This window comes from Mus caroli, chromosome 5 (assembly GCF_900094665.2).
Source record: "Mus caroli chromosome 5, CAROLI_EIJ_v1.1, whole genome shotgun sequence".
Taxonomy (NCBI): domain Eukaryota; kingdom Metazoa; phylum Chordata; class Mammalia; order Rodentia; family Muridae; genus Mus; species Mus caroli.
In genome coordinates this window covers 33,359,831-33,413,971 of record NC_034574.1, presented here as the reverse complement: position 1 = coordinate 33,413,971, position 54,141 = coordinate 33,359,831, and the positions used below count along the sequence as shown (strand labels likewise).

The 54,141-nt window shown below is 48.6% G+C and overlaps 1 protein-coding gene and 1 long non-coding RNA gene across 2 annotated transcripts; both read left to right on the top strand.

Moving 5' to 3' along the window:
- The first annotated feature begins 8,373 nt into the window (after positions 1 to 8,373).
- Positions 8,374 to 9,638, top strand: LOC110294197. The gene is made up of 3 exons (XR_002377924.2): positions 8,374 to 8,422; positions 8,520 to 8,550; positions 9,513 to 9,638. It is a non-coding gene; the product is annotated as an uncharacterized LOC110294197 (long non-coding RNA).
- Positions 9,639 to 9,872: 234 nt separating this feature from the next.
- On the top strand, positions 9,873 to 44,830 carry Wdr1 (WD repeat domain 1). Its single transcript, XM_021162238.2, has 15 exons — positions 9,873 to 10,085; positions 10,403 to 10,524; positions 20,317 to 20,407; positions 24,798 to 24,945; positions 25,965 to 26,145; positions 31,018 to 31,095; positions 31,316 to 31,396; positions 31,655 to 31,888; positions 34,487 to 34,574; positions 36,403 to 36,559; positions 38,146 to 38,233; positions 40,450 to 40,560; positions 41,487 to 41,660; positions 41,928 to 42,072; positions 43,723 to 44,830. The coding sequence occupies exons 1-15, from the start codon at positions 10,070 to 10,072 to the stop codon at positions 43,827 to 43,829; spliced, it is 1,821 nt and encodes a 606-aa protein (XP_021017897.1). The 5' UTR covers positions 9,873 to 10,069; the 3' UTR covers positions 43,830 to 44,830.
- The last annotated feature ends 9,311 nt before the right edge of the window (positions 44,831 to 54,141 follow it).

Here is a 54,141-nt window from a genome sequence, read left to right as displayed (position 1 = left end):
CCCTGGCTGTCCTGGAACTCATTCTGTAGACCAGGCTGGCCTCGAACTCAGAAATCCACCTGCCTCTGCCTCCCGAGTGCTGGGATTAAAGGTGTGCGCCACCACTGCCCGGCTATGTGACTCTTCTTAACACTCAGAGTATCAAGTGTCTGATACGCTGAATAAAGTTGGCTATTCCTAGAGAGTTTTGAAGTAGAAATTTCTGGTTGTGTTGTGATACAGATGCACGTGACATTTTGCCGAGGCAAACTCACATGATGTTGTGCTGAGGCAGGACCCATGAGGGGACACGTGGAGAGAGTATAAATAGGACTCAATGGACAGCGATGGGGTGCTTGCATACCTAGCCTTACAGCATTAAGCTGGTCTCTCATCTTTGTTGAGAGAGGCATGACAGAGAACTTCTGACATTCTGTCTGATCCTGGTCACTCCTGCTGATTTGTGCCAATTTGGCAGAAGCCTGGCAGTTTCTGCTGGATTGTGCCAACTCTGCTGATTCATGTTTGGTGATGCTTTTGAACTGGACTGTTGGTATCCTGACACTACTGAACTAGATTGCTGGTATCCTGACAACAGAGATTGAAATCATCCCCAAAGAATTACTTCTAAAAAGACCCACATCCCCTTGTCCTATTTACCATCTCTTCTTCCCTATCTTTGGGCAGAGGGCTAGAAGGGGGATTGAAATGTTTGGGAACCCTTATTTAAGTAGGTTTCCTTTAGATTTTAGTCCACCTCACCTTTAGGCCCTCCTGTTCTCCCATGCTCATGCTGCCAACTAGAGTAATAAACCATTCAGGAATCTTTTTCAGTGACCCAGAGCAGCAGTGAGATGCCTTCTCAGGCAGCAGCTTGCTGGCTCACACTCCTCAGAAAACTGGAGAATCAAAGAAGCCTAGCCAGAATACCCATGGACTAAGAAACTTGGAACAGAACCCTACAGTAGTCAGTGCACTGCTCAGAGTCAGTTCTCAGGGAAATGTGATAGGTTCAAGTGAACCATGAGACACCCAGAAGAAGAAAACACACACACAACCCAACGCCACAAAAACAGAACCAACACTGGTAACCCTAACCTCTCCAAGGACTGCCCTGGAGGTGGGTCAGATACTAGACCACCCTGAACAACCAGCACCTGTGATCCAGCTCATGAAAGCCTATCCACTTAAGGGCTCAGCGGCTGTGACCTAACCATGCAATGTCCAGTGTTGTAGTGTCTTAGAGGACAGGAACACACCAAAGGAGTTGAGGGCTGCAGCAGCCACTGGGTGAGACTAAATTCAGCCTCCATATGTCCCTTCCAGGTCTCCACACATATTCCCTCTTCGAATGTCCCCAACATCAGGGGTAGGCCAGCTGTCTGGGCCTGTCCTATCTTTATTCTTCATTATGCCCCTCTTTTGTTGGACTTTCAAAGAATATAGGCCAGCATGGCTTCCAGGGCCTGTTGTCTCAGACTCCTGAGACCTGAAACTTAGGTTTAAAAATGCAATCAGATAGTCTATTTTCATTCTACCTTTTGCCAAAACTGTTTTTAGCTCTCGCTTGTCCGTACTGACCCCTTCTAGTAATGTCTGTGCCAGTATCAACCACAAGTCTGTTTTTCTCTTCCACTGATACCCGCTGTAATTTCTTAATGAACACAATGTTCAGCATCTTGTTGCTTCATAAAATGACTGGAGTTGATGTGGGCATTTAATGCTCAGTTCTGTCTGTAGACACGGTCCTGCATGTACATGTTCTTCTGTGTGTGTGTGTGTGTGTGTGTGTGTGTGTGTGTGTGTGTGTGTGTCTCCTAGGAGAGACTGTCAACAGACGCAATCTGGATGGTCTCAAGATTAGTACATGTTTGGTAAAAACTGAAAGGCTACTTGGAGGTCAGCATCCAGCAGCTATAAAAGGACCAGTGTGTGCTCATAGAGGGAGAAAATTGTACATAGGGAGAATGTCAAGGGCAAGGGGAGGATGCTCCAAGTGAAGGAGCATCAAGGAGTACCCATGGCAGAAGCCTGGTGGAAGAAAAGGTGGAACAGATTTCTCTTTTGGTCTCAAGAGAAGCCAACCCTAGCAGTCCCTTGATTAGGGGGCTTCTGTTCTTAAAGACAGATTTCTGTTCTTTAAGTCACTCGGGTTTGGAGTCACCATTTGGTTATGGTCATCCTTGTGAATCAACGTCCCATGCAGACCTATAACTCAGTTCTCCTTCTGGTGAGGATGACTTGACTTACAGGGAAGCAGACCAGGGTACCAGCTAGCAGCAGGCAAAGCTCAGATGAAAGGGTCTAATGACACTTGTGCTCTCCCCTAGGCCATCTATGGGGCAGAGTTCACTCACTCCTCTCCTTTCAGGAAGCAGGAGAATGAAGAAGCCTGGAGCATCCAGCTTATCAGCATCCCTTCTCCACAGAAGCCAAGGTACCTATAGATGCTTTCGGGAGGAGCAGGTCTCTGGTTCCTGTTCATTCAGATTGAGAGAAAGCTAACAAGAGGCTTTAGAAATAGCTACCCTGGGAACAAGGTCAGAGGGTACAGGCAGGAGCTGGGATGGAGTTCTCCAAAGCTTCAGAACCTACACAAAGATCCTCAGTGCCCCCTGGGAAGAGGGCTGGGCTAATTCCATAGGAATAGCTTGAAGGAGCACCCCAAAAGCATCCCAGGGCAATTTTCCCAACCAGGGTCAGGATGAGAGCACAGTGCTAATTAGACATGCAAGTCAGGGCAAGATAGAGTCTGGTCTGCCCAAGCAAATCACTGTAGAAGCAGTCTCTATGCAACCAGCAAAAGGTTCTGCTATGACCCTTAGATTAGACCCTGTGGTAAAAACACTCATAAAGACACAGGGTAATCACAAGGCCAAGCCCTCATACTTTGAGCACAGACAGATAATACATACACCACTCCCTAGAAACAAGCACTACAACCAGACACAGGACCACATATTTGAAAGCCAAGAATGCTGGCTTTCCAAGCCTAAACTGGAAGAAGGAAAAGATGTGTAAACCTTTTAGTTTGAACCCTACTAACACTAAACTTGGCTGAATGGATAAAACTAAGCTCGCAAAAATCACAGTTTTTGTATAATGGGCTTCTCTCTCTCTATTAATCATCTTATTTGTTTACACTTCAAATGATATCCCCTTTCCCAGGTATCCCTTCACAACCCTCTCCATCCCATCCTCCTCTCCCCCGTCCCCTTTGCCTCTATGAAGGTGCTCCTCCACCCACTCACCCACATAATAGGCTTTCTCCTATGTGTTAAAACCAGCTCTAAAGAAGGCAGACCTCATCTTGACTCCTACTTGTGCACCACTTATGGCTTCTGAAATTGAACAAGCCAAAACTTGAACCCGATGCCCCCAATGTAAAGATAGTATTAAGCCAAGTGTGGTAGCCTGTGCCCACTTGGGAGGCAGAGGCAGGCAGAGCTCTAAGCTCAAGGCCAATCAGGTCTACAGAGCAAGTTTCACAGAGAAACCCTGTTTCAAAAGACAAAACCCCAAACCAACCAACAAACAAAAAGACAGTGCTCAGACAGCACACAGCCAGTGCCCAGAGCTAGTTCTCAGAAAGTGTGCGCTGAATTAAGAAGGCAGAAAACACTGCCTCAGAAAATAGCCCTAGGTAGGCAAACATGAACACAGATGAGGTGGGATTGTCCCCTGGCCTCAGCAAACCACTTTACCTGGTAGAAAGCAAGACAGGTGAAGGCCGAAGCTCCTGAGCTGCAGCACTGGAGCAGAAGTGGGTGGGGATGGGGTGCGGAGCAGGAGACAGTAACAAGAGCCCAAAGCTAGTACAGGTGAATTTCACTTAACGGCCATAGGACACATGATCAGGTCCCTAAGTCTTTCAAAACAAGGATTGCCAACTGGAGCAGTTAGCCATCAGCCAAACCTTGTAAGGATCATCCCAAGCTAATGGGCTTAGCTGCCTAGGTTAGCGTCAGGAAATCCATAGGTAGGGAACTACAGCAGGGTGTGAAGTGGAAACTTAAGGGTTCTTAGGAAAGTCATTTGGATGGTGTTTTGCTGGGGCAAACTAGTGAAGGAACATTTCATTAAAGTAGTGTGGAAGGCTAAGGCAGACTGGTGAAGGAGTCTCATGTTTCACTGAAGCAGACGCAGGAGAGAGGGTGTTCTGCTAAAGCAAGCACATGAAAGGACACGTGATGAAAGATACTTTGCTAACGACACCAAGTATTAGTCCACCTTACACTGCATAGTTAAGCTGCATTTGTCAGGACACCATAGAGAGAAAGGCACCAAAAAAAAAAAAAAAAAACTTCTGGTGATGTGCTGCAGTTTGTTGCTGCTTCCAAGGACTTGGGCTGATTGGATGCATGTGCTGAGGCAAGGCACATGGAGGACACAGGATGTTTGGAGGGAATAAATAGGACTCCACCGGGGGACGGAGACAGAGCTTGTTTTGTGTAACACTTGTGGATCTTGCATCTTTGATGACCTTTGCTTCCCTGAGAGAGGCACAGCTGAGAACTTCTCCCGGGGTTCCTGTTGGTTCCTCCTGCTGACTCAAGCTGAGGTTGAGGCCTGGCTGTCTCTGCTAGGTTGTATCACCGCTGTTGCTAACTCAATTCTACCCAACTGGACTACTGGTGTATGTGTGAAGTGTTTGCAAGTGGTGAGCTGTCACTACCTGCTAACCTGTGAACTGAACTGCTGGTTTCCAGGCAACACAGATGGGACTTGCTCTAAAAAATCTTTCTAACCAGGTACACTCCCCCCACAACTCATATCCTTTCTTTCTACTACTGCTGGTGGGTGGTGGGTTAAAAATAAGGATAAAGTGTTTAAAAACCATCATTAAAAATATGATTTGGAAAAATTAAAGTTATAAGATATACCTGAATTATAAGTAGCTGTGATGTTGGCAGCAATGCGAAGTTCTTACAATGTGTCTACTGTAGATGACCTCAAACTGGAAAGTATCTGAGTCCATGATAGAATTGAAAGTCAGTGTGGTTTATATGGTTAACCTGGCACGAACCTTGAGTCACCTAGAAATAGGGAAACCTGCATCAAAGAGCTGCCCCAGTGAGATCTGTGTAGCAGCTTCATCTGTGATGAATTGTTTTGATAGTGTGGGAGGTCATGAATCCACTGTTCACGTGGGCAGTGCCGTCACTGGCCAGGTAGTCCTGGGTTGTAAAAGCAAGATGGCTGAGCATGAAGATCATGATCTAGCGGGCAAGACAGCAAGCAACATTCCTTCTTTATGCTCTGAGTGCCTGCCTTGACGTCCCCTCAGTGGTGGGCTATGAGCTTGGAAAGCAAATTGGAATAAGCTTTCCTCTCCCAGATTGCTTTTGGATCATTCACAGAAACAGAAACTACAAGCTTGCCCTGGTGCTGACCAATTGAAAAAGGATTACAGAGACACTTGGGAGGGATCCAGTAACAAGCTCCTTTAGGGACAACTTAATTCACTTGTTCTTCCCCTCTGAAGGATTGACAGTGCAGAGGCTAAAAGCTTCTAGGTAGGTTTATGGAGTCAAGCCAGGCTGCAATCAGTCCTCAGATTCCTTCAACCAGGGCTTGAAGAGCAGAGCAGCAATTCTTTGGGGATAACGGCTCAGCTCTCCTTTCCATGTCACAGACAACCTCCCAAGACCACCTACAGAATCAAGCAAGTACCTGGATGCTCGTTTTCCTCTCAGGTGACTTGAAAACCCCTTCTAAGTCACATCTAAGTACATCTAAATCTTCAACCTGTGTTAGATTTTAGGATTTCCAAGATCCAAGAAGGCAGGCTCTGCAGCCAAGGGCCTTACAGGTTTGTTCCAGCAATGGAAAGCCTAATTCCACCACAGACAGAACACTTCTAGGGTACACAGCAAGCACCTGGAGAGTCTGTCTTGGTGCAGACTGGAGATGGATGAAAGTGAGGCTGCAAAAGAGGTGACCCTAATTCTGACTATTCCAGAGATAGGAGATGGCCCCTAATATGGTCTCCCTCAGCTCATTTAAGAGACTAAGACTGAGACAGGTTCTGAAATTCCTTTAGCGGGTAGGCTGTGAGAAGGCAAGTCAGTGACACGGAAGACACCCCTTTTCCAGGAGACTCAGTCCACACAGCAAACCTCTAGACTCTAGAGGATAGAGTCATCAGCCTAGTTCTAAAGCGGCACCATTTCAGGCTGGATACAGGTGAGGACTGGGAAAAGCCCTTTCCCCTGTCTAGAACTGGGCCTAAGCAATCAAGGGCTGCAGGGAAGAGGTTAGATACGCCTTGGATGTCCAGAATCATCTCACTGGTTTCTGTTCCCAGAACAGACAGGTCTCACCACCCCTCATGTATCCTGCTATGTGTGGAAACAAAAGGCAACTTTCCAGCTGGGGGCTATAAGACAACACATCCAAGGCCAACTGAGGGGGGTCTGTGTTAAAGTCCTAATTAAAGTTACTGAAACTAGCTTACCCAAGTCCGACTGTCCCGTTTTTCCATAAGTACTTTTGGGTCCCTTGCTTTAATGCAGTGTCTTTGGAATTGAATGCAAATCTGTGATATTTTATGCTGCCCACTTCCTCCCAGCAATCAGCAGCTTCATTTGAACTGTCTGGAAAGCTCTGCGCTCATGGGGGAAGGGAGAAACGCTGTAACCAGTGCCAAACAACACAGTGTGTGGCTTGTAAAGAGGATGACCTCAAAGTCTGGTGTCTGGAACGGCCTAGAAATAGCAGGTACAGGAGGCTGAGGTAGCCACAAGGCAGAGTAGAACCACACCTATTAAGCTGTATGAAAACCAGGCAGGAGAGGTAACTCCAGGACTTCAGGGGCCAAAAGCTGAGGAGATGGGTAAGGCGACTAAGACCAGTTGGGGTATCGGCTCAGGAGCTCCAAGACCAACTTCTCAGCACAAAGGAGGTGTATTTGCGTCAGAGAGACAAAGGGCAGGGAATAAAAGACAAAGAAGATAGAAACAGGGGAGAAAGGGAAAGGAACAGGGGCGAGGGGAGAAGTGTATTTGTTTAGGAAGAGAGCAACAAATGATTGCCTCTGAATAGAGAGGAGACAGGCTTGGCCCATAGGCAAATGGCAGTTTATAAATGTAAAAGGGGTAACCTTGTGTTAGGATAAGGTATTTAATTTTAATTGGGCATGTTAATTAGGTGACCCAAAGAGGATTTTTAATTGCTGGACTTCAATACTTTGATAGCTGGACCTTGGTAGTCAGCCTCAGGTGGAGGAAGCGGACACGTAAGGGAATGTACCTTGGTGGCTAGCTTTAGGAATGTAATCTAATGGGTTTGTAGCAAGGCAGGGAGGAGTGGGGAGAAGAGCAAGGCCTGCCAGAGCCATGTTTACCATGCTCAGGCTGGCTAGAGTCCCTTCAATCTCACTAGCCGCAATGGTCGACTCTATGCATGATCAAGGAGCCAGAATAGGCCCAGGTGCTGAAGCAGCTTGGAGCAGAGTAGCAGTGTTAAGAAAGCACAGATTCAAGCTAAGTGCTTTCATAAACACTGGATTCAATGAGGGACCGAATGGTGGAGGATGAGGTTGGGTGAGGTTTCTGCCGTTGCGATGAGGCGGGACCACTCAGTAGTCAGCGTGGGCAAGAACGTGCCAAAGGAGCCTGCAATGAGGAGGGAGGGGCAGGCAGGGTGTTCATCTCAGTTGGCCTGTGTGTCTGTTTGAAGAGCTAGCAGCTTTTAAGACTCCCTTAGACAGTGATGGAGGCATCTGGGTACAAGCGGCCAGGCTAATTTCTAGAGACTGAAGTCATTGTATGGACACATCAAGGGTTTCCTCACTTGACTTCCTGTCGGACAAACCCAGCTGCTTGTCTCTAAACATTAGTGCTGGCAGGTGTAGCCAACCTGTTCCTTGCATGGAAACTTCAACCATTTCACACACCTGAGTGCCCCCTCTTATACTAAAACCTGGAAAACTTGACGCATGGTACGTGATTTTTATAGTGAGTAAGCTGCCCCATATCCAAACTCTCTGGAGCGTTCATGTCATTTAAGATGATGCACATAGGACAGCTATCAGCTTGTAAAGAGCTTGGAGCTGGTATTACCCCAGCCGTCTTAGTACCATGCTGAGTGGGAATTTTAGTGTGGTTTAGAAAGGTTATCGCTAAGCTGTTATCTAAAACAATTCTAGTAAATAAGAAACTCACAGACTACACTATCTTCTGTCCCAGCATCCTAGGATGGACATCTTGCTTGTTGAAAATATCCCTAGCACATCCCTAGGACAGCGCTCGACCAGACCCAGGGGAAGTGTCTTTCATCTGCACAGTGCAGTGAGGTCGCTAGAAGACTAACAGTGGGACTGTTCTGAAATCATAATTGTAGCTAAGTAGCCATGTGTTGCTGGTGGGCAGTTTGGTGGTTCTATGGCAACATCAACAATGCAAATGGGGAAAGCAAACTAAGGACCCAAGAAAGTTGCCATGTAAAGGTTGGGGCAGGCAGGTGACTCATTGAGATAGTGGCTGAGAAGTCACCACTTCTGAGAGACATTAACCAGGTGGTATTGGCATTCCTTCTAGGCACCGCCCCACAGTTCCCTGCAACAGACAGGTATGCCTGACTCACTATAAAAGGGGCTACTTGCCCCTTCCTCACTCTCTTCTCTTGCTCTCTTCCTCTTCTGTCCCTTCTCTTCCGACCCCCCCAAATGTTCATGGCTGGCCTCTACTCTGTCATTCTGTTTCTACTATCCCCTCAACTCTCCTCCCCATGTCCTAAATAAGCTATTTCCATATTATACTGTCCTGTGGCTGGTACCTCAGGGGGAGGGGATGCCTCAGTTCAGGATGGGTCCTCAGAGGCACCCCTTTCCCCCACAACATACTACACCTCCACCAAACATATCCCTGGCTTCTTTTTCTTTTCTATATAAAATATACCTAGGTGGGATCCCTAGACAAGCAATCCTGGCAAACAGAAGGTCACAGAGGGCAGGGGGTAACATTCATAGAACCTTAAAAATGCTGGTCTATCAGCACAAGAGACTAGGTACTAAGGAAACAGACTTTTCAAGAAACACTGAGGTTCCCACACAGGACCTACCGAGTACACTTAAAACTCTTCTCTACGAAACCTGGGCACTCCTATAGGCTATAAATTCATTTAACTGCTAACTAGATGGCAATTTAGATTAAGATAAGCTAGAGGGGAATCGGGTGGGTGTTCAGGTGAACCAGGAGAGTGGGGTGGGACTGGTCCTCAGGGTAATTAGCAAACCTGACTCCAATTTATAAAGCAGAAATGGACTTTTTCATTTGCTGCAAATTCCTAAGAGCTCTCCTTTGAAAGACCACTTTCCGGGTTTCCAACTAGGGCTTCAGAACTTTTCATTCAAGTAGCCAGAGGACTTCATCTTGCCCTAGTCAAAACCTGTGAGACTCGAAAAATTCCAGGTTTTGCTTTCTTTCCACGAAAAGAATTCCACCCTCACGCCCTTCCCCAGAGCGTGTTAGGAAACAACCCCTGCCATCTTTAAGAATTACGTTCTTTTTTCTTGGCTTCTTTGCTACTAGGAAGTTTCATGCAGGAGGGAGCGAGACGGGGAAGTTCCTAAGCATACCCAGTGAAAGCAAACAAACAAACAAAACCCCATACGCCCCGTGGCTTCAGGTCTTTTGCAAGCCGGGGCGCCAAGCTGGCGTTGGAAAGCTCGAGAAAGGTCTGCTCCACAAGAAGGCTCCCGGTGCAAAGCCAGACAAGCCCAAAAAACCCTCCCGCCCCGCACCTACAACCCTCCGCGCCGCCTTTTCACGGGTCGCGTCACGTCACTTCCGGGGCGGGCCCGCAAGCGGGGCGGGGCGGTGTCCGCGCAGGCTCGTGGGGCTGCAGCCTCCGAGCCGAGCGCTTGACTATATATGGTCAAAGCTGGGGGCGAGCCGCGCCGGGGCCGCGCTTCCGGGTTGGGTTGTCCGCAGCGGTAGCGCGCGGGGCAGGCGCGTACGGGTCTCGGAGCCGGGCCTCGGACCGCCCCCTCCGCGCCCGGCACGCCCGGCGCCGCCTTCCGCGCCGTCCCTGGACTCGGCCACTGCGAGGTTCCACTCGAGCGCGGCGCCGTAACAAGTGGGCGAGGATGCCGTACGAGATCAGTGAGTGCGTGGGCCTCCGCGCGCGGCCGCCGGCTTCTGGGGTCGGGTGCAGGCGGGAGGGCGCGGCCGGGGTCTTGCACGGCCGCGGGGGTGCGGGCTGGGGACCCCGGAGTGGGCGTTGTGGGCTGGGCCGGCCGAGCTGCGGGAGGGACCCCGGGTCCTGACCGCCGCCGCCGCCCGGGAAGTCCGCCGGCCGTGCCCGCACGCGGCAACAGGTGACCGGCTCGGGACCCCCAGCGCTGACTGACTGCAACTCCCTGGGTCCTGCGAGGCCGGGATTGCCCCTCATGCACCGTGCTGGGTTTGTATCTCCCCAGAGAAGGTGTTCGCCAGCCTCCCCCAGGTGGAGCGGGGCGTCTCTAAGATCCTCGGTGGAGACCCCAAGGGCGATCATTTCCTCTACACCAATGGCAAGTGCGTCATCCTGAGAAACATCGATGTGAGTACTCTTGTGCCCAGCGGGGCCTGCTTCCGTCCCTGCCCTGCGAGCTACCTTCAGAGTCGGGAAATTCTTGCCCTTCCGCCCCCTCACCTCCCAGTCCGTTGGCCTGGGGAGAGGGGAGCCACGCCCCTTCTGCCCAGGAGCCACACCTTGGAGGCTCAGTGGTGGTGGTGTCATCCACCTCTACCCCCACACCCCCCGTAGACTGGCAAACTAAGACTTGGGTCTCTTCAGTCCTTAGAGCCAAGGGCTTTGAGTCTGCTGCTGCTTGATCATGGGGTGGCTGTTGATTGGCCCTTCCTGAGCCCAGTTTCCGCATTGGGGAAACGGAGACAGGGAAATGGTCCTCCACTTGCCCTGGCTGCCTTGGCTGGCTGAATGAGCTGGTCAGCTGTCCTAATGCTGTCTTGTGCCTGGCATAAATGGAGCACTTGGTAAATGGCCCTTGTGCTTAATCATCCCAATACCCTGGGCTTCCTGGTATGCCAGAGCCCAGGCCTACACACCCTGTCCTCTGAATGCCAACTGTTACGGACTTGAGTCTCTGAGAGGAAACAGGAACTAGTGAATTCCTCTGGATGGTTCTCTGTAAATGACCTGCTGTCCCCAGAGCTGCAGCTTTTTGGGAGGCCCTTGCAAATTCATGTTTTTTCCTCTGGTTGTTGAAATGAGTCAGTCTGCTGGGCCTCCTCTCCATTTCCAGGATGTGGCTCAAATCTTGTCTCTCCCGTGCTCAGGCCTGAGGAATGGTGTGGGGTAGAAGCTGAAGGCTGGACTTAGGGCTATGCTTGGCAAAGGGCTGCTAGAGAGGTGGAGGGTTTGACTCTTCCACCAAGGCTGTCACCTTCAGCTCCCGCATGCCAGGTACATCATTAGTCAGACGAAGTAGCTCATGACACCCCTATCCTCCAAGAGTCTCCCAGCTGGCTGAGGGTAGACCCCAGTTTCTTTGTAAAAAGAGGCTGCATTTTTGAACTGTGGTGGCTGCTGGCTGTGTCCTTTGTAAGTCTGATTAAACCGACCAGTCATCAGTCCTGTGCTGGCTTCTGACCTCTACAGGATTGTTGGGCACCTCAAGTGAGGTGGAAGTTTGGGTATGAGCCTGCCTTGCTAGTTACACAGATTCCTAGAAAGCTGACCCAGCCTTTTTAGAACTGGGGAAGCCTTCTCAAAAGCTTAACAAGCCAACAACTATATTGAGGTCATAAGATTTTGAGAAAGTAAAGGAAAAATGGAGATGGTCGCAGGAGCTCTGTGGAATTGACAAAAGTGTCTAAAGCATCTTCATATACCCCTAGCTGTAGGGTGTTTGGTTTCTGTCCCCTACACGTAGTTTCCTCAGGCCACTTTGTCGCTATTCACTTCCAGTTGGGAGAACTGCATGGAGCGGTCACTCGAGTGCTAGGCCAGCTTGTCCCTTGAACTTGCTGGCTTGGTAGTTTCAGAGGAGCAATGCAGCCGTTGGTGGAAGGGCTTGGGCTCACCGCCAGTGACATGTCCACCGGTCAGTCCTGTCCAGGCCTCACTGTTCTCTCCTGGAGGACGTGCAGCCGCTTCTCATCCCACCCAGGTCAAGTTCTGAGCGTGCCAGGAAAAATAATATGCTGTAGGGATCTATTACTATAGCCTTTTGTGTGCTGTGTGTCATTAGGCACATTCTGGTCTGCTGATGGCCTCCTGGTCCTCAAAGATGGATTCAGTTTTTATTAGGACAGAGTGTTGCTAGAGAAAATGAGGTGTGAGTTCTCAGGAACATGAAGATGCAGGAATGAAGGTGGTCTGCTAGGAATCCAAGTCCAGGAAGGTTGGCACCACATCATGCCTTGTAGACTTCTGACCCAGGTCACTTTTGGGGTTCTTGCATGCTCCTTAAGTCAACCATGCCCCTCGACTGTTCTGATCCTCAGAGCTGCCCTGTCACATTTAATTAGAGTCCTATAGAATCTGGCAGACTCTACCTGTTTTGCTCTATCCTGTATCTAAGCACCATACTGGCTGCCCTGAGGTGTGTTCTTGCTGTGCCTGCTGGCGCAGTTCTGATCAGTCACACACACACACACACACACACACACACACACACACACAATTGGCTCACACTCAGCAGCATTGCCCCAGTGCTCTTCCTTTGACCTTCCTCTTCTCTGTCAGCTCCAGGCTCCCTTGCCTCTTCTCCTCACATGCTACCCATCCTCAACCTTCCACCTGCTCAAGGTGCAGCCTTTGCCTAGATCCTCATTCTCCTGTGTCTGTCTCCCTGTCATCTCTTACACTCCTGTTTAGAAATTACCTCACTAGAGGGCCCTTCTCCTTAACGGCTTTTCTCCTTTTAGCCTTCTCTTACTTTCTGCTGGCAGTAAATGTGAACGAAGCTGTTGCTGTTGTTATTCCTAAATATTCCAGGTTGTTCTCTCTGGCCCGTACCTCTAGGAAAGCAGGGCTTTTCCTGTGTCGTTCACCTCATGTCCTTACACTAGAACACCTGACCCACAATATTCCAGTGAGCTCACTGCACCTAATTTCTTTTCCTGTTAGAGAGTTTCACTATATTGCCAAGGCGACATAAAATCCCCTGCTTCTGCCTCACTGGTGCAACCCTAGCATGAAAGGCACCACTGTGCTCCCAATTTTCTGGGACCCACCTTTAGAATTTATACAAGAATATTCTTGCCAGCCTCCTGCTGGGGCTGCCTGTCAGCTGTTCTGTGACTGAAAGACGGCTTTGTGAACCTGGCTTTTGGAGAGCTGGTAGCAAAGATGCTCTCTGTCTCTTTCTCCCTTGTCCTGTTGCCACGTTTGAAGAATAAATTCTCTGCAGGCTTAAATCATGTGGTGATGGAGGCCATCTGGAACCTGGCATTTGGGAACTTTCAAACATTGTGTATCTTGGCAGATGTGAACCCCTAGCAGAGCTAAGGTATATATCTAGGAAGCTCAGTTCTGTGAAATTGGGTCTCAGGAAATGACACACAGCAGTTGGACTAACCACTGGCTTGTCTCTTTGAACCAATTGGAGGAGGTTGAACTCAAACCAGTTTTCATTTGGCACCATCTGTTACCAGCCCATGCAGGAGGATCCTGTGTGGGTCCCTGCAGGTGGGGGTGGAATAAACAGGACTCGAAGACTAACAGTCGCTCTGTCTAGGTGTGTGCCTGCTGAGTCACTGCTGCATTGCCAGCATGGCTGTCAACCAAGCTGGTACAGGTTACAGGGCCTGCTTGTAGAGCACACTGTCATAGCAAAATGTGTTCTTTGTAGCAGAATGTGGTAGTATGTTTGACTACTTGGACAGAAATGAGCACACACGCCGGGCATGGTGGTGCATGCCTTTAATCCCAGCACTCGGGAGGCAGAGGCAGGCGGATTTCTGAGTTTGAGGCCAGCCTGGTCTACAAAGTGAGTTCCAGGACAGCCAGGGCTATACAGAGAAACCCTGTCTCAAAAAAACAAAAACAAAAAAAGAAGAAAAGAAAAAGAAATGAGCACACAGTAGCAGCTATGTCCAGAGCCAAGAACTCTGCTCCCTTCACCACAAGATCACTTGTGGGTAAGGGCTGGACAAGGTGCTTCAACACAGGGCAGGCACTGAGGGTCTGTGGGCTCAGGTAGGATCTGTGGGTACCATTGAGTAAAGCTAGAGAAGAGGCTGTATGGATGAGGGAGATGACTCAAGTTGGCAGCTAGACACGTATGTGTGGCTCAGGGTACCCAGCAGTAACTCAGCATTGTTCTCTAGGTTTGTCACATCCGGGTTTCTCTATGTAGCCCTGGCTACTCTGGAACTCATTCTGTAAACCAGGCTGGCCTCAAACTCAGAGATCCACCTCTGCCTCCTGAGTGCTAGGATTTAAGGCTTGTACTACCACTGTCCACCCCAGCATAGTTCTTAAGACCACTGGAAACATTCAAAGATACGTGACAGTGACAAGGTGACAGCTGCCCTTGACACATGTTTAAGTTTGCGGCTGGGAAACCCATTAGCAAGCTGGACATAAATGCATTGCTCAAAGGCTCATCATCTAGGTAGCTGTCCATTGTTTCTGGTATTTCTAGTACATATTCACTAAGCCAGGGTGTCATTTAGCTTAGCCTATGAGCTGTATGCCAAGACTTCTATCACTGCTTCCTGGTAGGGGGATGGGGTTTGTTCACTATCAACGTTTAAATATAGTATATTGCTGATGTTTAATAGGTAAATGTTGCTGAACATTCTACAAATCACAGGACTATCCTGTAACAGAAATACCAACTCCAAATTACCAGGAACATCAGGTTCAAGAACCCTGGTAGATAATATTCTCACACACTGTAAGCCATTTTACAAGAGTGTCGGGTGCTGTGGAGCATCAGAGACGAAATAAGGACAGCTGCTGGAGAACACTTGGGGTTTCAGAGCATGAGTAAGAGGTCTCCCAGAGGAAGGTGTAGACACACAATGGATGTGGGCAAAGTCCAGACAGGAAGCCACTGTACTGCAGGGTGACTTTGGTTTGGCGTATATCTTGGGAGGAGCAGGGAGGGCAAGCACAATCGCCTGTAATGAGAGAGAGAGACAGGGAGAGAGACAGAGAGAGAGACAGAGAGAGACCACCAGCAGCAGCTAGTTCTTGAGGCCAGGGAAGAGGTAGCCTGGGCTCCCTGAAGAGCTTGTCCTGTTTTGCTTCTGCCATCTCAGTGGAGAGTGCTCCCTACTTGTGGCGCCTCTTTCAGAAAAGATTCTAATTCCCAGCTTTGATACTGGACTTGTTACCTTCCTAAAAAAAGGCCCTGTCTCACCTCTGTAACCATTTCTACCTTCAGTGTCCACCCAGAGAGTCTTTATCTCATTGTACCTCCTAATGAATGGGGTAATGTTGGGATGGAGGAGGGGGGGGCAGTCATCTTCAGATATAGCCAAATTGACTCACATAGCATCTGCAGAAAGTTGTCTGGCTGTGCCGATTCTCTCCTGCCACCTCCCTGCCTCCCTGTTGGGTAGGTGGAGTCATCTCCCAATAGCTCATGCTTGGGCAGGTGCCGGGCAGGTAGCAGGAGGTACCGAAGCAAGGTGGTAGTGTCTTGACACAGTCCGAGGGGCACTGATGCTTACAGGTCACACTAGAATACTCCTAGACCTGTAAGTGACCACCCTACCTCTTCTCAGTCCCTGGCTCCATCCAGTATTACAGCCACGTACAGCCAAGGTGAGCTCTTAACTCCTGAGCTCAGGAACCAGACTCATGCTGATTCCAGCTATGATAAAAGAATAGGACCAAATGGAGGAATGGAGACTGTTAAATTCAAGCCCTGGCCTTACCACAGCTGGCCTGGGTCACATCTAGTCATTTAGTTTCATTGCGCCTTGGCTTATTCAGCTAGGTATTAGTTTATAACCTGCACTTTTTTTTTTTTTTTTTTTTTTAAAGATTTATTTATTTATTATATGTAAGTACACTGTAGCTGTCTTCAGACACTCCAGAAGAGGGCGCCAGATCTCATTACAGATGGTTGTGAGCCACCATGTGGTTGCTGGGATTTGAACTCTGGACCTTTGGAAGAGCAGTCGGGTGCTCTTACCCATTGAGCCATCTCACCAGCCCTAACCTGCACTTCTTGCAGAGAGTATCAATGGAAGGGTGTGCTTAGTGCCTGTCATAGTGAATTCAGGGTTCTTTCAGGATGGTGAATCAGACACATAAGTCCTGCGTAAAATCCATTTAGTATAAAGTTGTTGGTGGAATGTACCAAAAGAATGCACATCCCAATATGTGGGTGCTGAGTGCACTCATCATGAGTTCTTTTCAGTGTGACGTGTCAGGGAAGGACAAGTGGACCGGTGCCATGTGCTAAATCTTTGACTAAGAGATGGGGATTGAGGCACAATTTAATGGAAGTAGGTGGACTTTGAAGCAGTGGCTTGTGGAGCACGGGCTGGATGAGGGGTGGGACAGGGAAAGGACTCTAGACCAAGGTGAGCCGAGAGTTGTGTTATGGAGCCAGGGAAGGTGTCCAGTGTGCTGTTCGGTGGCTTCCCAGGCAGGTTAACCAATACATGGTGAGCTATCAGGGCCAGGCAGGTACTGTACCCAGCTTGAGGGTGGCTCTGAACACTAGTTAGGCTCCTCCAATTCCCTCTTTCAGCATGGTGTAGTCTGGGGCTTGGCCCAGGCATAAGTTCTGCTGTGGACGTGTGAAGGTATATGTACTGTGTTGGAGCTGGGTGACTGCAGTAACACAGGGTTGACCTGTGTTTCTGGTGGATAGAGGGACCCTGTACATTGTGTTTAGCACCGGCTTTCCCATAGCAGGATCTGCTCCCAGTCCCAGGAAGTGTGCCACATGGGTGAATGGTGGAGGTTGTCCAGCACGGTCCTCCTTGGGCTCCAGGAGACCTTTGCTATTAAAGAAGCACGTGGAGGCCCCTTTGTGGCACTGATGGACCTGGCTTAAAGGTTTAGTTTGCATGTTCTATTCGGTCCTCTGTGGACTGCCATGGTTGACTTAGGCTGCCTTCGTCTGATCCTGGAGGGGGATGCTCTGGAAACTGAAGGGACACAGAGTTGCTGCTGCCCTCCCACACAAGTTGTATTACTGGGGACTCAGAAGAAAAGCCTATGGTTCCAGTACACAAGATGGGCCAGCTGATGTCTAAGGTTAATACCAGGAGCAAATGTGGTGGGGTTGAAAATGTGGTGGATAAGAACGCGTGCATTCCAAGGCTGATTAGGAGCACTGGGCAGCCCTAGTGGAGAGGCCCTGAGACCTGTGGAGTAAGGAAGCACTTTTTGCTTTCCCCCAGGGATCCTGGGGCCTCTGACCCTTACAGTAAGGTAAGAAGCGAGTCAAGGATGAGGAACGCCTTGTGCAGGCTTCCGAATGTGACCCCAGCCTAACTAGGGCAGTGGGCCCTACACAGAGGGAAATAACCATGCCCCATGCTCCTGAAATTGTTTCCTCAGATAGGTTGGTTGCTCACTCTAGGGAGGAAGCTGGGGAGGGTGTATGTGTGATCACTGGGTGTTTTCTGGCCTGGCCTGAGCCTCCTGCAGTGGGACACACAGTAGCCTGGGGCAGGGAAGCCATCCTCTCTTCCTGGCACTAGTAACTGCTCCTGCTGTGAGCCTAGAGTTGGGAGGAGTTTGCTGACTCAGATGCAAGTCATTATCTGTAATTTGGAGTCTTTTGACCCAGTTGTATTCAGAATACGAACGAAAGTGTGTGAGTGAGAGAGAGTGAATGATTCATCCAGCTTAGGCGGGGATTTGGTGCCCTTTGGGGTTTTACAAGCCCACTGCAGGAGCCCTGACCATGTAGGGTCAAGAATGTTGGCCTTGGCCTCTGCCTTCTCTCCCTCCATTTTGGGATGCCCTTTCCTGCTGACTTGCTTCCTACCCTTGGAAGGCAATGCAGCCTAGAAGGTCACACAATTTTGTAGCTAGTGCAGGCGTGACAGTCCTCAAGAGACTCTGTCAGCTGTAAGGTAGGGATGGGTGAATCGGAGCCAACTCTAGGTGTAGATTCTGAGAAGGAAGGCACTGGTCAGAATATGAAGCTTGAGCTGATCTGAGCAAGAGAGGGTTTGCCTCAGTGCTTTGTGAGGTATGCTGTAGTTGCAGGTGCACAGCTTAACATGACTAGTTCCATGACCATAGCACCACTCCCAGGATTCTAGAATGCTCCCTGACTTCTACCAGGCATACTATATCTCCAGCAGTTCTTGATCTAATTTAATAGGGGCTACCGTTGTAGAACTGGCTCCCTATGACAGAAGTCAGCAGTGTCTGGCCTCTCCTGGGTCGTCATGGCTGGAGGTCCAGGTGGCTAGGTGTTAGTTGTTTGATCCATTTTGTGGTTGAACAGTGTCGAGGGTGGGAGAATATATCATTCCTAGTTTTCCTGTTTACAGTTTTCCTGTTTACTTGTTGATGGCTATCTTGATCATCCCTGCCTGCTACTACCACTCACTCATCTTACCCAGCATCCTCCTCTATATCCTTTACAAAACTTGCCAGGCTGCTTCATCATAGCTTTTCTGTGCTTCTGAAGAGGGGGCTACCTAGAAAGCTGGGCTCCACCCCTCATACAGCATGCCTGCAAGCCCTTAATGTGCCTGAGATTCTAAAGAGGGCACCAAGAGATGTCCTCATCATACCCCAGTCTGAGGGCCCCTTGATAAGGCTTTCCTGGTGGCCTTTTGTGGACATAGGGTTCCGTTTCCTCTAGTGAAGTATCCCAGGAATGGGGTTATTTTCTGAACGCATGGTGAGCTTTCTTTTCCTTTTCCATTTATTTTTATCATTAGCAGGAATGTGTGGCACATGTGAGGGTCAGGACAACTTTGAAGTCAGTTCTCTCCTTCCACCTTTATGTGCGCTCCAGGGATTGAACTGGTTGCTTTATCCACAAGCCATCTTCCCACCCCATACAAAGAATTACCAAGCAGTTTTCAGCTGTGCCACTGTGTTTCCACCATCTCGCCAGCCTTGTTAGCAGCTGGTGTTGATGGTCTCATTGGTTCTTGGAGGTACAGTAGTTCAGATTTCATTTCCCAGAAGATGAATGCTACTGTTTATATGCTGACTTAACATTCGGTGGCCTCTCTGGATTCTCTGGATTTTTATTTTATGAGTACATACTTATTCTAAAACAGACTAACTTATGAGACACATAAAGTAAATGCTGTGTTAAGTTTTGAAGAAAGAGAAAGACTGATGGTGTCTTGTTGTTTTGTTTCCCCCACCTCACCCATGTATTTAACACATTATTTGCTAAGTGCTGTGATAGCTCATGGGCTATGATATGAAGCAGGTCACAGAAATGTTGACTGGTTGGAGGTGGGTGGTCTCCACCTGTAGAGTGAGGACACTACAGGATCCCTTGACCAGGAGTAAACAAACCCTAGGATCTTAGGAAGCCAAGCAGAGACTTCAGGAAAAATCTTAGCACCACCTCTTCCCCTTATGTGATCTCGCCTTGAGTCTAGGAAGCTGCCTGCTTTCCCAGAGAGTACTGGTGGGAAAAGGCCCACAGCAGGAATCAGGCTAGACAGCCTCATTTTCATTGCTTCAGAAAGCAAGCTTAACTGAGAAGAGACTGAGAAGCATCTCTGGCTGTGCTGAGGGGCTGCCGCAGGGATGTGCGGACTTGTGAGAGAGGATTGGGAATGAGTGATCAGGGATCTGCTTTATAAACTACACATTTGAAACCTCACTGCCAAGGAGTAGAGGTTTCCAGCCCCACTTCTGCCCCTGTGCTTTCCTCAAAGGCCATGTATTATGGGAAGCGCAAGGAATCCTCCTTTTTTCCCAAGCCCAAGCTTTTGACAGAAGGTCCCCAGCTTCATTCCTGTTCTGCTCCTGAACTTCAGAGCCAGGACCTATCTTGTGACAGACCCAAGGAGGACTTGAGGAGGATTGGCGATGCTCAGGGGAGATGGCTAGGGAACTGGACATAATAGACTGTATGAATTCATTGTCAGCTGACTGCTGCCCACATAGGAGAACCACACAGTTCTTTAATTAGATGTTTGTGCAATAGTCCTCAAATATATATGTATGTACACACACACACACACACACACACGCACGTACGCACGCTTATTGAGAGAAGTATAAAAAAATCCAGCAAAAAGTTACCTCAGTTACCTCAATGAGCATTAGTGGATGGCCAGGTAGGTATTTTTTTTAGGATTTTGGCCATGATAGTCGGATGTTAAACTTCGTGTATCCTTGTCCTGGTCTTGGGTTGGGGAGCTAGCCATAGTTGGTGCCTATACATTCCTTCTATTCAGCCTCTACTTTTCTCCCCTACAGAACCCTGCTATTGCTGATATCTACACAGAACATGCCCATCAAGTGGTAGTAGCCAAGTATGCACCCAGCGGATTCTACATTGCTTCTGGAGGTAACTATGAGTACCATTCCTGGACACGTGTGGCCCTGATGGCACCTGCTTGACCGGGGAATTGGGAATTGGGTGGGGCCTGGTTAAAAGTATGAAGAACAATACTGATTGGCTTTAGTTAAGGTGGCAGGAAAGCATGAGCCTCGGAAGTGCCCATTGCAGACCTAGAATGGACACTTTGTAGTTTGCAGTGTTGCAGTGTTCTGGCTTATTCTGTGAGGCCCCTGCTAACTGGGCATGTGGTGGCTATTTTGTGTCAATGTACTGGCTATTCCTTTCCAGCCAACTTTGCAACCAGTGTTGGCATTGTTTGAGAGTTGGTCTTTATGCCCTCTAGCCTGGGCCCCTGTGTGGCTCAGTAGGTGACTGTGGCAGATGGGACAGACAGACATTTGCATTTGTGGTGCAAATGTAGAATTTAACCATTTACAGATGAGAAGCAGAGAGGGTAGAGTGACTATGCACCTTGCATCTCATTCATTTATTCACTGGAGTCATTCGTTCAGATATCCAATACTTAATTAATAGCCTGCTTGCTTATCTTTGTTTCTAGGACAGGGAGGGAACTGAGTGAGCAGTGGCTGGGCCTGAGAGCCCAGACTCTTAGCCAGAACAGCGATGACCAGGATTTTTAGGTGCTGTGGCACCTTTGTCTGCACTGCCCTCACTCCCTCAGGCAGTGTGTCTGGTATGGCAGGCTGTAGGTCTGGGAGGGCCCCCAGCCTGTGCCTTACTGATGATGCATTCCTTCCTTACATCCTTGTACCTTTAGTTCACCCTGTGAACTGGGGTTCACATAACTCCCTCCTGGGTTAAGGATCCAAAGGTGATGTGTGTTTGGTACTTAGTACAAGGTCTGCTAGGGTTGATCATGGCAGCTATCAGTGAAGCTAGGGTGCACTTAAGAAAAGGGCCCTGCAGAGCCCTTTACTACTAGTATTGTAGTGAAGGGCTGGGCTGGGCTGGGCTGGAGTCCAACACACCCTAGGCACTTTCCGGGTTTGTGTTTAGATACATTGACTCTGTAAAACTAACTGGGATCCATGATTTGTTGTAACCTTGTAGGTTAGTTTGTTATTTTAGGGTTTTTTTCCCCCTTGGCCCTGCTTGCCAGCAAAATGTCTCTTCATTTAAGCCTCAGGATTTAGCTGGAATGCCTTTTAAAATTATGTTTAACACTGAGCTGAGTTCTCTGAGAAATCTGTTAAGAGAGGAGGGTTGCTGGTGAGGGCAGCCACTCAGCTTGGCATAGCTCCTGCTTTGCCATCCCCATCTGAGTGCCTGTGGACCTAGACCTGACCTCACTGTCCCCATGGGGCTGTTGGACAAGACAGAAATCCGATGGTCTTCTGATTGAATGCAGAATTTATGCATTCTATTCGACAAAGGACAGTCCATGAAAAGAGGACATTGGTATGGTTTTGATGTTCTCGTAACAGCCCTGGTTTGCTGGCAGATTGCAGGAAGCTTGTGGGGGGGATCACATTTCCACATTTCCAGTGTACTTTGAGGAGAGCAGAGTAATTGTTAGGGGTAACAGTGGGACATTTGCTGTGCACATTGCAGGCCCTGAGCTAAAAATAGTGTTTTGTGTTTGAAGTAAGGGAGGGGATGGGAAAGCTTAGGAAAAGCTGTGCTGGCATGGTAGGTCAGCTGCTAACGGGTGTGTCCAAAGGCTTGGAGCCTAGTACCCTGAAGCCTACATCTCCCTCCCAGCCAGGGCCTCCGTTGCTTTGCAATCTGTAGATGCTGTCAGTCCAGCTGTCCAGCAGCTGCTAGAGGATAGAACCTTCCGGAAGGATCCTAACATTGTGACGGATCTGTCCCTGGAGCCCAAGCCTCTGAGAAGGCCCTCTGATCACACGAGACATTTTGGGGGCAGTCTCACTTTTCTTCACTCTGGACAGTGATTTTTAAGCAGCCTATAGGATGTAGGAGAGGCCCCAAGTCAGGGTGCCTGATTTGGCCTAATGCCCAGGGCAGGCTTCCTAAAGGGAGCCTCGAGATGAAGACTGGAAGCTGCACGACAGGGCTTGAGGGTTCCATGGGCTGGGTCTCCTTGGGTATGAATAAAAGCCACTCCACTCACGCTTTCCTCCTCCCTCTTCAAGTCCCATGGTGTTTGACTAGGACTCTGTGCTCCTACACCGCATGTGTCAGGTGGAGGGATAATGCAGACTCAGAAGAATGGCCGCTCCGTTGGCTCTGTTCTCAGTCCGAGTGTGACCATGAGTTTGCCTAGAAGCCCATCCCTAATGTCACACTGCACTCACTAGGCAGTTTTCTTCCTGGTGCTGTACAAACCAACAGGTCATTGAAAACGGTTCTCAATTATTTGGTCTCTTTGGGTAACTACTTTGTCTTGAGCACCTAGTGTGGCATGTGACCTCCAACTTGTGTTTGACTATTGGGGGTTTACCCTGATAAGTTGAGGCCTTTTATTAATCTCCAGGCTCCTCCTATCTCTTTCCTGTTTCAACTGCTTCTGAAAAGAGTGAACTGAGGCATGAGGAAGAGGCCTGCTGATCTGGTGGCAGAGGTTGTATGTAAATGGCTGGATACCAGTTGAGGGATGGAGGGAGAACTACATGAGGGGTAGCAGCTGGCCCATCAACCCAGGGTTAGAAAGCTGGCTCCTACACTGCCTTAGAGGGAGAGACACCTTTCATCCCATCGTTATTGTCTTGCCCAGGGGACAGTGTGGGCCCTGTTAGGGAGGAACCTTGTCATGAGTGCTTGAGTTAGCGTGCATGTATACATAGGTATGTGTCTGTCATTCTTATTCATGAGTGCATGTACATACATGTGTGTATAGAGTGCCTATGTATATATAGGCTGCTTCTGAATATTTGGGGGGGGGTTGGAGTGGTCACAATGCCCTTTCTATGTATGCACAGCTCCTCATACTGCTCGCTTCACACTTTCCTTTCTGGCCTGTGGGTTCAGTGACTAACCAGGTCTCCGTTTCTTTCTGGAACATGCCTCAGCACTGCTGTCTTCCTGGACATCACCCACAGATGACTGGGGGAGGGCTTTCTGGCATACCACCACCCAGCTTGTGACCTGCTTCTGGAGATCGATGCTCCCTCTTACATGCTCCTCAGCTACAGCGTGCCAAGTCTGGTCAATCTCCTGGTTCTAGACCAGCGGTTCTCAACCGAGGGCTCACCTAAGGGCTTACATTTCCATTCACTACAGTAGCAAAATTAAATAGTTATGAAGTAGCAACAAAATCATTTTATGGCTGGGGGTCACCACACCATGAGGAACTGTGTTAAGTGGTCACAGTGTTAGGAAGGTTGAAAACCACTGCTGTAGACATTGGCCCAATTTGCATGTAGTGGGAGTCTCTGATGTTCAGAACCTTAGTTCATGGTCCACTTATAACAAGGACTGACTGCATCCCAAATACTAGCCTGAGACTTTACACATGTGACTTTTTTTTGACCTCATAGCAACCCCATGAGATGGCCCTGTAGATAATGCTTTTACAGAGGGGCCATAAGTGAGGTCCTGATGAGGTCCAAGAAGCCCTAACCCTGCAGCGACAATCAGATTTGGGACAAGACCTGGCTGCTAGCTGCTGTCCTTATTGCCTATCACCTCTGTTTAGCCCAAAAAGTGATGCTTTTTTCAATTGCTACTCAGGGCTCACTAAAGTGGTCTGGCATCTTCAGGAAAAGCTACACCCTGCCTGCCTTCTTGGAGGCCATGTGAGCTTTGTAAGCCTGAAGAGTTAGGTAAAGCACGCCCACTTCCATGGCACAGGCACCGTGCTAATTTGGGAAGAGGTGGGTGGACCCTAAGTATTTCTTTACAATCTGCTGGCAGCATTCCAGTGGGAGCAACTCGCACCGCAGTCTGTGTTCTTTCTTTGTACCGCCTACCTCATCCATCTCACAGAAGCATCTTACTCAGCCCCAGCTCTTACACACAGGGAGGCAGGGCAAATGTTCAGGAGACTGAGACTGCAAATCTGCCTTTGGGAGCAAGGCTTATTGAGTGCAAGTGGCCACAGGCAGTCACAGTGTCACATGGTATGCTCAGCTGCACCTGTACTTGACAGGAGAGGCAGGCACTCAGAACATTGCCACACTTCAGAAATGAAGGGCTCAGTCTGCGAGTTAGGGATGCTCTGCAAATCATACAGGAACCTGCTTCTTGCACTAATGGGGTTTGGCCATCCTTGGACTTTTCCTGCTTCCTATACAAAGTTTGCTGGCCAGCTAGAACACAAGGGGACTGTGACAGCTCTGTGGAGGCATATTAACTCTTGATTTAAGTGGGGCTGAATGTTGAACCTGGACCAGAAGAAATGGAGCTGGTGCTGAGTGTGCTGTTCCCTGACTGGTGGTGACATGTGCCCTTCCACCCCTGTCCTGTCCTGCAGACATCTCTGGGAAGCTAAGGATCTGGGATACCACACAGAAGGAGCATATTCTAAAGTATGAGTACCAGCCTTTCGCTGGGAAGATCAAGGACATTGCCTGGACCGAAGACAGTAAGAGGATCGCCGTGGTCGGGGAAGGAAGGGAGAAGTGAGTCGTTCCCCTCAGCTCCTCCCTGTTCCTACCCCAATGCTCCTGCTCTGGCCTGCCCCTTTGTAGAAGGAGGCTGCAGTAAGGTCTGTATCTGTGTGGACAAGTGTGGCTCCACTCCTGAGCATACCGGTCTTCCTTTCCCAGCAGGGTGACTGGCTGGAGTCACTGACCCCTATAGGGTCAGTTTGTCATGTATAAAGGGAGATTTCACGTCACAGTAGGGTTGTCACCAAGGCAGAATATCACCTCTTTCTACACTCTGGTGTCCTAAGCCCTTTGTCCCCTCTCTGAATTCTAGTTGTTGTACCTATTTCCTAGGCAGCAAGCAAGTGCCAGGTGGTAGATGTTTTTACTTTATTGGGGGACTCTCTAAGCAGTTACACACAACCAATCAAAGCTGCAAAAGGGGCTGACCATGAGGGTTTTTGTTTTGTTGTTGTTGTTGTTGTGTATATATTTTCCTAGATGGGTCCATATCCTCAGATTCTCTGTCATTCACCTCTGTGCAAAGAGGTGAATAGATCCTGTTGCAGAGGTGGCTGCCCCAGTGAGGCTAGTGACCTATAGAGTGAGAGCTATAGCCCAGGTTTTCTTATTAGCAGCAAGTAGTAGCTACAGCAGTATGTTGTCATGGGTTCCACCACAGAGTGGCCCACTCCTTTCCACTAGGAGATAGCAACTTGCCTATTTCCTGGCTTTCCCAAAGAAAGTTAGGAAGTGATAAGGCCAGAGAGATGTTCCCAGTGCTGCTTCCTGTAGCACCATCCACATGGGAGCTGCTGACACTGGGCTCTGCAGATGTAAACATCTGGCCCCTTTCCCATATGGGCTCCATCTCTTCTGAGACACCTTTGGATATAGAGCTTAAAGGCCCAAATGAGTCCTTAGGACTTAGAGCATCCTGAGGTAGGTGTACAACATCCTCCACTGGCCTGTGCTCTAGCAACTCTGCTGTTGTCCTTCTGGGATTGATGTGTTTTCCCCTTATTTCTCTCTCCTTGACCCTGATTGGAAAGGTTTGGAGCTGTCTTCTTATGGGACACTGGCTCTTCTGTGGGTGAGATCACAGGACACAACAAAGTCATCAACAGTGTGGACATAAAGCAGACCAGGCCCTACCGACTAGCAACAGGGAGTGATGATAACTGTGCTGCATTCTTCGAGGGCCCTCCATTCAAGTTCAAGTTCACAATTGGTGTAAGTGAGCTTTCTTTTCTTATGGTGGTTTTTGGGTGAGCTTTGAGACTATGGGGTCTGGATAGAAGTGATTAGTTGCAGGAAAGTAGCAGTGGGCTACAGCTAAAGGATTTGTCCCAGGATAATGTGAAATACAACATATGAGAGTAGTGAAAAGCCAGTGTATTTGGCTGTGGTGAGCTAAGCCACCAAATTAGCAAAAGGTCTGCCTCCAGGACATCTGGGTTGGCCCATAGGGTACCTCCCTCAGAGGCTGTAGGGGCAAAGATGCCTCAGAGTGGAATCTGATTGAAGGAGAAGGAACCACGTGCTATTCTTCAAGCCTATTCTTCAAGGAGCATTGCTTGGAGTCCCTGCTCTGCACTTGTCCCTGGCTTGGCCAAGAAATAGGCTCCTCTACCCTCTGTCCCCATCACGGGCTGCTGATCTCTGGGCCTTGTCTGGGGGCAGCTGGGAGTGCTCACGCTTTGTCCTTTCTGCTCTAGTGCTCGTGCTGTATTCTTGAGTGAGAGCAAGTGCTAGGGGTGAGGGCTCTGTGTCTTGGGCAGCCCTTGCAGCTCTCTGCTTGCCCTGGCTTTCCTAGTGACTTTTCCACGTACCATGAACAAAGCAGGCAGTACTAGTTCTGGTAATAGGAGATGGGGTGACTGTTTAATCAGAAAGGACGTATCTTCTGTCCTTGGAGGTAGTTGGGTTTGGGGCTTCTCCAAGGTCTTCAAACTAATCCTTCAGGAATGTCCGTGGTTCCAGTGCCCATACCTCATCGGGGATTAAGTGAGATATCCTTAAAGTGGCTTGCTGAGGAAGACTGTTAATTTTAGTGTTTTAGTAAGAAGTCGTAAATAGCAGGCATAGCATCCCTGGCAGGGGCAGAGGCAGGACTCCTGTAGTAGGCAGTTTCCATAAACGGTCTTGGCTTACGGGTACAGATGACTATCTAGGGATTTCCTCTTTGTAGTGTTTCATCCATGGGAGGCTAAGTGAGGCCAGTGTGTCCAGCAGGTTTGCTGATCCAAGCTCTTCTTAACCTCCCGTAGTGCTCTCTCATCCTGGTCTGCTGCTGCTACCATTGGTGGGTAGTGGCAGCATGGCTGTTGTGGGAGCTTAGTTGAGACATGTGGCTCAGGGTCGGTTTTCTTAAGCTGGGCTATGAAGACTGCTGAGCCAGCCAATCTCTGGGTTCTGATCTTGGGGGGAGGGAAGGCAGTGAGGTTTCTATAGTAGCCAGAGGCTGTCCTGCCATTTTTAATGGTGCTGTCTGCCTTCCCTGGGCCTCCCCCACACACTGTTTGGACTCTTGGCCTTGGTCTGAGCTGTTTGTGGACGGGATTCCCTTTCCTGTAGCAGGAGTGATCCTTTCTCTTACTCATGTGAATTAGACTTGGGCAGAAAGAGCACAGTGTAGCTGAAGAGCATTTAATGGATATGGGGTCAGAATTTGTTGCTGGAAAGGAGCCCATGCCTGCACTTGCTACTACTTCTGTATGGGCTCACTGGGAGCCCAATTAGCACATCTCTTTTTTCTTTCCTGGTACAGACTCCTACCACACAGTCCCAGCTGTTCCTGTCCCTAGGGGTAGGCACTGTCATCTATGCTAAGGTCCTTGGAGCCACAACCCTGGATCCTGGGTAAAGGCCTGGAAGAGGCAGAAAGGGTTAGGTAGTGCCTGGCACAGAACTAGTTGGTTCTGCTACCTTCCAGCTCGGGCAGTGTGCCTGTGTACTCTCTCAGACTAGGAGACCTCCCTGCAGAGCCCATGGCTATGGGGAGGGTTCATTTTCCAGCTGAAGCTATTCCACAGACCCAGCTGACATAAGTGAGAGAGGCCTCATTGGTAAGGCCCTAAAGACTTGGAGTCTGTAACTAACTGTATGTGTCTGACTTTGGCCTGCTGGCCAGCAGGAGTGAAGCTACAGTTATAGGGCTGGACAGTGTGGGCTCTCTGCCCTGATATGGCTTCCTTCCTGCTGTCTTCCTCCTGGCTGTGAGTGCGGCAGGGCAGGAAGACTGATTTGCCCCAACTAAAGGACAGGTGTACTGACAGATGGGGAACAACAGAAACCATATGGTTGGTGAGATGTGTGTTAAATAGGGCTGAGCGTCCACATGTGGGCTCTGATGTTGAAAGCTAGAGGTGTAGCGGTTCTGAGGAATTCCTTGAGCCCTTCCCAGTGAAAGGCTTTAAAAATTAAAATATGTGAGGGTGAGGTTTATTGTGTTTTACTAGAGGAAATTTTTGTTTGTTTGTTTAGTGTAAACCAAATAACAGCCCTTTGTCACTAGATCTTTCATTCCTAACCTGTGAATGCTGGGAATTTGGTTGCCTTCACTTCTTTTTCCTATCTGTAGGCCAAATGGCCTATGCTTACCAGAACCTTATCCCAGTGAGCAGCCTACAGGCATTCTGTCCTTGAATTCAAAAATCCAGTCTCCCATCTACCTTTTACTTCACAGCTAGGTGAGAGAGCCAGAGCTTATAACTGACTGAGAGGTAAGGTGAATAGTGGCCCTATGGGAGCTTTCCCAAGTACTGGGCAGGAGGTCTCCATATGTGTCTGGGACAGGGCACAATTTAGGGGTGAGTTCAAGATGCTACCTCAAAACATAGTTGTTGGGAATTTCTGTGTGGTATGTGCTAAAACCAACCTGTGACGTGCCAGTCTCAGAAGGTAAATAGTAGCTAAGAGAAAGATAAGCAGACCTGATATACAGCTACCGTATCCAACTCGCTTGTCCAATTTGGAGATCATATCACATCATCATTAAGAACAGGGCATAGACTTGAGCTATTCTGAAGTAAGCCCAGGTTCACCATAGTCATACCTACCTATGTCTTCCAGGCCCCACTACCATACTTGAGTGTTGTCTATGTTTGAAGGTGAGGTGGAGAAATCTTTTTCCTGGAATTGTCCCAAGCACTGCCTGCCTCCACCCACTGTGGTTTTTTTAGATATAGTAGGTGACTTTAAGAGGGTCGTAGGTCATAGGGTCCAGGGTTATAAGAGAGAGAGAGACCATGGGATGGGGGTGGGGGGTGTGGGACCATCTCCTTGTTGCTGGCTATCCCTGTCATTGCCCAGTGGGCCCATGGCCACTTTCTTTGGAGCCTTTGGCCGTTCCCTGTAGGTGAATCACAGAGGAGACCTTTGGGATCTTGGAGCAAGGCTCTGTCATCATCTGCAGACAATTACTCTCCCTTTGGGAGGCCAGTGGGAATTGAGAAGAACTTCTGCAGAGGGTCCTTAATGAGCTAACCCCGATAGTAAGCATGTCCGTGACAGAGTCGGGCCATCAGGAACCCAAGGGTATCTGAATCCCTGTCAGTCAAGTGGATTAGAGTGTCTACTTCAAGCTTGTTTTCTTGGTAGTACAGAAGATGAGGATGGGAGAAGGAGGAGATGGGGGTGGGAGGGTTCTTGGGAAACTCACTGGCACAGCCTATACCCAGGTTCATTGAGTGTTGGCTACACGTAGCCAAGAGTAGTTCCAGGGGAAGGGGATGACTTTACACAGGGAAATTGGAGACTGAACCTGTAAGATTAAATGTAACCCCTCTGGACAGCTGGGCCAGGGATCAGAAGTCTTGTCTGGCTTAGCAAATGGCAGGGTTTAGGTAGCCATATGAAGTGGCTGAACCTCTGGACTCAGTGAGACTGTCCAAACCTCTCCCTCTACACTGCAGGGCCCTCCCTATGGGAAAATGCTATTCTTAACCCTCATTTTCTTTGGCCAATGGGCTGCTGTTACCTATTCCCTGCCACACAGGGTCTATTTCAGGAGCAGACATGTCTCTTGCCCATGCCTGGCTGAGTTACAGGAAGGACTGATGAACTAAGGCTCTAAACGGGTTCATGTAAGCTCTGTAACCCTATTTATTCTCTGCTGTCTAGCCTTCACTTGTCTCTTAGACCTTTGTGGTCTCTAGGGCACACGACCTCACCCTTACCAGCTTGTGCATTTGCCAAGCTTGGTCACAGGCCTTATTTGAGGACCTGGCCCTGGGAGTTGCCTCCAATGTTGCCTCCCAGGGTCATCCTACATCTGGCCATGCAAGTCCTAGATGTTTCTGTGTCTGAGCCCAGAGAACCAGTGACAGGAAGTTTGTTAGAGCCCAGAATTGAGTACTTAACTGCCTGCTTTGCTCTAATGCTCCTCTCATGGCATGTTCCTTTCACACAGTGATGAGTTGGCACCCCTGGCCCATCCTCTGGGTTCCAGTCTTGTGCTCTCTTGGAATGGGCATTTTGGCTTCGGAATTCTAGAGTGCTCTGGTACCCTATGCAAATAGAGGAGGGATCCAGAGTGAGCTGACACATCGGGCTCCTTTGCTTGCTTTCTGTAGGACAGGCAGAGTAGGGAGACTCCATAACTAGAGCAGGAACCTTTGGTGCCATCACTCCTTCCCAAGACTGGGGATTGCCCTGGCCTGCCTTAGGCCTTGCTCTCAAACTCTGATTAAAAGTCACAGCCACTGCTTGAATTTTTTTTTTTTTAAAGGTGGTGGTTGTTCAGAAACATCCCCAGACCTTAATAGGAGGTACCTGATGTGGCTGTCTCAGAAATAAGCAGTCTGGGGCCTCAGTGGGAAGAGGATGCATCAGGAGGCCCTTGATAAAAGGGAGGCAGACCTGGCTGAAGGATGGCCTTCCAGATAGAGCAGTGACCAGGCAGGAACAGACTGCTGAGCTAGATGCCATGATGGGCTCTCCTGGGCGGTTCTCTGTTTGCTCTGAAGTGGTCTGTGGGCTGATGACTTACTTATGTTACTTTGGGAGGGTTCAGGTGGGGGGGGGGGCAGCGGGGGGAGGCATGTGTTAGGTAGAGAGCTTTTGTGAGCTTTGCCAAGTTAGTGACAGCCCTCTCTCCCACAGGACCACAGCCGCTTTGTCAACTGTGTGCGATTCTCTCCTGATGGGAACAGATTTGCCACAGCTAGTGCTGATGGCCAGGTAAGAACTGGGGCAGAGAAGGAGGCTGTACATAGGCAGGTTCATGGCAGTGTTCCCTGTTCCCTACTTCTAGGGTGCTACCAAAGCCCAGCAGACATAGGCCTCTCATTGCATTTCAAAGAATGTTCAAGGTTCCAACTGTACAGCCACAATCACTGGGGAAATGGTGGGCTAATAGCACATGACACCAGCTTCTACATAACTTGTTTGTTTCTTGAAGATTTTCATTTATGATGGGAAGACGGGAGAGAAGGTGTGTGCCCTTGGAGAAAGCAAGGCCCATGATGGAGGGATTTATGCCGTGAGTACGAAAATGTTTTCCTGAGCTGCTAATTTTAGTTTGGCCAGTTCTATGTTGATAGTCATCAAAGATTGTTTGAAGCTAGATGAATATTTGATATAAACAGCTAAGAGTTGAGCCACAGCATAGAGTTTTAAAGGTCATAGTCAGGTGGTGGGAGCAGCCAGTGGCTGAGCAGGAGCCTTCGCGGGCTGGGCCCGTCCTACCACCTCCTTGAGGTGCAACCCTCTGACATGTGACACTCTTTTGTTGAAATAGATTAGTTGGAGTCCTGATAGCACTCATTTGCTATCTGCCTCTGGAGACAAAACCTCTAAGATTTGGGATGTCAATGTAAACTCTGTGGTCAGCACGTTTCCCATGGGCTCCAATGTTCTGGACCAGCAGCTGGGCTGCCTCTGGCAGAAGGACCACCTCCTCAGCATCTCCCTGTCTGGATACATCAACTACCTGGACAAGAACAACCCCAGCAAACCCCTCCGGGTCATCAAGGTAAGCCTTATTCTAGGCATGCTGTGGGTAGAAAACAGACTCCATTGGTCTACTATGAAAGTGGGGAATCAGGGATGGCCAAGTAGAAGAGCCGTGTTGGGTTTTCTTGACCCTGGGAGTTTTGGCAGAAGTCAGCTTGGTATTTCGGGGCTTTAGTAGCCTCCTGGAAGTACTGTGAGCAGTGCAGAGTTGGGGTCTGGGGACTTTGAGCCACTGTTCTCTGTTGCTGGAAGTCACTACTTCCCAAGTGACTTGGCCTGTTAGGATTGGACTGTACCTCCTCACAGCTGCAGGATGAGAGTGGGAACATGGTGTGAGGACAGGTATAGAGCATGCAGGGTGGCATGGGAAACTGTCAGGGCCAGTGGGAGGGTATGGAGGGTAAGGGGCGTGGCGAATAAATGAGGAGTGCATTCATCTGTGAGCTCAGTGGGAAGATGGCCTTGGATCTGGATTATGGTGGGGTTCACAGCATAGAGGACAGGAACAAATGAAGTTGGACAAGCTGCCAAGACCCCAATGGAAGCCCAAAAGGCCACCCTTGACAGACCATAACTTGAGGTTCAAAACCATCCCTGGGGCTCACTCAGCCAGGTGCTTCAGGCCATGTTGTGCTTCTCTGGCTCCATCAGCCCCTGCCACTTTGGCCTCTTAGGAGACCTGTAGCCAGATGGTCGGAACAGCTCCCAGGATCACCTTTAGGTGATGTCATGTCTTTAGGCAGTTTCCTGGGTCCTTTAATGATAGCCATGACCATGACTAAAAGCAAATTGGAGAGGAAAGGGTTTATTTGGCTTACACTTCCATACTGATGTTACTCATCAGAGGAAGTCAGGACAGCAACTCAGAGCAGGGCAAGAACCTAGAGACAGGAGCTGATGCAGAGGCCATGGAGGGGTGCTACTTACTGGCTTGCTTAATCTGCTTTCTTCACCAACCTAGTGAGAGTACAACACACAGTGGGCTGACTCCTTCCTGATTAATCACTAAAAAATGCCTTTAGCCCAGTCTTGCAGAGGCATTTTCTGTAGGTGAGAGTGTACAGAAGCCCGAGGCCTCCTGACCTCCCAGCACCATGGTAACTTGGCACAGGCCCTGGGGATAGAATTGGGAGCCCCTCTATTGTTGGGTCCCGGGGCATAGCTGTGTGTGAGACAGACGACAAAACATGTCTATCACTGCAGCTGTGAAGTTGTATTGTGGCTCCAGTTTTAATGGTGAGAAGTCAGGCAGACCTAGTCCCCTACCAGGATCATGCCTGGAATAGCCAAGTGGCATTTTAGTGGGCTGCCTCCTGGGCATCTTGGCCTAACTACTGCTCTGGGCTACCCCTTCTGCCAGACTCGGAGTCCTGCTTATGCTTCTTGGCTAGGTCAATTCTAGGGTTATCATTGTCTTTCAAGTTCTCAGAGAAACCTACATGTCAGCCTATCCATGTAGTGTATAGATCATGCTAGGTTGCAGCTGCCATTCTCAGGCTACAGAGAACACAGGTGTTCTAGTGAACCAGACGTGTGAGATTGGAACGTGATTCCTAGTTGTCTAAGCTGGAGACTTACCCGGGCGCTTTAGAGCAAAGGGCTTACTACAGGCTGCCCAAAAGAGCTGGCTCAGGGTCTCAGGAGCTCGCCTTTGTGGTGCTTTCTCTAGCCTATGTTTCTGAAGCTTAAGGTTATGTAAGAATCATCCGAGAATACTAACTTTTTAAACAATTCTGCCCAGAGAGGACTGAAATCTTAAAGTGCTCAAGCAAGGCTGTTGCCATAGACAACGAGTCCCCCTGAAATCTTGCCAAGTGCAGATTTTCATTCAGTAGGCCAGGCAGTATGCTTGGTGCCTATGAGGCCCATGCTGGGTTGAACAATTTGGGCTCATGTCTTTTAAGAAGTTATTCAATGTGTTCTACCAAGGACTATCATTGTTTTCTGAGGGTAAATGCCGTATTATGGCAACAAAGGAAACCCATGGAATCCCTGAGACAGGATGCAAGGAGGAAGTCCCAAGCAGGGAGCAGACCTAACAGCCATCAAGGGTTCTGGAAAATAACAGAGGCTAGTGGGGATCCAGGAAAAGGGAGAAATTAGAGGACATTTGAATGCTATCTGAGCCACTTACAGAGAAGGCGAGAGGCACCCTCTAGAAAGTCCTATATACACAACAAGGTCTCCTGCTTTATCATTAGTGAAGGATCCTAGGAAAAATTAGTACCAAGGAGGGCCTGAGCACAGGACGTCCACTGTCTAATTCTATCCTGGCTGCCCCCCTCCCTGTGAGTGACCCAGCTGATGTGCCCATTGGAAACAGCAGGGCAGGGTTTCCCTCTAGGTGCCTTAGGTCCCTGAGTGCTAGGCTTTGATATAGACCTTGTTCTTAGCCCAGGTAGGTTTAGATATTGAGGGAAGCAGCATTTGATGGTTTGTCAGATCAGCTGACTGGGACATAGATGACTGATAGTGAGTGGCTCGGGACTTACTTGTGGGCAGTGTGTCTGCTGCAAGCACAGCTCAGCCTGTGAGTACATACTACCTCAGCTCAACCCAACCCATTCTCTCTCTCTCTCTCTCTCTCTCTCTCTCTCTCTCTCTCTCTCTCTCTCAGGGTCACAGTAAATCCATCCAGTGTCTGACCGTGCACAGAAATGGTGGCAAGTCCTACATCTATTCTGGGAGCCATGATGGACATATCAATATCCTTTGACTGGGAGGTTGGCACAAGCACTGGCAAGAGAGAGAACTTTTCCATTCCCATGGTGCTGGAGGCCAGGTCAGCCAGATGGCTCTAGCCCCAGCTGCACTCACGAAGCAGTCTGACCTCTGGTCATCTGTCTGCACCTGGTGCCTTGACCTCTACAGGCCTTGGGCAGAAGAAGGCTTTGGCCCTGCTTTCTACTCAAACTAACACGATGCCTGTCTCTGCACTTGAGCCCTTTTGTTTGTAATGAAGGTGATTGCTGTGTCAAGCTCTGTCACTGGCAATGAAATCATTGAGTCTTAGGATTCAGGACATACAGACCCTTAGCAGAGGCACTTTGCTTTAAATATGGGAAACTGAAGCCCAGAGAAGCAAGGTGACTCTCCCAAAACACAGGCCTCTTAACAACAGAGCTGGAGCCAGAACTCAGGAGGGCATGGGTTCTTTGTACCCTGAGTCCCCAGTCACTTACAAGTCCTTAGGAAATATGTAACTGTTTGAGGCCTGCCTGCCATGCCTGTGCTGTCACTTGTTTGGGGCACCCACTGTGAAGCTGGCGCTGCATGATGACCTCTTACTCACATGTTGCTGGCTTCCCAGAAGAGACTATCTCTATCCTCACAGCATGTCTCCCAAACCTACTTTGTCTCTGGTTTTCACAAGACCCAAGAAGATCTGCCAGCCTAGAAAGGTTGGATAACCCACCCTCTACCACTAGGCAAGGAAAAGTGTCACATCTGGTGGCCAAGCAGTCCCTTGGGCCAGCCTGCCCTGTAGTTGTAACCCCCTCAGCACCACTTATATCCCTTATGCACTTTTTACAATCACACATGAACCTTTAGTGCCCATGTCTAGGTTCCCATCCCTACAGCTCCCGTATCCTGAGCCTCCCACAGAAATGACGGTGGTCACTTGAAAGGAGATGCTCTTTGGTTGTACACTTTAGCCACACCTTATCCCACTGCACCCGAGGCTCAGCATCCACACACCACCCATGTAAGATGGGCCTCCTCCACCCTCAGGGTGGTACCCAGTAGCACCTAGGCAGTAGTTACTTGAGAACTGGGGCACAGCCAGCTTACCTGCGGGTAGTCTTAGCCTCGGTTACTGATATAGGAAAGACAAAAGAAGCATTTGGCTCACATTCAGTGGGCAGCGACACATAAATCACACTGTTCTCTGCACACGGTACTCTGGTCACTGCAGAAGCCCACCTCACAAAGGCTGCTCTAGGAGTAGTCAGTGATGCTAGTTAGAGCATGCCACACAACCTGGAATCGTAGTCAGAAGGGTTTTATCCTTGTTCTTGTCACCAGAGAATTTACATAGAGATACCTACCCTGGCAAGGAGACCCAAACCTAAACCTGAGTTCATTTGTTTCCTGTGTACCCTACAGTTCAGAGGTTATACTATACAGTGTTTCTTGTATGCCTGTGTCAGGCTGTGACTGCTGCATGTCCTAGCACTTTCTGATGTACCATAGGATTGTATCAGTATTCAAAAACTGCGATTTTGGACTGTTACACATCAGGCATGTCAGCTGTCATGGCCATCATAGACAAGTCTTCCTATCCAATACATTGGCCTTGCATGCATTCTTAAGAAGGTTGTGGTATTTATTGCCTTGGACCTTTGGCTAGTAGCCAGGCTGACCCACTACCTCACACTGCCTTAGCTCACTGAAATCCCAAAGTTGGCCATCCATGAGAATACCTCCTGTCCTTTCTGCAGTATCTTCAGCCTGCATGAAGGGCAGCCATGGCTCCCTAGAGCCGTAGGCACCACCATCCTGACCTCTGCTTTCTCCTTAATCACACCCCACATTACTGGGATTCAGAGACAGGAGAGAATGACTCCTTCTCTGGAAAAGGCCACACAAATCAGGTGTCCAGGATGGCTGTGAATGAGTCTGAGCAGTTGGTCAGCTGCAGCATGGATGACACAGTGCGGTACACCAACCTCACACTGAGGGACTACAGGTAAGTCCTGCCTGAGGAAGCCATGCATCTAGAGAGGCCCAGGAGTACCTGAAAAGGTTCCGGGTCAAGGGTGGTTCCTGCCTACCCTTCCTGTTTGTTTTGTATATCATTCAGATATTAAGCCCAGCGGGTTGAGCAACAGGGCCTGGTAACTAGGGTCACGGGTGTAGACCCTTCCCCCAAACAGACTGCAGCCCCATGAGTCATTAGTTTGTTCTCCGTTGTATTTTTCTTACAATATAGACAGTGACGGTGGAGCTTAGGTTGTTTAAAAAAAAAAAAGTCAAGTGACACTCAAAGGCTCCTGACATGCCAGGTGCTGAGTTTGAGGACCAGCCTCCTGTTTGAGTATAAGTGGGCATGTGACACTGAATCAGAGTATCCATCCACAGTGACAGTAGGTGAGAGCAGGCAAGAGAGCTAGATGGGCTACTCCAAGTCATTGTCTTAGAAGCACACTCACCAACCAGCATTCACAAGACCTACCCACTACACTAACTGACAAATATCCCTGTCCCCTATCCTGCCCATCATGTAGTCCTGATGACTCCAATCGTGGCCTTTCTTGACCCAAATCCTGCTCAGAATGTGTCTGGCCTGGAGAATGATGGGATCCTGGGCGACATCTTTATATGTAGGGGGTCAGAGAGCAACTTTCGGGAACTTATCTCCTCCCACTCTTTTTTGTTTTTTGTTTTTTTGAGACAGGGTTTCTCTGTGTAGCCTGGCTGTCCTAGAACTCACTCTGTAGACCAGACTGGCCTCAAACTCAGAAATCTACCTGCCTCTGCCTCCCAAGTGCTGGAATTAAAGGCATGTGCCACCACTGCCCAACTGGGCGACATCTTTATGAGCCCCCTATCCCAGACATGGGCCTGACTGGCAGCAGACCTGCCTGTGTGTCCTGTGTGTTCCAACCAGTGGCCACTGGGCATCTGAGAATAAAGGCACCTCAGACACCCAGGGCTCCCAGCTGTCTGCTTTCTATTGCCTTGTGACATCACTTGTGAAAGTTGGCCAGTTTTCAGCTTGTAGCTGCAGGGGTCAGGAGAACTTGGGTCTCTGGAGACCAGCCATGGCTTAGCCTAGTTCTGTGGAAGCTTGCTAGTTAACATTTTCAAGAAAGATGTGACTATAAATTATTCTAGATGAGTTTTGATAACATTCATCTAACATAAGGGGACCTGGGGTCTTCATTAAAGGCATTGGAGTGTTCTAGTTTCCCTCTTGGGAAGAGCAGCTATGAGCCTCAGAAGGACTCTCAGTCCTGTATGCACCTACAAAATTGCAGTCTTGGGCCTCCAGATGGGTGGGAGATGATTGAGCTTCATTTAGCATAGGTGACAGGAAGAGGCTGCCCAGCTCCTCCAAGCTCTACTACTTGCTGCCACCTTTTCCCCACTCTGGTCTCCCTTCATGATGAAAAGACCTCAGTGCCCTCTTGTGCCCTTCAGGAGAGGTTACAGTAGGATTTTCCTCTCCACGTAGCTAAGTGATGCAGTCTCTGCAATGTGTGTATTGATACCACACTGAGCTTCTTGAACGTAGAAGTAACCTGCCCTCCCTCCTCTCTCCCACCCCAACAGTGGACAAGGCGTTGTGAAACTGGATGTTCAACCAAAGTGTGTAGCTGTTGGCCCTGGGGGATATACTGTGGTCGTGTGCATTGGACAGGTATGGTTAGCTACATTTTGTCCAGAAGTAGTGGGATATGAGATGTAATAGTTTCTGGATTCCGCCCATGTCCTGATTTCCTTTTTCTGATACTATGACAAAACACAGACCAATTGGGGAGGAAATGTTTACTTTGGCTTTTAATCTATGTCACAGTTCATGATTGAGAACAGGCAGGGCAGGAACTCAAAGCAGGAACCCTGGAGGAACACTGCTTACTGATCTATTAAAGGTTTATGCTCAGTTATCTTTCTTACCTATCCCAGGACTGCCTGCCTAGGGATGGTGCTACCTACAATGAATTGGGCTCCCCTGAGTCAGTTAGCAGACAAGACAGCGCCCCACAGGCCAATCCAGTTAAAGCAGTTCTTCAGTTGAGGTTCCATCTTCCAGGTGACTCTTCCAGTGTTTTGTGCTGCAGGCTCATCTGGCTGTGCCTGTGGCTTCTCAGAGTCCCTGTGCTGTTAGGCAAAGTGCTGTCCCCTAAGTCGGAGCACAGGAAAAGGGCAGAGCCGGTCTGAAAGCATCAGACCAAACTGTGTACCACCTATCTGTCCATAAGGGTCTGAGACACACTCAGCTATGTGGTTTTGTCATCATCTTTCTTAGCCCTTCCCTGGTGGAGCTGTGCGATTTGAATCACTTTCTCACCCTCTCTGAGCTCTTGAGGTCTCCCTAACAGAAACACAGACTGGTCTTGAAGATATAGTTGCCCTACTCCTTGCACAGCTTAGCTGTTGAGTGACACTGCCACATGAGGATAAGGGGAGGCCCAGGCCACATTAGCTTCTGAGTCTCTGAAGTCCCTGCATACCGTTTCCTCTAGAGTAGCTAGAACAGAGCCCTCGGCTCACATCTCTGCCTGACCTACTTTGTGCAGAATTCTGCTTCACCGTGTCATCTCTGCAAACCCAAGCTTCCCATCATGTAGGCAGGGCCAGCAAGTGACTAGTGGTTCCTGTTGGCATGAGTGACAGACCCTGCTGAAGAATGGGCCATTCAGGATCTCCCCGCCCCTCCCTGAAAAGAGAGAGTGGATTCTGTGTCCCAGATAATCAGATGTTCCTGCCAGATAATTACTACACTCAGTCTGGGCCAGCCACAGGGCACAAAACAGAATGAATGTACTGCATGCAGTGCCCTGGGCACGGCTGCTCTCCATGGCAGAGCCGCCAGCCTTTATCAGCACCTGGCCTGGTGGACAGTGCATGAGGACTTAGGGCCTTTTCTGTGGCAAGGCCTCACACAGACACCTTGTCCTAAGCCCCACTGACTTCAACTGAGGTCATTGTGACTGTGAGCTGGCCGTCTTTGAGGCTGATCTGAAGAATTAGCCACGGTGGGTAAAAGCAGGGACTCAGACTACCTGCCATTCAGAAGCTAATGGCAAATTCCTCTACAGTGTCCTAACAGGTCAGGGCACCAGCTCCCAGATAGAAGGGTTTTCTCTGCGTGTGCATACACCATGTTACCTGCTGGTTGTCGAGGACAAGCCAAGGTCTGCGGGTGACCTTGACTCGTCAGCAAGTAGCTTAGTCAAGATCAATCCTCCACATTTTTCCAGAGCCCTGATAGCGAACACATGGAAGTATCTGTCACTCAGGCAAACATGGCTGACCCCAGCATGACTGAGTGTGGTGTAGCCTTCTCCACACACCAGGTCTTCCACCTTTATTTTAAAGCAGTGTAGGACTTGCAGGCTGTCTCAGAGCAGTAGCACATGCAGACGCCCTGTTGGCTCCCTGTTAGGCTGTTTTGCCCAGCCCCTCTTCATGCACCTGGAGTTACTCCAGAGTTCCCTCAGGGCTCTACTGCTGACCTAAAGACTGGAGAGAGACTTAGTGCTAGATGTCCAGTAACCCTTTGTCATGGATACCACACTGTCCCCCAGACTGAACAAAAACCTGCACTGCACAGCATTAGCTGTTTCTTGTGCTCTAGATCTAGAGTTAGAATCCTCAGGGTCAGGCTGCTGCCCCTTATGGTTAAGAGTCAAGTCCTTTCCTGGTGCTTCTGCCCTCTGCCCTTCAGAGACCAGCACTTCACATGGTCCCATCACTGAACGTTTTCTCAAGTTCTGGCCAGCAACTTAGAGTAACATAATCCTGATGGGGAGGGTGTGGCTGGGGCCAAGAGCCACTAACCAGAACTCGGTACTCCTGCTGCTGATCAGTGTCTCAGGGTCCACTGATTTGACTGCATCTTCCATGCCACAGATTGTCCTTCTGAAGGATCAGAAGAAGTGCTTCAGCATCGACAACCCTGGCTACGAGCCTGAAGTCGTTGCTGTGCACCCTGGTGGGGACACAGTGGCTGTTGGTGGCACGGTAAGGCCCTTTTCCTTTATTCAATGACCTTGGTATCTGATTTGGGGCTCAGAGAAAGCCAGTATATGCCAGAATCACAAAGAAGTAGGCTCTAAGGCTGATGAAAGAATGGATTTGCCAGCAAGGGCAAGCAAGCAAAAAGAAAGCTTCCTTCTCCCTTGTCCTTTAGGTAGGCTGCCACTAGAAGGTGTGGCCCAGATTAAAGGTACATGCTCCTAACTCAAAGATCCATATTAAAAGCAAGTCTGGGGGCTGGAGAGATGGCTCAGTGGTTAAGAGCACTGACTGCTCTTCTGAAAGTCCTGAGTTCAAATCCCAGCAACCACATGGTGGCTCACAGCCATCCGTAATGAGACCTGACTCCCTCTTCTGGAGTGTCGGAAGACAGCTACAGTGTACTTACATATAATAAATAAATAAATAAATAAATAAATAAATAATAAAAAAGCAAGTCTTCCACTTCAAATGATTTAATTAAGGGTGGGGAGAGACCTCAGAGATGTACATATCTGCTTGGATCTTAGTTAAATGACAACCAAGAATAACCATCATATAAAGTTGTACCTGGCACATGGTGACAGGGTACTTGTAGGAGACAGGTATAAATGCAGCTTGCCTGGCACAAGTGGACTCTCTAGAGGCTGGGAAGCTGTTTATGCAGATTTCTCCAGGTTGACCTTTCAGGAAACCATGAGCACTATGGGCCCCCTTGGCAGCCAGACAACACACACAGGTGAGGAAGATGCTGAAGTGAAACACTTAAGGGGGTGTGTGGAGAGGAGTCAGCCATTTCTTGGCAGCCCAGGGCACGTACTGGTGCCTACTGAGCCATGGCAGAGCACTTGACTGAAGCCCTGACTTTCCTCCGTGTCAGGGCACGTGATATTTATGGTTAAGGAGTAACTGCTTTCTGTCTCTGCCTATAGGATGGCAATGTGCGTGTATACTCCATCCTGGGCTCCACACTAAAGGATGAAGGCAAACTCCTAGAGGCCAAGGGACCAGTGACAGACGTGGCCTACTCTCATGATGGTGCCTTCCTGGCTGTGTGTGATGCCAGCAAGGTGGTCACAGTATTCAGTGTAGCTGATGGCTATTCGGTGAGTAGGGTGCAGACCTCTCCATCCTACACTAGAGGGCGTAGGGGAGTACTCCAGCCAGACATTGTTGGGCTTTGCCTTCCTCAGCCATGTCTTCATCTTCATGAGCGGCAGGCACCTGGTGGGGCTCTTGGGAGGATGCTGTGAGCTGGGGGTAGTGATCAGGTACTGGGGCTTCTCCCTGTTACTTCAAGGGCTGGCTGGGAGGACACATGGCGCTCTGGCCTTAGCTCTGATATTAACACCTCTGTTTTCTTTATGTACTAGGAGAATAATGTTTTTTATGGACACCATGCAAAAATTGTGTGCCTGGCCTGGTCACCAGATAATGAACACTTTGCCTCTGGCGGCATGGACATGATGGTGTACGTCTGGACGCTGAGTGACCCAGAGACCAAAGTCAAGATCCAAGGTAACTCCTACCCTTGGGCCTCAGCCCTTCTAAGACCAGGGCTCTGTGGGCTTCTCCTGAAGTAGTACCCTGATCATGGTTTCTAGGGTCAGGTGACCCTGGGGTCTGTACTTTAAGGTGACCTGATGAAATGTGGCTCCATTTTTCCTTCCAGCACACACCAGGCACTCTGCTGGCCTGCAGAGGAACCCTGAGACATTCATTCCAGTAAGAATCCTTGATCTCCAAACGTAGTGCATACACGAGGAAAAGCCTGCCCTGTTTTCCTCTCCACCCCACTCCTGTGCCTTAACTCACAACCACGTTATCCCACTGTTGTCAGCAGAAGGGTAATTGGAGCCATGCTTTGCCAAGGAAACAAGAGTTTTTTAAAAATCATTATTCTGACTATCCAATGTCTTACCACTGCTCCTGCTATTAACTCCTTGTTAGGGTTCACAGTCACATAAGGCTGGTGGTCCTAAGTGAGACAGCCACATGCCATTTTTATACAGACCCCTTGGTCTACATGCTACTCAGAAACAACCATTTGTGTTCATTGGAACAGGGATCTTAGCCTATTGTAATGTTCTCCTGAGATCACCTTCAACAGCTACAAGTCAGGGAGGCAGACCAGGAGGAGCAGCCCTGAAACTGCTTCCAAGCAGCCATTTTGGGTTGTAAGGAAATCTAGAAAGTTCACAAATGAAATGGACCAGGAAAGTAATGTGTCAGGGTTAGTGGTGCATAGAACGGACATAGCATCTGTCTGCTGTGCTCACAGACTCCCAGATGCAAGGCCTTAGAGCTGGCCTTGCTGTGGAGAGAGTGATGCACTTAAGAGTTCTGAGGCCTAGGATGGCGTGACCTCCCTCTCGAGAATGGGGCTGCTAAACCAGGCTGGGAGCCACCAAGGTGTAGGGAACAGGGATCCTATAGAGGTGCCCCTTTCCTGGAACTTAGAGCCCCTGGAACTTCATGAGAAGTTAGGGCTGAGTGAAGCACAGAGGTGCAGTATCTCATGGCTGAAGTTAAGAATAGTGTAGGTGACATGGCAGTTAGTCTTATCCTCCAGTGTGACTTCTGGAGGAGACACCAATCAGGTCCTCAATGCACTTCTTGTTATCCCCACCTCTTCCACTTACGGGCATGTGACACTCAGAGCAGGACCTTCTCAAGACATCAAAATCCAAAGAGCTCAAGTCGTCTGTCAGAAATAGCTTACCAACATTTGCATATAAAGTGTACCCATTGATACACTTCAAATCACTGATATAGCATGTACATGGCACATAAACACTTGTCTGTTGTAGTGTTTAGAGCATGACTGTCATGTCTGTGTCGAGTACAGCCAGAGCCATTGTGAAGCTAGCTGGTTTCCTGCTTGATTGGTTCAGTCTCTAAATGCAGCTCCTATGGACCTGTGTTCCATCCCGTCTGCCTGTTGACCTGGATGTGAAAAGGGATGCTTTTCCCCCAGAAGTTAAGACAGGAGCCGCTCTGAGCTACTGCCGACTCACCTGCTCTTGCCCGTCCTCACAAACTTGTCCTTGTGAAGGTGGACCTGCCACTGTGGTAGATGCTGTTTCTGCCTCTGGCCCAGTGGCTCTCTCCTCTTAAATACAGGTAGAGGCAGTGGGCCTGTTTCTTCAATTTCCACTCTTTTCCCAGATGCTCACCGGCTGCACCACGTCAGCAGCCTGGCCTGGCTAGACGAACACACACTGGTCACCACCTCCCATGACGCCTCTGTGAAGGAGTGGACAATCACCTACTGAGGACGCCGCTCACCCCAAGGACCGAATCAGGGACTAGAGTTTAACTGCCTCAGAGCACCCTTCTCTTAACTATTTCTCTAACGCTCCCCTTCCTGCCTGCCCTGGGAGTAGGGAGGGCCTACGAGTACCCTCCTCTCTTCAGGGTGTCCGTGTCTGTACGCGTCCTTCTGAGAGCTTTAGACAGTTACAGTTTGCACATGGGAAATAAAGCAAGCACTTAAACAGCATGTGGAGCGTACCTAAAACCTTACAGCCCACCAGACCATGAGAGTGTGGAACATTCCAGAGGCAGCAGCCTCCAAAGCACAGACCCAAGCCCCTGTGGCTCTTGCAGCTTCTCAGGAGGCTGGGTAGGGAGCAGGCCACGGCTCCCCTTCCCCATGCAGGATGCATTTGCACTGGAGAGGAGGAGCCACTCTCCAGCAGCCAGCGTTCTGTGTAGAGCAGGTCTGTTTCTCCGTGTAAGTCATGTTACATGGCTGCCTCCCTGGACCCATCCCCAGATCCCATGGGGACGTGTGAACCTTGATCTCATTGTCAGAGTTTGTGCTTGATTTTTAAGAATGGAATCATGGGAATTTTTTTTCTTTCTTTTTTTTTTTTTTTAATGTATCTTGACTGTTGTCTGTCTTGTTCCTGACCTGGCGCGCTGACAGTACCTTGTCCAGACAAGTAGAGCCCTTGTTAACCAGACTGAGGTGTCCTGGTCATGTGATTACCATGCTTCACTGTTTCCCTGTCTCTTCCCAACTCTGGCCCCAAGAGCAGAGATTAAGGACAAGAAGATGTTACTGTAATTTGTCATGTTTTTACCTTTTTTTTTTCTTTTTCAGTGCAGAAATTAAAGTAAGTATAAAGCCCCGTGATTGGCAGTTTCTTTGCGTGTGTCGGAATCACTGGTAAATGTTGGCTGAGAACAATCCCTCCCCTTGCACTTGTGAAAACACTTTGAACGCTTTAAGAGATTAGACTGAGAAATAATTAAATATCTTTTCTCTTGATTGTGGATCACTGGCTCTATGTGGCGGTGCATGTGGGAGGATGGGGCGGGGTTTGGGGAACCACCAGCCAGCTTCTCTGGTGGGGTCTTTATGAACCCACATTGTGGCCATGACATGGAAGGACAGCCCAAGAGAAACCAAGACTCCTAGTCATGTTCCCATCCCTGCTTCCAGACCCAACATGGCCTGGCCCACCCACTTTCTTAGAGCCCAATTTCATCTGTAACAGCATTGGGCCTGATGCTGTCTGGATCCTAGCTCGCCCTCCTGCCAGGAACTGGGTCTAGGTGTTTGAGAAAACTCGTGCAGCCAAAACAACTCAAAGCACTGTGCTTGGGTACAGATTTTAGTCCCCATAAAAACTTTCCTCTCTGGTTCTTAATACTGATTCTGCCATCCATGTGTAAAGGATAACAGAAGTCAAGAAAGTTAATTACACCGTGGGAGATGCAAACCGCAGAGCAAGGTCAGAAACATGCTTGCCATTGAGATCAGATGCTTTCGTGTCAAGGAATCAGTGGGTGAATGACAGCAGGCAGCACCCGAGGAGGGTAGCCTGTCTTGTCCTCATACAATGCTGGGTTAGACGGGATATCAGAGCTGACAGCGGGCACCGTTTGCTCCAGAGTGGAACACTCCCTGGGAGAACTTAGTGAAAAGTTTTGTTTATGTGTGTGAGGATAAGTGCATATGTATTCCATATGTGGAAGCCAGCTTTGAGTGAGGGCCTCTTTTCTGAACCTGGGGCTCATGTTCTAGTTAGACTGCAAGCCAGCAAGCCCCAGCAGTCCTGTCTGACTTCCTTGGAGCTGAGGGCATAGGCATAAAGGGAACACCTGCATTGCACTGTGCAAGCTAGGACTGAATTCTCACCCTCACGACGATGCAGTAAGTGCTCTTAACCACCCAGGCATCTCTGCAGCCCCCAGATTTGTTCCTAAGAAAAACGGTAAAAGCAGCACCATTGGACTATATTCATAATTATCTCGAATCCAAGCTGGCAGAGACAGCTCTACCAGACCAGGGGACACTTTCATGTGTTACTGCCTGGCAGGGTTTTTTTTTTTTTTTTTTTTTTTTTCCCATAAAAAATAGTATTTTTAAACTATGAGAAGAGAAACCATGTCGCAGGAGAATACCCATCAAGTGACCCCATTTCCAGTGTTGCCATCTAACTCTGAGTGTGTGTATGATAGTGTGGCTTTATTTCTTTAGGGACTTTTCAAAAGAAAAATAAAATGACCCACACCTATGATTCTTACATTTCAACAAGAAAGATCTGTATGTGCTGTCCAGGGAGCACAGACTGTCAAGGTGAGAAAGCCCCATTTGTCATTAACTGGTGGCCACGCACCTGAGCACCCAGTTGCAGGCACTGATTTCTTGGAGAGGCATTCACAGTAGTGGATGGGACCTGCCCTCCTCTTCTGAGGGCCTAAATGATAGCTCTGTGCCAGTCAGCTGCATTTGGGTTACAGGTATAGCTTTGGCTTCCTGAAACAGCAAAGATCTAAGGAGACGCAGCGCACCCACACCCTTAGGCTACCCAGAATCAGCATAGCTTGTCCAGCAGCTGGGCTCATCAACCAGTTTTAGGCAACGTGGATACCTAGTTCTCACCCATTTCCCTTTCTCCAGTGGCATCTCAGTAGGTATACTAACCATACTGAAGATGGGTGGGGCTGGGTCCCATTCCCAGCAGGAGATGGCCAACACAAATTCATTGGTATGTGGGGAGAGGTGTTTTAACAGCCTTACCGGTCTTTTGCTTGTGTATTATGATTTCCAGTTTTGTGTATATGGGATGAGAGAGAGCAGGTGTATGTTTCCCATGCTGTGTGTGTGTATGTGGGGGTATTATTGCCTGTTTTTTTTACTAAGGAAAAGGAAGGCTTTGAGTTGTGTAGGTGGGGAGGATCTGGGAGAAGTGTGAGGGGAAACCATGAACAGAATATACTGTATGAAAAAAAAAAAGTCGGGCGTGGTGGCGCACGCCTTTAATCCCAGCACTCGGGAGGCAGAGGCAGGCGGATTTCTGAGTTCGAGGCCAGCCTGGTCTACAAAGTGAGTGCCAGGACAGCCAGGGCTACACAGAGAAACCCTGTCTCGAAAAACCAAAAAAAAAAAAAAAAAAAAAATGTACTTTTCAATTACTTTAAAAGTAATTGCACAATTAAAAGGAAATCTGGATTAAAAACTAGGTGTGTGGACTGTTTTTTCCGGTTCACACTAATATGTTAGATGCTTAGACGAAAAGGCCCAACTTAGGAGGTTGTTGACTGCTATAGGTGCAGGGATACAGCTGTCTCCACCCAGCACTGCCCTTGTAGAGCAGTCTCCTGTACACCAGGCATTTGGCAGGAAGCAGAGTACACTCTTATTGATGATACTAAGATGGAACCCAGGGTGTCTCATGCTCGGCCAGTGCTTTCCCACTGAGCTACACCCTCAGCTAGACCTGTTCCAGTATTAAAGGAATCAGTCTGCCCCTTAAGAGTATGTTAGAGCAGAACTGCTTTTTTTCTTGGACCTCAGACTTGATGTGTAGCTGAGGTTAGCCCTGACACCCTGCCCCTCCTGCCTCCACCTCCCAAATGCTGGAAGCTTTCAGTACTTGGTTTTTGTAGTGTACACTTGTAAATTGAATGTGACACTGAAAACTGGTGCCAAATTTCTCTTGGTGGTAGTGGTGGCCAGACAGCTAGGTGTGAAAGTACTTCTCCAAGGATCTCTTGGGGTTAGTCTTGTGTGAAGTGAAGTGACTTTCCTCATCAAGTCACTTGCTCCCACTATGGACCTGGGGTTGGTAGGCTTTGAAATGTAGACCCTTCTTAAAGCCCGGAAGAGGTTGTGACCATGTGATGTGCCACTGAAAACCGAGCAAAACTGCACTTGAGTGTAAAGAAACTCGTAAACCCAGCCTTTATCAGAGCACACTTACCAGAAAGATACCCCCTAAAGTTAGAGTGGCGTTGTTTTACATTTTAGAAAATGTCACTAATGTGTGATGCATTCATTGTTTTAGTTGAAGCAAGTGAAAATCTGGTCTCAGTAGAAGAGGATAAGGACTTGATCCACTTTGCAGAGAGCTCTGGGTCTTCATCTTGGACACTTTCCCCCAAAATAGACCCGTGAGAAGCCAGACATTAATTGTCTTGAGCAATCTGAAACCATAGCCACTGACTTCCTGTTGTAGTGTGAAAAATTTAAAAAACAATCCCACACTACTGCAGGCAAGAGGTGACATGTGGTCCTCAGCGCATGCACATGCACAGAGAAAAAGGGGGGGAGGGGGAGGAAGGGAAAGAGAGAGAGAGAGAGAGCACAAGCGCATTCCCACTTTATAGGAGACCTTAGTTCTGTGAACATACTTTCAGAGCCCAGGGCTGGAACCTGGGAAGAACACCCCAGAAAAGGTAGCCTCGTGCCCAGCCTGTTTACTCCAGAAGGGAGGCAAGGAGAGCAACCAACCTCCCATTCACAGCAAACTGAGTCACTGCTGGGCAAATCCAAGGACATATTAAGGCGCTTTGTTTTGTTTCTGACATGTATGTTAACAGTATATTTGGATTGCAAGGTAGATTTTTTTTTTTAATCTTTTATCAGTTGCGTGCCATCTTCAATGTGCAAGATGCTCTCAATATTCTGCAGCCTAGACAGAGTGGACCCAGTTGATGCCCAGTGAGCACGCAGCTATGTAGAGGACAGAGCTGTGGCAGCTGTGCCACAAGCATACAGAAAGCCACAGGTGCCCACCACACTTGGTATGATATGCAGCTCAAGAATGGCTTTTCCCAACAGCCACATGGCTCACACTGAGCATATATTTCAGCGTCGAGGAGCTCATTTTTAACTAGTAAATGCCCTGCCCAATTAGAATTCTACGTACGATTGTATATCTAAAAGTTTTACAGAACAAAGTTTGACAACCACTGAATGGAACCAATTCTAAAAAGCAGTATTTTATTTCAATGGAATAAAAAACAACCTTAAGTTCACCCAATCATTTAGTTTCAGAAAGATGCAGAAGTTGGACCTGGCCCCACAGAGACTTGATGTGCCAGGGTGGGGAGAAACCGGGGGGGGGGGGGGAGCGGGGGGGGGCGGGGGCACCCACTCAGAGAAGAAGGGGAGGGAAGACTGGAGGAAGGGATGTGGGAGGGGGGCAGTGAGTGGGATGTAAAATGAGTAAAAATTATATGTGTGTGTGTGTATATATATATATATATAATTCCTTTAATTCTTACTTTTTTATATATTATTATTCAAAAGGGAAATTTTCCTAAGAAAAACAGGGCTAGAGATACAGCTCAGTGGGACAGTGACTGTCTAGCAAGAGACCTCCATATTCCATCACCAACACCATAAATAAACACATAAACAAGAGTGTAATTACTCCTCTGGGTGAACATTAAAGGTTGTTTCCAATGGTGGTGAGAGGCTACAAACCAGAAACAGAGAGCATGCGTTTGATCCTGATCTTGAGGCATAGTGGCCATGAAGAGCTTAGGCCCAGGCAAGGTAGCACAGGTCTTTAATCTCCAGAGACAGAGACAAGCAGAGTTCTGAGTTCAAGGCCAGCATGGGACATAGCAAATTCTAAGTGAAGAAAAACTTAAAGTCCAAGTACATACCTTTAATCCCAACATTCAGGAGACACAGCCATGCAGATCTCTGAGTTCAAGGTCAATCTACAGAGCAAGTTCCAGGACAGTCAAGCTTAAGCAGTGAGGGATTTGGAAAACAAAAGGCTGGTAGTAGAATGGGGAGGGGGGGTGTTCCAGCTCAGCAAGCAGCAGAACTTGACAGCTTCAGTCAAATGGCTCTCGTTTTAGAGTCAAGAATAGAAAGGGCCACATACTGAAATTCTCCACTGGAAACCTCTTGGGCCAGGTCTGTACAGTTCAAATCAAGCAGCAACAAAGCCTTCCTATATTTCTACTAGGATGGATAATTAAGCTCCTACTTAAAGCCTTTCACTGTTTTCCAAACCCAAAGTCTCAAAATCCACGTACCTCCAAATAAAAACATGGTCAAGCCTATCACAGCAATACCCCAGTCCCTGGTACCAACTTCTTAGTTAGGGTTTTACCTCTGTGAGCAGACACCGTGGCCAAGGTAACTCTTACATTTAATTGGGGCTAGCTTACAGGTTCAGAGGTTCAATCCATTATCACCAAGATGGGAGCATGGCAGTGTTCAGGCAGTATGGTGTTCGAGGAACTGAGAGTTCTACATCTTCATCTGAAAGCCACTAGAAGACTGGTTCCCACGTGGTTAGGAGGAGGGTCTCATTGACCAACCCCACTGTGACACACTTCCTCCAACAGGACCACACCCACTTCAACAAGGCCATACCTACTAATAGTGCCACTCCTGAGCCAACCCTATTGTGATGGTTTGTATAAAGGTATGGCCCTGTTGTAGTAGGTGTAGCCTTGTTGGATGGAGTAGGTGTGTCATTGTGAGTGTGGACTTTAAGACCCTCATCCTAGCTGCCTGGAAGCCAGTATTCTGCTAACAGCCTTCAAATGAAGATGTAGAACTCTCATCTTGTCTGTACCATGCCTGCCTGAATATAGCCATGTTCCTGCCTTGATAATGAACCTGTAAGTCAGCCCCAATTAAATGTTGTCCTTATAAGAGTTGCCTTGGTCATGGTGTCCATTCACAGCAGTAAAACCCTAGCTAAGACTCATATTCAAAGTGCAACCTTTTTCTAGAAATTTCCTCCACATTATTCCCCAATTGCCATTGGGGCTTCACTTTCATTGGCCCTTCCTGGATCCTGAGGGGAGGAAATGGGAGGCAGGAACAGCCTGGGGTGATGGAGGCCTCAGGCAATGGGCAGCACAGTGAGAAACCGAGTCCAGATGAGGCAGGCTTCATTGAGCCGCTCATTTAATTGAAAACAAAGGCTATTTAAACATCTGAGGAGTGGGTAGAGACTTTTGAAGTGAGTGTAAGTCTTTGGCTGGGGCTAAGGTACTGGGAATGCCTTATTTGCACGATGGGGAATTCCAGGTGTTTGCTGGACATGACCATATAAGGAGAAGGGAAGTTTAACCTGGCTTCAACTATGTGACCTCTTAGGTGGGGACTAACGTTGGGGATGGGGAGGGGGAGGTACAGGACTTGCAGGTCCTGGCAGGGGAGGGAGTGGTCCTCACTCCCAATACTCTAGAGATGAGATTTCCAGGGTTGGACAGACTCTACCCCACTGCTGCTCCAGTCTGGTTCCTCCTGGTTCCTTGTTACCCTGGCCTCACACTCACTGTGATTTGGAGGGATACTGGCCCAAAGCAAGGGTGCCTGAGCTCCAGATTGTGACTCTCCAGTCACATACACCCCCATCCCAGACAAATCCCCTCCCCGGTTCTCAGCTTGCCCTCACTTGTCAATTCCTTTTGTTATTTTTTTTAAAGATTTATTTATTACATGTAAGTACACTGTACTGTCTTCAGACACCCCAGAAGAGGGCATCAGGTCTCATTACGGATGGTTGTGAGCCACCATATGGTTGCTGGGATTTGAACTCAGGACCTTTGGAAGAGCAGCCAGTGCTCTTAATCACTGAGCCATCTCTCCAGCCCCCCTTTTGTTATTATTTAAAAGATTTATTTATATATTTTATGTATATGAATGCTCTATTTGTATGTAAGCCCGCATGATAGAAGAGGGCATCAGCTCCCATTATAGATGCTTGTGAGCCATCTATAATGCTGGGAATTGAACTCAGGACCTCTGGAAAGAGGAGCTCTTAACCACTCATCTCTTCAGCCNGGGAATTGAACTCAGGACCTCTGGAAAGAGGAGCTCTTAACCACTCATCTCTTCAGCCTCCTTGGTAATTTTTTTTTTTTTTTTTTTTTTTTTTGGTTTTTCGAGACAGGGTTTCTCTTTCTCTGTATAGCCCTGGCTGTCCTGGAACTCCCTCTGTAGACCAGGCTGGCCTCGAACTCAGAAATCCGTAGAAGGCTTTATTTTCTACAAACACCTAGACAGTCTCAGGCACTTAGGAGTCTGACAGCCATATTTCTACATGGTATGATTTGAGGGGACACGAAGTGATCTTTAACATTTATATTCACCTGTTGACTTCTCTTGTTAATTTATTACTATTATTACTTTAAAAAATCATTTGACTCATATTGACTTAAAGGGCAAGGGGTTCTGGGTATTAATACTAAGATTAGCTGCTACTGTTCACTAGAGACCACACTTTATAAGACACCTAGATGCATTTGAATCTCAGGTGAATGATGCCCCCCTTTTTTTTTTTAGCACATCTATGTCCCATGTATTGTACACATAGCTTCACTGTTCAAGAAAAGACCAGGTGGCTCCCGGCGGCATGGTCATGGAGATTGTATTTTCAGATTCATTGTTTCTGCCGTCTTTTTACCTGTAATAACCTGGCTTAGATGGGCTGTAGTTTATCACAGCATTCTTCAAGGTGTGGCTGTTACTCCCCAAATAAAAGACGCTGAAGCTGGGAACAGTCTGCTGAGTAATTAATGCTAAATAACTGGACTCCTGCAGAGCATAATATAGAGACTTGAAACTAGCTCTGACTGGCAGAATCCTCTGGGCAAGCCTTTAATGATTTCACAGTTGAGTGAAGAGCACATGGAGGTAGATGGACAGGCATTAAATGCCTGCAAACATGCATCTGTGGCCTGAAGCAAAGTTTGTCCTGTTGCTGTCTCTGTTCTAGTCGAAGTGGTCTGAACGCGTCTCTCAACTAGTTCTTAATAGGAACCCCAGACGTTGCCTCACTTGGGACTGATTTTTCTGCTCTTGCGATATAATATCTAAAACCTTTCTTAAAAACTTTAATTAAAAAAAAGTCTAAAATGTTATTTTTGATTGACAACTTGTTTGGATTAAGTAACGCCCAGGGTATTAATAAGGAACACCTCTGAGCATGTCTGTGAGAGCATCTTCAGAAGGACCCACTGAGGGTGAAGAGCCACCCTTGAATGTAGGTGGCACCGTCTAATTGACTAGATCTCCAAATTAATACAAAGAGAGAGGGGAAACAAATGAGTGCTGGAATCCTCACGTCTCTGCTCCCCATTCCCTGAGTGGTTCCTGGACCCCATACACGGTTGTCATGAACTGTTGTGGGTACAGTGGTCTTTGTACTCACAGAGAAGCACTCGGAGAGCCATGAATGTTAATCACGAAGGGGTGTCTCCTCAATGGGGGAGATAGAAATCAGACACCTGAATCCTATCCAGAAAGCTGAGAGCTGATTTTGCTAATGACCTGGTGACCCTGTGCCATCTGTGGAAGCAGATCTCACCCAGATTCCCCAGAACAATTACTTCAGACTCACTGGACATCTGATCTAGGTTGATGGTCAGTCTGCAGAGCTTCTCATTCCTATCTCTTCACAGGTTTCCTTCCTTAGGTGACCCCATCAGGGACTCCCTCAGTGAACCTTACCTTACCTTACCCCCTGTGAAAAACAGTATCCTACTTTTTTAAAAACAGGGTTGTTAGTTTATTTTCTTTTTATTCCATATGTATAAGTGTCTTGCATGCATATGTGTGTACTGCGTGTCTGGTGCTCAGGGAAGTTAGAAGAGAGCATTGGATCTCCTGGAATGGGAGTTATAGTTGGTTATGAACCACCATGTGTGTGCTGAGAACAGAACCCAAGTTCTCTCTGCAAGAGCAGCAAATGCTCTTAATCTCCGGGCCATCTCTCCAGCCCCCTTTACACTGTGAGCCAGAATTCATTCTTCTCTTAAGTTGCTTCCATCGGGTGTTTTGTCTTAGCAAATAAGAGAGTACCTGAACCACTTTCTCTACTTAATTCTCATCCATTTCAGGGTTTAAATCTTGGCTTGGGCCTTGAGCACATTCCTCTTGTTTGCTGCAAGCCTTGTAGCTCTGGACACCCTCAGGGCTGATCCCTGAGAGCAGCTCCTTCAGTCTCTGCACTCCTGGCATTGTGTCCACATGATGGGCTGAGACCTGGCCCCTGCAGGATGCTTAGCAGTCTCACCCTACCCCGTCCCCAGCCTCTGAGCACCAGATGCCAGTAGCTCTCTTTGACTTAGAGATTGCACCAGAAATATCTCCTTACATCACTAATTGAAGAAGGATCCCCTTTATTTTTAAAAAGCTGACGGTGCTGGCAGGAAACAGTGTCACAAGCCTAATGGATTGAAAGAATTAGAAGAGGGACTTATGGTCAGTGGCAGCACACACCTTTAATCCCAGCACTTGGGAGGCAGAGGCAGGCAGATTTCTGAGTTTGAGGCCAGCCTGGTCTACAGAGTGAGTTCCAGGACAGCCAG

Coding starts and splice junctions, on each gene's coding strand:
- Wdr1 (XM_021162238.2), top strand. Junction 20,408..24,797: donor ATTCTACATTGCTTCTGGAG/GTAACTATGAGT, acceptor CCTGTCCTGCAG/ACATCTCTGGGAAGCTAAGG. Junction 34,575..36,402: donor GAGCCATGATGGACATATCA/ATATCCTTTGAC, acceptor ATCACACCCCAC/ATTACTGGGATTCAGAGACA.